At 35.8% G+C, this 71,238-nt stretch overlaps 6 protein-coding genes and 1 pseudogene across 8 annotated transcripts; 5 read left to right on the top strand and 2 right to left on the bottom strand.

The window, feature by feature from the left end:
• The first annotated feature begins 10,407 nt into the window (after positions 1–10,407).
• On the top strand, positions 10,408–11,744 carry AGG2 (G-protein gamma subunit 2). The gene is made up of 4 exons (XM_022282464.2): positions 10,408–10,918; positions 11,188–11,240; positions 11,334–11,378; positions 11,558–11,744. The coding sequence occupies exons 1-4, from the start codon at positions 10,793–10,795 to the stop codon at positions 11,652–11,654; spliced, it is 321 nt and encodes a 106-aa protein (XP_022138156.1). The 5' UTR covers positions 10,408–10,792; the 3' UTR covers positions 11,655–11,744.
• Positions 11,745–12,129: 385 nt separating this feature from the next.
• ARFC1 (ADP-ribosylation factor C1) lies at positions 12,130–14,209 on the bottom strand. Of its 3 annotated transcripts, none has more exons than XM_022282463.2 (3): positions 14,049–14,209; positions 13,616–13,842; positions 12,130–12,720 (listed from the first exon to the last, which is right to left on the bottom strand). In XM_022282463.2, the coding sequence occupies exons 2-3, from the start codon at positions 13,805–13,807 to the stop codon at positions 12,361–12,363; spliced, it is 552 nt and encodes a 183-aa protein (XP_022138155.1). In that variant the 5' UTR covers positions 13,808–13,842; positions 14,049–14,209; the 3' UTR covers positions 12,130–12,360. The 3 variants fall into 3 exon arrangements, with proteins under 3 accessions (XP_022138155.1, XP_022138154.1, XP_087980686.1); XM_022282462.2 differs by having other exon boundaries at positions 13,616–13,838; XM_088124560.1 differs by lacking the exon at positions 14,049–14,209 and having other exon boundaries at positions 13,616–13,858.
• A 10,919-nt stretch (positions 14,210–25,128) lies between these two features.
• Positions 25,129–27,388, top strand: LOC111009423 (uncharacterized). The gene is made up of 3 exons (XM_022282498.2): positions 25,129–26,240; positions 26,383–26,575; positions 26,665–27,388. Exons 1-3 carry the CDS (start codon positions 25,788–25,790, stop codon positions 27,264–27,266), a joined length of 1,248 nt encoding a protein of 415 aa, XP_022138190.1. The 5' UTR covers positions 25,129–25,787; the 3' UTR covers positions 27,267–27,388.
• A 3,272-nt stretch (positions 27,389–30,660) lies between these two features.
• Positions 30,661–33,436, top strand: LFR (ARM repeat superfamily protein). Its single transcript, XM_022282311.2, has 8 exons — positions 30,661–30,968; positions 31,108–31,277; positions 31,498–31,622; positions 31,730–31,980; positions 32,181–32,286; positions 32,372–32,510; positions 32,602–32,729; positions 32,819–33,436. The coding sequence occupies exons 1-8, from the start codon at positions 30,788–30,790 to the stop codon at positions 33,072–33,074; spliced, it is 1,356 nt and encodes a 451-aa protein (XP_022138003.1). The 5' UTR covers positions 30,661–30,787; the 3' UTR covers positions 33,075–33,436.
• A 728-nt stretch (positions 33,437–34,164) lies between these two features.
• KCS20 (3-ketoacyl-CoA synthase 20) lies at positions 34,165–37,068 on the bottom strand. Its single transcript, XM_022282313.2, has 2 exons — positions 36,289–37,068; positions 34,165–35,158 (listed from the first exon to the last, which is right to left on the bottom strand). The coding sequence occupies exons 1-2, from the start codon at positions 37,003–37,005 to the stop codon at positions 34,358–34,360; spliced, it is 1,518 nt and encodes a 505-aa protein (XP_022138005.2). The 5' UTR covers positions 37,006–37,068; the 3' UTR covers positions 34,165–34,357.
• Positions 37,069–61,642: 24,574 nt separating this feature from the next.
• LOC148211163 (CBL-interacting serine/threonine-protein kinase 7 pseudogene) lies at positions 61,643–63,134 on the top strand (annotated as a pseudogene).
• A 2,658-nt stretch (positions 63,135–65,792) lies between these two features.
• Positions 65,793–67,843, top strand: PNSB5 (NAD(P)H dehydrogenase 18). The gene is made up of 5 exons (XM_022291580.2): positions 65,793–66,048; positions 66,264–66,324; positions 67,125–67,187; positions 67,280–67,338; positions 67,432–67,843. Exons 1-5 carry the CDS (start codon positions 65,824–65,826, stop codon positions 67,660–67,662), a joined length of 639 nt encoding a protein of 212 aa, XP_022147272.1. The 5' UTR covers positions 65,793–65,823; the 3' UTR covers positions 67,663–67,843.
• Positions 67,844–71,238: the final 3,395 nt, after the last annotated feature.

Here is a 71,238-nt window from a genome sequence, read left to right as displayed (position 1 = left end):
ATGACCACTTTGATCGATGTATATAAAATATTGACATAAAAATTATACATTTTAAAACATGGGTTTACTTTATGATTTGCAAAAAAATTATAAAAATGAAATTACAAAAATGACCTCTTTTGAAAAGTATGAGATTAAAATTAACATTTGAAAAATATAATATAAAATAGATAAAAGCTGAAAACACAAATAACAAAATGATGTTTTTGAAATACACTAATCAAAATAGGTAAAAGTTAAAAGTAGGGTAACCAAAACAAAATTTAAATATAATATCTAGTGGTTGTAAATAAAGAAAAACATAGTACAACAATAAAATATACTTAAAAACTTTTACCTTTTAAAGATAAAAAATGTTAGAAAGTTTATGACTAAATTTATATTAATATAATATATGTTATCTTTATTGGTTTGGAGGCATTACCAGTTCAATTTTCCTTTCATTATAGGGTGGTTTTAGTTGACTTGTTCAAAAATTTATTTGATTTATTTTATATTTTTGGTCTTTTAAGAAGAAATTCTCAAACCCCATGAAGCCAAAATATTTAGGTGACTTGTGGATGAACCCAAGAAGAAGGGACAATGGAGTAATTGTTGCTAAAAAAAAAGACCAAGCACAGGAATCCATTTAGATTCGTGGACTTCAAAATAATTTTTTTTTTTTTAAGAGAATGGATAATCACAAACCTTAAATTTAGTTATTGGGCAATCTTTACCTCAAAATTTTTAAAAAAATTAGTAATTTTTACATTATGATTAATGTTCATTTGAAGCATATGCTAGGTATGAAATGAATAGAATTTTAGAAAAAAAAAACGACAGTAGAGAGCTAATTTTTTGTTGAAGTTTTTCAGTTTTCAAAAGTTATTTAATATTAAGTTCTTTTTTTTTAAATTGCGTATTTGTTGAAATTAGTAAAAATTGATTGGAAAGGTAAAAATTGTAACCGTGTAAGATCTAATGGGATGACATTGAAAGTTAATGGTAAAATCGGTTATAACTAGCCAAGTATAGCGTATCATTAAAAATGAATTCTTTGCAAATATATATATATATATATATTTTTAAAAATTTCAAATCAGTTCTTATTCTCATTAAATTAACAGGATCTTAGCTTAGATTCTTAATTATTAGGGGGGAGAAAGAGAAAAGATGTTTAATGTAGAGGATTCATGGAATGAGCTTAGGCATTGGACGAGACAGATCACAGCAGGAAGAAATAAAAGAAGATGAAAAATAACATTAAATGAAGCTTGGCTGGAGACGCGGTTTCTGTGCGTACGAAATGGGGATAATTATTTTATTTTTATTTTTTAATGTGGAGGTGAGGAATTAATTAACACGTGTACACGTGGGAGACTTTTTTGGCTGTGGTGGTTCAAAGCTTAGACTTTGAAGCTTCAAAAGGGCGACACCAAGACCCACGATAACGCGCCAACCAAAAATTTAATTTCCAATTGACTTCAATTCAAAACCCTAAATTAAACCAAGCTTTGGTTGCCCCATTGACTCTTCCTATAATCATTCCCTTTGAAGCTTTGGTTGGTTTGGCCTAGCCCGACCGACTCATAGATTGGTTGCCCGTAGACCTTGGTTCAGAGATTAGAAAGAAGAGGGGCTAAAAATAGAGGTTAAATAATAAAAGTAGAAATCTACCCATATTTGGGCTTAAATTATGGCAGGCCCAAAATAAATAATAAACCCCATCTAAAATGAGAATCTATGGTGGTAGATGAACATTTGAACCTCAAAATATTAAATTTCTAACAAATATTTGGTTGTGGAAAAGTTTCAAAGTCGTTGTGCTCTTTTTTATTTTCCTTTAATATGATGATCTCACGACCTTTTGATAACCAGCAGAGCTCAATTGTTTTTATTATTGAAGATTCCAAACTTAGCATCATTTATGGTAAATAAATGTTATGACCAAATCTTTAATCTTGTAAATTGTTCCTCATTAATTATCATACGGAAGTCAAATAACTTATATTACATGCCAATGCAATAGCAATTATTTACCTTTAATTAAAGATTCCTCCATGGCCCGAAAAAGACGAGCTCCAAAGGCCTACCATAAAAGTTATATTTTCTTTTTTCTTTTTTTTTTTTTTGAGAAAAGTTATATTTCTTATTAAATATAGGGTATTATAACAAAGATTAAAAAATTATCTCCAGTGTTCAGGTCAGGTCGGATTAAGGGGTTTTTTGAGACCAACCCGAATTTTTGGATCCTATGTAGAACCCAACTCAACTCAAAAAATTCGGGTTGGATCGGATTGCCGGTATTTTTTAATTATTAATTTACTTTTATTTTATTTATAACATAGAAAAAAATATAAAAAAATCAAAATCTTAATTTAAAGACAAATTCGAAATGCATTGAGTTTTTAAATTTTTAAAAATAAGAATTATTAATTTTTTATATATATGTAATAAAAATGCAGGGATGAGATTGAGTTTTTAAAAATAAGAATTATTAAATTATTATATATATATATATAATATTATATTATAAGTAATATATATATAATATATATATAATAATAATAATAAAACATATATACTCGGGTGGGGTCATTGAAAATATTTTGAAGTATCCACCTAAGACCCATAGTGGTTGGCTTCATCGACTCCCCTGAACACCCCTACTCCAAATTGACTCAAAACTCTTCTCCTCCAATTTTAAAATCAGGATCCGTCCCATTGCATTTTCCCCAAACTCTTTAGTTCAAAACGGGTTGGAGATTCTATGACTATTTTTTTTAATTCACTTTTAAATTACCATGACTACTAATTGCTTGTGTCTGCTGTCTAAAAATTTCCTTTACGTCAAAAGAAATCAAAATATCTAGTTGTGTGACAATAATTAAGATTCATAACCGAGCACCAAATAGAAAATAAAGAGACTTGAGCTAACACTATAGCCATATTGTATATTTATTTACTGTATATTATTATTATTTTGAAGAAAAAGGTCAGATGTTCAAATTTCTTATAGTTACTAAAGAAAACTACTCTACTTAAATTTAAATTAAAAAAAAGAAAGAGAAAAGGAGAGAAAAGCCCAAAATCTGCGATTCGGTGCGATTTGTTTTGCTCAAAGCGTGACCCGTTACCACCCATGACAAAGTAAGGCCATCGGAGGAACAAATTCAGGCGGAGATGGCGAAGTCACGATCTCCGGGCCGGCGGGCCTCGGCGGCGGCAGATGGTCCGGCCCCGGCACCGGTATCCCGGGCTTCGGCGGTTCTATATCTGGTGGCATATGGGGCGGTATCGGGACGTCGATTCCCGGAGGCGACGGCAATGGAGGCTTGGGAAATTCGGGCCCCGGAGGCGACGGAGCCGGCGGAATTGGAAATTCCGGTCCGGGATTCTGGTCTGGACCTAACGGCGGAAGATCCGCCGGGTTCACTTCCGGTGGAGAGCTCGGGTCAACCTCCGGATCAGTGAAAATTTCCGGAACTTCGTGGGGAATAGACGGCTCGTGAATGGGGCTTTTTTGGGGGAACTCCGGAGGGGTCTTGGTCGGAAACTCCGGCGAGTCTCCGGGAAGCAGAGGCGCAGAGTTTTGAATCTTGAGTCCGCCATGGGAAAGGAAAAGCGAAGGTATCACGAGATTGGAAGACGGAGAATAGCAATAAATGGGAAGCGTCTTCCTGAGGAGAGTGAAGGAAAAGAAGGCTGAATTGCACGACATTTTACGGCAATCGGAAGCTCCATGGTTGCAGAGATTTGCGCGAAGTAACGGAGGAAGAAGAAGGGGAAATGCGCGTGTGCGCGACACGTGTTCGACACTTGGATGGTTCTACTTACACGTGTATGTACTCCTAAAATGGGTGAATTGCGTTGTGGTTGTGGTTGTGGTTATACTCACACGTGTTTACATCGTAAAATTTCTCTCTTTTTTAACTTTCTAAGTTATTATTTTATTGATTAAAAAAAAACTTTCTGCGTTATTTTATTTTTGTTTCTAAAGTTATTTTTATTCCTTAGTATAATTTGAGGAAGACAAACTCGAAATAAATAAACTTATCTATATAAGAGTGTTATAATCTCTAATATCTATTGTTCAATATTTTTTCTCATGTGTGAATTTGATTTGTCAGCTCATGTTCTTGTTATCAAGGAGATTAGTACCTTTTAACTTCTAGCCGGTCAAATTTGTCTGAGTCATCTTTGAATTCCTCGACTTTAAACTTGTTCATGGAGATCTTGGAGGTCTTCAATTTGTAGTTTGATGATGCCTTCGACTCTTATATTTTGACGAAGTTATTCAGATTGTGGCTTAATGAAAATTTTCAACTTGCAGTTTGGGTGAAGTCTTTGACTTATAATTTTCTGAAGTTCTTTTAGTTTGTAGTTCGATGAATTCTTCGACTTATAGTTTGATGAAGCCTTCGACCATGTAGCTAGATTAAGTTTTTCAACACGTTGTTTGACGGAGAAAATATCAAATTTTTTAAGTCTCGTAGTCTTTCAATTCTTCCAACCTTCAACTATGGTTCGCTTGGAAGCTCGCTCTGAATGCTTCAATGATGAACTTTTGGCCCTAAATCCAAATTCTCCCTGATTCCTTCAAATTGAAATGTAATAAAAGGGTCCTAGTAGGTCTTATATCGATCTTCATTCTCTTCGGTTGAGTGCAACCTTCGATTAATCTAACTTAACAAATCATCGGACGGTTGTAAGAATGACATTTGACATAATATCATTGTTTGATTTTAAGATTAATTTAAAGACACGTGTAAATTTGTGATTGGTCCTAAATATAATGTAATGACGTGACACTTCATAATTGGTTGAAATTTATCATTCAACAATAATTTTTTAGCATATTATATTATTTATGAATATTAATATGTAACTCTAATGTATGTTCATATATAATGAATTAAATTAATATTTTAAAATTAAACATTGTCTATAAATCAATTGATAAATTATACACAAAATTGTCAATTTTAGTTAAACTCAGTAACCCATTAATAGCCCACCTAAGCTTAATTAAAATTTCTGATTTCGAATTCTCATTTTTATTCCAAAAAAAGGGGGAAAATATTAACTCAATAATAGCCTCCTCCATCATATAACCAATTCATTAACATGGAAGCAACTTGTTTATGCAAAGATTTGCACAACAGTGTGTTCCTGGTTGTAGCTCGAACCCGGCCTCCGGACCGACCTGAACGCTTGGGCGGACCTGCACAAAAAGGTGAGCACTCCGACGATCAAAGTCAGTATAGGTCGGATTCCAAGTCTAGTTCGAAGCCAGAAATCATCGTACCTGATCGGGGAGTGAGGTCCCCTACTTATGGGTGGTGGTCCCGCTAATCTAGCGACTGTTACATTCGGTAATCTCGGGACCGTCGGTTACATCCGGTAATCTCGGGACCGACGGTTACGCCCGATAATCACGCCGCAGACAGTTGCGCATCTCGGCCCATACCGAGCTCCCCGGTGGGTCGGACCTGTGCCAGGCTCACCTCGGCCCTCACACTTGGCATTTGTCGGCGTTGGTGGCGGCCATCTCGGCCTTCCGAGCTGGGCATGATTCATGAGTCATCTTGGAGCACCAATAAGGGTCTTCCACGTGTCCCGAGTATTCCCTTCCCCAAACACAATTTCTCCTATTGTGTAAAGGTGCAACTGAGTAGCTGCAAAAAATATTTGACTCCTAAAAAATAGGAGGACATTAATATAAATAAATATCTGATTTTTTTTAACACCACTCGTTCAATCGGTAAAAAACCAAACATAAAAAGTTAAAAAGAAGGAAAAGCCAAAACCAAAAGACATCTTCTGCACTGCAGACGTCCGGATCGGTTCTCATTCTCAGACTGTAAAAAAGGGGAGCAAGCTGCAGGGTAAAAATTGAGTTTAAGTTCTGTTTTTCTTGGTTCTATTTTTTGGCTTTTTGGCAATCTGAAAACTCTTTTCGGCGTAAAGTAAACACATAAAAGCAAAAGAGAGTTTTTTCAGCTGAGTAGTAACCGTACTGTTTCATCTCATGCTTTCTTTAGCCTTAGGAAAGAATCCAAATAATAGCGTCCCCTCAAGACTTACTCAGACAAACTCAAAAGTCAAAATAAAATAACAACACATCGCCCTTACCCTTAATTTACAACAAATAATGATATGTATGTGAAATTCCTAAATAATTTTCATAGAGGTGCGCTTTTGTTTGGTAGAATTAATGTGTGTTAAGGATCTAATATTGAAAAGAAAATTAATCTTATAGTGGTTTATAATATAAGTGGGCTATTCCCTATTGATTTTGAGACACGAGCATCCGATCCAAAAGATGGGATCCAGCCAATGTTTGCTCTTTTCACTGTAACATAGGCATATTATGTAAAACATTAACATTCACACCACTAAGACGTAGATAAGTATATATACAATATGACACAGTTAGTATAGGTAAATTTAAGTTGTTTGAGATCCCCTAAGTTATAAGAAAAATTGTCCATTTACCAACAATTTCGGTCGAATTTCACTTATATTCTCGGGCCTGTTGGCTTCGATCTTGCCCGAGATTTTGTCTAGTTTTTCTACTTCAGACTTAAGTTTTTCATTATATTAAGGGTAATTTTGTACTAGGTTATTTGAACAAAAGTGAAAACTTAGATACTGTCATTGGAGTGAATTTCTCCAAACTTCAATAATAATTATAAAAGAAAAACCTTTTTTGATATATAATCATATCGATTTTATTGACTTCTTTTTTGTTTCTCAGTATATAAAACTACAACACTATCAAGCATGCCAATAAAAGCAATTAATTTGTTCCCAAAATAAAATAAAAGCATTAACTTTATTGACCATTCAACACACTTTAACTATGGCAAGATTACGACACCAATACGTGAAACGCACATGAAAGGAATGTGGCAATAGAATTTTCAAAGGGAAAAAAAATGCAATTGAACTATAGGATTCTACACAATTTATTAAAAAAAAAAACAATATATAATTATCAATATGACTCAGTTTGAGGCCTATTAGAAGATATTTTTTTTTTTGAACCACTATTAAAAGATGATTTGAGGTTTGGATTGAAACTTAATTAAAAGATGAAGAGTTTAAATTTTGGTTAGAATTGGGTGCATATGAAATTTCCAACCTTTTAGAATTTGTTAATCCTTACTTAATATTATATAAACAAAAACATAATCGGCTCAAATTTATCTATTAGATTATGTGATAAAAGTAAATTGATACATGAATTCAAATTGTAAAGTGACTAGTTAATTAAGATATCAAAATTCTACCAAATTTATGATAAAATATTGTGAGTAAAAAGACATTTCTCTTATAAAATTATTTAAATATGTATAAATTAGTTAAAAATCACATAAGTATAATATAAAAGAGCAAAAAATCATATATATATATATATATATATATTAATATAATGGTTAAATACGTTGAGGTGGATTCATATGTTTTAAAGTTGGTAGGCTAAAGCCAAACATTTGGAAAGAAAAAGGGTCACTAAACGACAAAAATGGTCACCTCTTTAATTAGTAGTGGATTTCCACGTGTCGACCACCGTGGCTGCACTGCCTACGCGCTCCATCGGCGCGTTTTCTTCACCTTCTCAAATTTGTGTGGTATTTTTGCCCGAAAACCTGCGTCATATATATTAATTAATGGAGAGAGAGGAAAAGGGTTATACAATTTTCGAGACGTGACGGTTTTCAGAATTCACGTTTCAATGCATGTTTTAATAAGAGTTGTAAGAGCACGTAAAATAATAATAATAATAATAAAATCAAACAAGAATCCATCCAAAGAACCATAAAGCATCTATATTCTATTAAAGAGTCGTAAATTTAAATTTCTATTTTCACGTATTGAGTTTGTAAAAAGTGCAAACAAAGTTTCACATTAATCAAGAAGAAACTTGTGAATATATATGTAAAGATAATATTTCAATTAACATGATGTTTTATTTTTTTTGGAACCAAAAGATAAATTGTGATGGTTATTCTTAAAACGGACAATATTATACAATTGGAGAATGTAGAGGATCCCTTGTTCAGATGGACACACAACATCTACTATCAGAGCCATAGTCGATCTAAACTTAGTTGCGTTGGTGAAATGTTCAAGTGCCGAACAAAGAAGAAGTGAGCCTCAGAAGATGTAGTCATGGTGTCATATGTGGTTATGCTTTATTTGAGTGTGTATGGAGCTTTGGATAAGAGCAAGCTCTTGTTATAGCGTCTGAGAGTGTATGAATGAATGACTACTTGAGGAAAAGCTCGGTGGTATTTTGTTTGAGAGGAGGAAGAGAAAATCATGTCTATATATATACATACATACATACCTACCTGCATACACGAGGGACAACATCTCCATTGGTGTAAGACTTTTGGGTGATTATATGTCCAAAACAGATAATATTATAACATTAGAGGGGATAGACATGTTTTCTAAGAGAAAATTGTAATATATTATCTAAAGGTAAGTTTCAAAATTTGATGAAATTCAAATTTTTTAGTAAATATTTATTCAATTCGTGTATAAAATTGAAAGATTCTTTCAAGAGTTAGGGGGAAGGGGGAATTTCAATTTTTATTATGCAACTTGGCAAGGTAAATATATATATGTATTTTTTGAATACAGGTAAATATTTTTTTTAATCAATAATTTACAAACAAAGACATGGTAATTTAGGGTCGAGTTTGTTTTTTGTTTTTTTAAGGATTTGTTTAACGATGGATATTGCGAATTGATTTGCTAGAGTTTTGGTTGTGCTAATTGAACTCGTTTTAGAGCTTCATTTTTGTTGAAATCACTAAATTTTAAGAATTTTTAAGTTTAATTTTTACTAAAATTAATAGGTAAATCTAATGAAAGATAAAAATCACGAGAGTCTAAGGTCAAATTTGAAAATTTGAAAATTTAAGAGTAATAAATGAGTCGCCTTATGAATTTAGAGATAAAAATTGATTTCTTTTTTGGTTTAATTTAGATTTGCACTTTATCCACTCTCGCTATGTCGTACTATATTTGCATAAAATAAAATAAAATAAATTTAAAGCTGTTAATTTTCGAATATTGGAGATTCGAACTCATGACTTCTTGGTCGGAGATAGATATACTTTAACCAATTGAACGCCAACATACCTATATTGGTAAAGTTATTAGTAACATTTGTACTGGTTGAAGGGTCGAGTCTTTACCGGCTTCTATTTGTAACGTATATTATATTTTCAAAAAAAGAAAGTGAATTTAAACCTACCATTAAGAAAAGATATAAATATATGGTTACTTGAATCATCACATCTATTTCCATTATTTTCTTACATTTTTTTCAAGAGAGGAAATTTTTGTAGTCCTTTTTACAAAAGATAAACTGTAGTGTTAGACTTTAGAAATATTTCGTAGCAAAAGAAATAACTGTTTAAGTAAGACTGTAAATGGACAGGATAAATTATTTCTCCCAAAAGGTAGTGCGAGTAAAAGATAAAAAAAGAAAAGGAAGAGCAAAAACTGGACTTAGGATTTTGTCTTGCTCCAACAACAAAACAAAACAAAAAAATATCACTTTTCAAAAAAAAAACAAAAAAAACCCAAATGTCCAACTTTTCCCCGTCCCCACAGACACAAAATCATAAAATGTTTTTTTTTTTTTTTTTTAAATTACAACTTTGATGCTATAGTTTAGATAAAGTTTTAATTTGATTAGTATAATTTTAAAAATTTCAACTAAGTCCCTATAATTTTAGATTTCGACCTGCGCTAGACCTTAGAAAGCTATTGTGTAGCGAGCGGGAGAAAGCTTTGCTAAAACAGGTAAAACACTCATACGCTTAAGTTATATAGTTTGAACTGGGCAGATCAACTTTAAATATATTTTTCATACACGATTGGATGAAATGAAGGTATATTTATAGTAGGCAAGTCGGTAGTTTCTTGTCCCGTCGGTCTACTCTATTGTTCTGAGGTTAGATGACCTATTAAGTTCTGTTGGCCGTACTAACGACTGGACTTACCGTCTTCACACATGTTGGCTTTGGTCTTTATTTTGTTGCCCAAAGCCTCGTTCTCGACCTATTAGCTCGGCCCACACCTTTTCATGGTGAGGCAGCTCAACCTTCGACAATCAGCATCCCAACCACCCAACAATTATCATATTCCTTTTTTACATAGCAGTGTTCTATTTAAAATCTGGTGTTGGCAAAGTTTTTCAAATGGTAAACACTAACTTATGATGATTGTTAAATTAAAACTTTTAAAAGGAGTTTAGGGACTAAATTGAAAATTAAAAATTATATTGACCAAATTCAGACTTTTACCAAGCTCTACGTAGCTTAATCTTCTCTCTTTTCCTTTTTGCTGTTCATCACGCTCTTAAGCAGTACCGCGTGGTGGTGGTGGTGGTGACTCTATGTAATGTTTGAATTCGGCGAATTCCCAATGGAAGTGAGACAAAGCCGACAGAATACAAGAATCATGAGAAAAAGCAAATCAACTTTCCTCCAAGAACACACTCACAAAACTTGCCCCAATTTCAATAATTTCACCTCCCTTTTTTCCCTTCACTATATATTTTTACTTTCAAGTTTCTACTCTGACACAGAAGAAAGAAACCCACAAAATCCGCAGCCCCGTCGCTCTCCCCCTTTCACTTCCTCTATTCAGATCCCTTTCTTCCCTTGAAATTTTCATTGGTTCCCCTTGCAAATTTCTGGGTCTTCCTTATTTTCTTCTTTAATTCTCTCTTTTTCTGTAAACTTCAATCTTCTTCTTCTTTAGGGTTTTGCTTGCTCAGTCGGCTATGGCGGAAGCTGCTGCTGTTCCCATGACTCATCGGATTCACTCCATGTCCGCCGTCGACGCCGTCGGTAAACATAGGCTGCAGGCCGAGATGAAGCGGCTCGAGCAAGAGGCTAGGTTTCTAGAGGTTCTTCTTCTTCTTCTTTCTCCCCTGTTCTTTTTTTTTTTTTAATTCTCTTTTGAAAAAACTGAATTTGAATTGAAGTGGGACATTACTGAAGTAACTAATGGGGTTGATTTTGATTCTGATTCTGAGTCTGGTTTAAGTGCTCAAATTCATCTGCTCTAAGTTGTTGACATTATTGAAGCTTTACTTTTCATCGGTAAAGAGATGAACAAAGGAATAGAATGAAACTTAAAATCAGGGATATCCAATTCAGTGGGTTGAACTTGCAGGAGGAACTGGAGCAGCTAGAAAAAATGGGCAAGGCATCAACATCATGTAAAGAGTAAGTTGGATTTGGTTATGGATTTCTTTATTTGTTGTATGCAAAATTCCAACTTCTTCAGCCTATTTTTTACATTGAATCTGAACCCACCAGGTTGTTGGGCAGTGTTGAAATGAGATCAGACCCTCTCCTTCCAGAGTATGAAGCATCTTACTTAAATATTTAAGTCTTTTTAAGTCTCGTTTGATAGTCATTTTGAAAATTAAGCTTATAACTATTACTTTTGCATTCATTTTTCTCGTCATCAACTTTCAAAATCTTCAAACGAAGCTTTACTAGATGATAATCTGATTCATTTTGGTTTGGGATTTTGCCAGAACTCTCGGCCCGGTAAATCCAGCTTGGGATCGATGGTTCGAGGGGCCGAAAGATTCGAATCGATGCCGATGCCAATGCAGATGCTTGATTTTGTAACCATTCTGTTTGATAATATTTTTCTGGTTTTCACCAGAGTGTGATTGCTCATTGCCTATGAAAGCTCTATTTGTGAGCGGCTTTGGTTCAGTTGGTAATCTAATTGGTATAGAATATAGAGTGAGTTTTAATATATTTTTTCTTTTCTGGGAGAGAGAAATTCCAAAAAGTACTTTCAGAAAGAACACAAATGAGATACTTTTTCAACAAGTATTTTAAAATATTGTCTTCTAAATTTCGTGATGTTTAAGTGTTACAGGTTGAATATTATTTTTGAAATCTTCGAAAAATGATTAAAACAATTCCCAGAACTGTACACAATCCATGGTAACGTGTTGCAGTGAATATTTTGACCCTCTTTAGTTTGATCACTCTGTAAGAAAAGAGCAACATATTTTTAGTAAATGGTAAGTTTGATTGGCAACAATTTCTATTTATTGTAATTTAGTTTTCAAATTTTCGATCAAATTAGACGGAAAGAAAAGTTCATCTCTGAGCCAATTGCATATCAACTCTTACCTCATTTGGAATGAGAGAATTGCTCCATTTTCTTTTTTAAATTTAATACAACTCTCTGAAACCAAAATGTAATAGAAAGGGATGCATAAGCTGCTCCAAGACTAATATAAAATGAGACAATAGACGAGGAGGTTAACCACAAAGATTACAGAGTAAGAATGAAATCTCACTGGCAGTGAGTTCGTTATCAACTGGGTGCTTTACCAGTAACTCGCTGAGCAATCCACCCGAGACCATCGTATAGACCGTCTCCGGTGAGGGCAGAGCAGGCTTGGATGTGCCAGTCGTGATTCTTGATGCTGTGAAGTGAAAGGGCATCGGTGATTTCAACTGGGGTCATGGCATCCTTGAGATCCTGTTTGTTTGCAAAAACGAGCACCACAGATTGCTGAAGATCTTCGTGGCCAAGTAGTCCGAAGAGCTCATCTTTCATAATGGTGATTCTTGCTCTATCTGTACTGTCTATCACCACAATTACTGCATGGGTACCGCGATAATATGTTGCCCATGATGTCCTAAGCCTGTCTTGCCCACCAAGATCCCATACCTATAGAAAACATAGCCAAAAAAAGACAGGTTTAGTTACTCAGCATCAGAGGGAAAAGTTCAGTTTCGCCTTCCAAGATGAAAAATTGAGACGGGTTTTGTGCAAAGTTTATAATATATCTGGTCTTTGAATAAGCCAGTATATACTTTTCCAGATAAAACTCTGCTTTCCAGTTCCATTGTTTGGAAAACAAACCAGCCCAATTATGTGGAGAACTTACTCAAATCATTTTTTTTAATATTCGTGTCTCCGGACTAGCTTACGTACACCTCGACTAACCACTTGACCCTACTACGATAGGTTGACAAAAAAACTAATGGGATATTAAATCCAAGGTACGTGGTCATCGTGGTTTGAATCCATTTCTTCTTGACGGCTAAGTTACTCAAATCAATTATAAACCTAATCCACCCAAATTTCCCTTAAAAAAGCTGCAAATTGTGTGGGATTTCAGGAAGGTTCCGATAAAAGCTCTTTACGAAACATATCTTATCAAAGCCTGGGTTTTACAGAACTAGCCTCCAGGAAGATGACAAGGGAATATGTTGCTTTATACTATCACGCCTAATTTTGTATTTTGCACGCTAAGTTTCAAGTTTACAGACAACACACGCTTTACTATTTCTTGCGCACCACATTTTCGTTTCTATGGTTGAGTCGGGTAGTCTTTTGCATCTACCAAATACACCGACTCACAAAATCAAGGGGCAACAATACACCAACGAAGCCGTAGAGTTCAAGAATCACAGTGCAAAACCTTACAAACCAATGCTCGAATAGAATGCTAGAATAAAATTGATGCCGGAAAAGAATCCCCAATCGATGGAATGTGATGAGCAACAAACAAGGAGCATTCATAAACAAAATAGAATAAGAAGAAGGCAAAATACTGCACCTCGAATCGAATATTCTTGTACACAAGTTCTTCAACATTGCTTCCAACAGTAGGATGGGTAGTAACAACCTCTCCCAGGTGCAATTTGTAAAGAGTCGTCGTCTTTCCGGCATTATCCAGCCCTACGACCACGATCTTGTATTCTTTCGCCGGAAATAACATGAACCAGAATCTTGATATGAAAGCCCCCATCGTCTCCCAGAACAAGAGATAGATTAATCGCCTAACTATCCAAAAAGTGAAACAAATAAATTCCTCGTGCACAGCGACCTAGAAGTTCAATTCATGGAATTTTGATTGCGAAACAGAAGACGAATCGCCTAAATAGATACGAAAGCCTACTTAATTCGATCGGACGCTTGATAAATTACAGATCCAGATCCGGATTGTTTCAATAACAAAGAGGTTGAAATTGAATAGACAGTTATCGAACCTGAATAAATTGACGCCGAAAATCCGATTACGAAGCGCGAAGTACTGGAGCTTTGAACAAGAACCGATCGAAAAGTAGCAGAGAAAACCCTAATCGCGATTTAGAAATGAAATTTGAAGCTTTCAGAAAGAATATAAATTGGGGCAGCGATAAATATTTGTTGGCCAAGTTAAAAGGAGCTTCGGCGAAGGTGATCGTTTGATCCATCGTGGCGGCTGACGTATGCATCTTTATGGGTGCCCTGTGACATTAAATCCACTAATAAATCACAAATAATATTATTTTTTTCCATCTCATCTCAAGAATTACACCAAATCTACTAGTTCCGCAGTAATTTGATACATATCTTCTAATTAAAAGGTTTTGAGTTCTATGTCCCACCCCACATGTTTTATTGAAAAAAAAAATAATTACACACAAAATCTTTTTTTCCTTAAAAAGAAAAAGAGGAGAAAAAATTCGAAAGCTCATATATTTTTGCATGAGTAAAATTATATGTAATTCTTGAAATTTTTTATATCATCTAAATATTTTCGTACCATACATGTGTTTTAGAATTATATCGCTACACCGTTGAGGCATCTTGAGTTTGAAGGGTGTTAAGCATATTGATTCTCAAATTTTTAATTGTTATTTTAGATTATTCTTGTAATTTTGTCATTAATCTTAGTGGCTAAATAACTATTGAATAAAAATGTATATATATCTTTACTAAAATGTTTTTAAAAATATTTATGAAATTTGTAAAAGATGGAACCATTTTCCAAAAGATGGAGACGTTGGGCAATGAAGCATATCTATTTTCTTAATGGGCCTGATGGTTGGGTTGTTGGGCTCTAAATCTTACATGTTGGACTAAGATGTGGCCGAAGGCAAGCCCAAGGAAAGAGGGCCCTTTTCGACTCCCATATTCAAGCCCAGTTATAGCTTTATTAGACAAATGATGAAATATCGGCAGAATTCACACAAATAATAATATCTGTCGACTCGTAGATGCTAGAAAATAGTTCACATTTTTTAGACTGATTTTCAAAACTAATATAGTCGATCAAAAATAGACTATTCAAGCTCTAATATTCAATTTTTCAATTATTTTTTTTAGAACACATGGGAGCAAACTCACGACCTTTGGTTAAAAATATATACCAATTACGCTTTCTTTAATTCACTTTTTTTAATTAATCATGAGTAGTAGAGTATAAAAACTTACTAATCACTTATATTAAAAAAAAAAAAAACTTACCAATCACCTATTGATTTAACAATAGTAATCAACTTTTATATATATATATATATATATATATAGTAATCGTTGTTTGAATAATGTTATTCTTTAGGTTCAAACAAGAATGTGGAGATCGAAAATCTGACTTTTAAACGTATATACTAATAACTTAAACAACTGAATTATGCTCGGATCTACTATAATAATCATAGTTTATCATTGATGATGGTAGGTAAATCAATTCTTAAAAAAAAAATTATATATATATATATATATATATATATATATATAATTTCTCATTATTTAATTATTAAAGTATAAAATAAAAGATGTTTCTTGCACTAAAAAAAAGAGATTCCATATTTAAAAAAGTGAAATCCTTGCTCAAATACTTCCACAGATTCTTTTTCCGAGAAAAAGAGAGAAGAAAGTAGCAAAAAGTGAAATGTATTTTGGATTGTTGAAGAACAGAGGAGGCAAACTCTGCAGCCTCTGCCCAGCTCCCTCTCCCACACACAAATCGCTTCTCTCTCTATCAAACATTTTTTTTTCTTTCTTCCTCTCTTTATTCCTTTCTATCCCTCGCACTCCAAGGAACTCAAAAATCATACCTTATTTTTCCTTACAAGTTATGTCGTAACGCCTTGGAAAAAACAATGTTGAAAATATACTAGAAGAACTAATATGAATTTCATACTTAACGTTCACATTATGCTCGATAGCAATTCGTATCACTAACTTTCAAATCACGCCATTTAATTTAAGTTTTATCTAATCGGGTATCTCACCTATCGAAGCTATACTTCAAAGTTTAGGGATATTGGAAAATACGATCAAAGTCTCAAATCAGCTAAATAAATAAAAGTATTTGTACATGTTGGAAATTAAATTTAGAATTTAAACGGATAAGCCTAATAATAGTCTCGTAACGTTAAATATAGTGTAGGGACAGATGAATTACATCACATCACATCCAAAGTCTCATATACAATGGACCCAAGGTTTGATGCTCCAATTGGGTATGCTATGCAATGCAAGTTGTGGGATGTTGAAAGGAAAAGGTGTTGAGGGGTGACATTCAAACCCTACATTTTCATTTCCTCACTTGGCAAACCTTCATATGCTCTCTTCATTTTTCTTTCTTGTTTACTATTTAAGTACCCAATCATTTTTTTTTCAACCCCGCCATCCATGTTTATTATTTGCAGGCTCACTAAAACATCATATGGATTTACTAGATTTGTTTTCGAAAATTATTTTTCAGTTATGTGATTCAAACCGTGGAAACTCTTAAAATAACTTTTTTAATTTTTAAGAGTACCCCGATTTTGAATCTGAAACATTGAAATGCAGAATTAAAAAAATAATAATAAAATCTTTGATAAATATATTATTTTAAGTAATAGACTTATTTCATTTTTATAGAAATTCAACATGTAAAACATAATATATTATAAATTATATAATATTGTAGAATATTATATAATTTATTAACATATAAATTATTTTTAATATTGTAGACTAATAGTTATACAAAATTTATATTATATATGTTAATAAATTAATTGATAATGTTTTAGATTGAACTAAATATATAATTAGTAACTACCACTCGTTTACAAAAATATTACTACATATATCTTCAACTATTTTTTAAATTGAGATTCAACTTTCAAATATGTTATTATTGGAAAACAAAAATTCTGTGTTCTAAGAACAACAACCAAACACGCCTTTATTTATTTACATCTTCCATTCAATCCACACGTAGAGACCAAATCACAACTATTTTTTTTTTCGTTTTTTTTAGAAGTGTTGATTAGTCCTAAATCAAAATTGACCGTTATTGTCTATTAAAATCTCTTTGAAAAGTTGACTTTTTGGCAAGATTTTGTTTGATCTTGCCTGTGGTAAGTTTGATTTGTGATAGGAAAGAGAATATATGAAAACTTATAAACCTATGCCAAATTTTGATGGCAAAAGGATGGAAAAAAAATCCATTAGGTTAAACTTGTGAGCCTAATAATATAATTAATCTAATAAATTGCTGTAATGTTTGGATCCCAAAAAAAAAAAAAATTCCTCTCCATTGTGAAATTTGAACCATTTAAATAGCAGGACCCACTTTACAAATCGTATGGAGGACCAGAGTGGTCCATTTTAATACATAAAAATGGGGTATTTGGACCCTTCTTTGTTGCTAGTTTAAAATGAATGACCAAAGAATTGGAAGAGGAAATGGACAATGGTAAGAAAAGAAGAGAGAAAGCCAAGAAGAAGAGTCCTTAGAAAAGAGATGTTATTTTGTCATTGGGAGGAACAAAGCCAAAACCCATCATTTCATTTCATAATACACACATTAAATAGATTTCCTCATCAAACACCTTTATGTCTTCATCATATATATCTCTCTTTTTCTTTTATTGGATGAAGTAAGCTTTTTGTTTGCTGGGACACCAAGCTTGTTGCAATTGACACAGACAACACACAATATCTTCTTATCTTTCTCATTACACATCTCATCCCCAATTCTCAATAGCCCTACTTTTCTACCCCTTTTGATATGATATTTAAGTCTTCAAATGGAAGGTTTAATCTAAATATGCTACGTTTCTTTTTCATATTTGCGAGGGTTTGAGTACATCTCGATTTATCTCACAACACAATTTTTTGACGATCCAACTATGTTTGGTTGTCAAGAAAATTGGTAGAATGGTTAAGAATAATACTTACTTTTTGACTCTCTTGTTGACCAACATTATGTGTTTTTTTTTTTACTCAGAATTGATGTCGTCTTACTTACACCATATATATGTTCACTATATCTCGGAGGGAGGGGTGTTGACGGCTGCCCATTACTGTAACCGACGTTGCGGGACTTGTCCTTAGAATGGGGGACCCCAAATACGCACCACGTAGTGCTCGAATCGAGGAGGGTATTCCATTTGGCCACAAGCCCACTACGCCACCACCTGCCAGTGGTGACCATTATTATGTTTTTGTCGAGGAAATGTTGAAATGGGAGAGAGAGAATAAAATTTTCTTTTTTTATTCCGAAAAGAAAAATTATCCATACTTTTACTGTTTTCAACGGTCATAACCCACTAAACCAGTTCACGATAGGTCGAAAACGTTTAAAGGGTAGATCATCACTCAAAATAAATTTGACTAAAAAACGCAAATGCATATACATCTCATTCTTCTTGGATCTTTTTTTTAATCGAATATTAATAATATGGGTGTCATGTAATGTACCTCTAGACACAATACATGAGACTAAAAAAATTATCAAGATTTAGACATTCTCGAGTATGTAACAATTTTAATAACTCTGACCATATCAATAATGTGATAGCAAATCTAATTTTGTACGGATGAAATAAAATTGCACCAATTTTTTTTCCAAATCAGATTGATATCTTTATTACCTTTACCTCTAATTCCGCTCATCATTGGTGGAAAGGAAAAAAAAATTAATATGTTTTGGTTGGAATTATATTACCATAAATCCCTAATTAAATCTAAAGCATAGAAGTAATCAACAACAAGAACCGAATATTGTAGGACATGATTAAACAACATTATCTTTACAACTCCATTATGGATGTGCTTAAAGAATATGGCCATTTTACAATCTTCATTAACCCAAACCATATCTTATATATATAATTAATCCATTAAATCATTAACATTTTAATCTTTTTGTTTTAGTGGACCCATCACCCATGTGGGTTTGGCTTTTTCTAAATTTCCTTCTTTTTCCCAGACATAGTGATCAATTGCCCTTTATTATTATTCATTATTTATTATTATTTCATTATTTAGAGTGGTCTCACTTTTTTAAAGTACAATATATAGGGTGGGGATCGAACTCACAACCTCTTAATTGAAAAAATTATCGTTGAGCTATGCTCGAGTTAGTGGTCTCTCTTTTAATCTATATAGTAATTTAGATTTATTTTTTAAAATTTTTTTTAATTCTATTATAGCCTCTAAAATTTTAAATATTTGTTTAGCCTCTAAACTTTTATTAAAAATCAGTTTAATCCTAGTTGATTTCTTTTAAAAATTATTTAACAAGAATTTGACATAGACGTGCCTTTTAGTTATTTACTCGATAAATATATATCTAAATGAACAAATATTTGAAGTTATGTATAATTGGCTATGTTGATGCAAGATTCTAGACTAGGTGACACATTAGTACACGATTCGAGGTGAATTCTTGATCTATGAGTTGACTACATTGCAAAAAAGACCTAATTGCATCATGTGGTGCTCGGTAACATACACTCAAAACCTTAAATTAGAAGGTATGAGTTGGTGTCGAGCTGAACTTAGTTAGGTTAGTAAAGATCGTGTTTCACTGGGATGAACTCCACCTTTTTATATGAGAGCTTTGAGAAGCATTGTCCTGTCATTTTAGCATTTTGTACCTGACAATCTACGAATCTTCTATAGTCCGTATCTACGTCTTTAGGTTGGGGCATAGCCGAACTCTTACTTTAGGAGCATGTGGGATTGACTGATTACTCCTTATCTTCGATGTATTTGAATAGAGAGGACCGAACACATATTCTTTGACGAGAGGGCCACGTGGGGTGCTCTAATCTTACCCCTAATTCTAACCAGTTAATTACGAAATTTGGTGAAGATAAGATAAGATTTAAAAAAAAAAAACTGAAAAATTAAAAAAGGTTTAGTAGGTGAACAGATTGAGGAATGTTTTTATGGGTTTGACAAATAGAATTAGCCAATTGGAACAGTAATTTGGTTTTGGTGGTTGCATGGAAGACGACTTTCTTTACTATATTTGGTGGTAGCTTCTTGAGTGGCTAGTGGGATAGCAACGTCGATCTTTTGGACTTTAATGTCATTTTCAAATACATTATTTAATAAGTTTATTTTATTAAAAAATTTTAACATTTGTGACATATCCAGATAATTTCTAAATTGTGATTGGTGGATTGGGTTGGAATTTTTTTTGGTGAACTTTATTCATTATTTCATTTTCATTAATATTAAAAATTTTAGGTGGGAAAAAAAGAAATAAGGACCTTGTGGTTGTGGTAAGGTAGTTTTGTCTTTTAGTGTACAGCTAATTTAACTCTCCAACTAGAATAATGATATTCAAATTGAAAAACACATATTCTGAAATTTATAATATTCCACTTTTATATATATATATATATATTTTATTTTGTAATAGGGCGATTAAATATATGGTAGGCCAACGTTAAAACCTCTGAAGCATTTTGGATTTACAAGATTTTTTAACTCGAATTTTACTCCTCTTTGCATAAGAAAAATCATGGGAAAAAAAATTCATCTTTTACTATCGTAATTTACTGAGTTAATTTATACTCCAAGATTTTAATTTAACGAAATTCAATCTTAAATTTGAATAAGAGGTGAAATTAATATCTACGACTAGTTAAAATTTTAGGTCACGTGTGAGCTAGTAGTATATAATTTTGATTTTACAAATTATTTTTATAGGCGTTGTTACTGAATTCTGATCACGCAATGGACTAAATATAAGAAAGACTTGTAAAAAGAAAGACTTTGATGGAAAACGACACTCATCTACTTTAATTTTATTCCCACACTCTTAATTTTTTCTTCCCATTTGGAAAATTTCCAATCACATGGAAACATAGCCTATTATCATTTTCCATTTTATCCTTTCAATTTTACTTATTTTTAGATTTTTATTTTCCAATAAAAACAAAACAATGGAAGAGCAACTTTCATATCAACATTCATAGTTGTTTGGAGTACTTATTTGTCTATGTTATTAATATAGATTAAACCAACCACATAATTTCGTGCAGAAATCTTCTTTTCTAGATTTTATGATTGAGTCGATTTCAATCCTCAAATTATCATCAATAATTGCAAAATTTACTAAACTTTTTTGTGGATCTTGTAGTAATGTTATTGTTTTAAATGAGCTTTATTTCATTGTTTTAAACTATCCATACAGTTAACATATCAGCATTAAATAAAATCTTTGAAAAAAAAAAAGCAAATCGTAATAATATGCTTGAATTAGTTAATTAATTAATTCAAAGCACGTAATCTTCAATATTTATATATTACAGATAAGGTGAAACTATTGAAAGCTAGGTCCTTGAAAGCAACAGGAAGAAATTGGATGTAGTAGGCTAATCTTTTGAAATTGGACCAATTGGGTATTGAAAAAAGAAAGTATATTTTTTATTATTTGTTTATTTTTATTATGTGGTCCTTGGGTTGGATTAATGCAGGGAGAATAAGGTTTAAAGTACAAAAGATTAGAAAAATAGGGGTATAATGTCATGAAGGTAGGGCCTTTAAAATCCTAAAATAATTCTAATTCTTACCCACTAAAGGAAAAAAGATGGAAGAAAATACCCAACTTTTATTTTAGTTTATTTTTAAATAGGCATACATTTTTTTTTAATTTTTATTTTTGAGATTTTACCTTTTAAAAGTCATAAAAAAAAAAGGTAAATAGATTGTGAAATTGAAGGCATCTCAAAGTGTCCAAAAGCTAATGACAAGCCCATGTTCCCAAAAGCTTTAAAAAGAGAGAATGATGAGATTCAGAAAAAAAGAGTGAGAAATCAATAATTTCATTAGACATCACCAAAAGAAGTTCACTAAAGTGGCATCAATGGCTTTGTCCCCATTAGAGCCACAATACACCAAATTGCAAAACAACTCAACACACACAGTTTAGCAAAAGCAAAAATTTTACTAATCTTCCTTTCAAATCATTTTTTTCCATTTCAATCTTTGAGCTTTTGGAAAAAGAAAAGCAAACAAAGAAAAAGAAGCAAGCAACCAATATACTTTGGGCGAAAAAAAAAAAAAAAAACTTGAAAACTTGGGATGTGGGTTACTTGCTACATAATGTTGGTATTTGTTCAAAAGAAAAAAAAAATCTATACCTTTCAAAAGTACATGTAATAATCTAAGGGAATTTTGCAAATTTGTCGAATAAAACTTGCTACCATATTGGAAGAAATTCCATATCAACACATTGGGTGTGAAAGATCAACGACGTTGTTGACTCCCTTACTAGAAGGACAACAACACTTCACTCTGAGCATAACGTAACTTGTCTCTTTTTGACTTTATATTTAAGTTAGAAAATGAACTAGGATAATTGTCTGGCACGTAATACAAAAAATATATATATAAATGAAATTTTATTTTAACATTCATAAAACACTCTAATTTGATAGAATCTTCATTGTTAACAAAAATATTTAGTCTAAAAAGTTGAGCGTATGGTAATTTTCTGAAACACAGAGATTTATAATTTTAAAAATATAATTTATAATGACAGTAAGTAATTTCAACTAATTTTTACAAAAGGAAGAGGATCTCAAAGGTTATAATGGTGTACTTCATTAAAGCTCAAGCATTTGACTCAAAATTTTGTGCAGAAGTTTCAAAATCTTAAATGTCTATGTTTTGTTTTAAATGGAAATGTTGTGAAAAAGAATGAAAGAAATAAAATAGGTTTGTACTTCCCTATTTCAAACAGTTTTTACATGTTCATAGGAATGCTTTGGATTTATACTTTTTTTGTTTTTTAGTATAAATAAAAAATTATAAACAGTTGGAAAAAAAATTGTACTACATATTATAAAAAATACTCATGGGAACAAACTTATATACTAATTTTGTAGAGTTCAAAACAAATTAGATTCTTGCATTAATAAAAAAAACAATAAAACTAAACCAATTTCTAATACAACTTTTTAAAGGCTAAAGAAGTACATTTGAAATTTTAATGTATTAAAAAACAACCTTTCGAAAATTGGAAAATGAAACCTTGCTTAATTCTATTTCAATGAACAGATCTAAAATATATATAATCAGGGCTAAAACGAAATAAGTAAAAAAACGAGGGACCAAACTAAAAAGCTAAAACCGAGTATTTATTTCCTTACCATCCAAATCAAAAGATAAAAAAGGGAAAAAGGGAAAAGAAAAGCTTGTAAATGAAGGGGGCGGTGAAAAATGGTGGGTGAGGTAAAGTAAAGCCAAGGGAAGAAAATTTATTTTCTGTATACCGAACCGGGGCCCAACCGGACCCATGTCGCGGCCTGGATAAACCGGTCCCTAGTCTTGAGGAATGTTGACCGCTTATACGCAAAATGTGACCCGCCCTCACCCTATGCCTATGTCCTCTTTATAACGTTGTCCCTATTTTCTCTAATAATTCATCACATAACCCATACCAAAACCGTAGGTAGGGATGATTTTTGTTTCTTAACCATTATTTATTTTATAATTTAGGACACATCATCTCCATTGGACTAGTTTGTCTACTTCTCGACTTATCTCACGAGACAACTATATGACCCAACGATATTTACTTGTTAAGAAAATTGATATGATGTATTAAGCATAATACTTTATCTTGTGATTGTCATGCTTATCGTTTTTTAGAGTAAGAGAGAGGAATGTAGGAAGGAAGAGAGAAGAGAATTTTTTTTCCATTTTCTTCAAAAAGAAAAGAAAAATTTATCGTGTCTTGAATTAGATTTATTTCCTTTTAAGTCTTTTGCTCTGTTCACTGGTACCAACGATGATTAGACCAATCCATTGTGATTGGATAGGTTAAAATATTATATGTATCACTCAAACTCAAATGCATATACATCTTACTAAGCAACTAAAGACTTTACTTCGTCTTGTGAATCTTCTAACCAAACACTAACGTCATCACCTCTCAAAGTTTAAGGAGTTAGTTGATAGCGAATCTTTTTCATTTCCTTCACATGAGGTTGTAGTTTGAGTCGTGGTAATAAAGCTCTGGATAATATCACTCAAGTACGAATTGAAAACTTTGACCTATAAAAAAGATTATAAATATATTGGTTAGTTGAGCTATATCGAATCTAAATTCAAACTACATTTTAATTATTAAACTTTTGCACTTATTATAAAATAAATGTAGAAGTATACTTCAATTGATCAAATAATTCATATATTTTCTTATCAGGTCGTATATTTCCAAAGCATTACTTTTATTAAAAAAACATTTATTTTAAAGGTTAATGAGGTAGACCAACCGAAGAATTTCGCTCTAGGATGATGATTTAAAAAAATTTGAATTTGATGTACCTACATGATGATGAAAATGACTTTTCAACCAAATATTAAGAAAAAAGAAAAGAGAAAAAAGAAAAAAGAATTCAATATATGCTAAAACGAAACTAATTTGTTGAAGCTCTGAAGCTTCAACTATTGATGTACTTTTTTGATTTGTTACGAGAAACGAGAGTGTACAGAGAGAATTGATTTTAAAATTAAATGGGAAATGAGAATCTCTATAAAAAAATTTGCTTTCTCAACGTCTTCCTAAGAAAGAAGAAAATAAAAGAAAAAATATATATAATTTTAATTTTGGAGAGTGAAATTTTTTTGCTAACACCGTAAATTTTGCCCCGTTCTCGTCCCCACTTTCCCCACATCCGTAAAAGAAAAACTTTGGGGAAATGAAATTTGCGCATTTGCCACGATCGCTTTCGATATCCACGGAAAACGAGGGGCATCTCCCCGATATTCCATAATAGTGGAGGGGTGTATTTGTAATTTCAATGCTTTTCACTTCCTCCAATTAATTTATTAAATAAATTAAAAAAAAAAAAAAAACTACCCACCGCTTCGTCCACGCGACACGTCTCCCTATCTGGCCCATCTCCATGGACCCCAAAACTGCGTGCAATAATTGTCACGCGAGCAAACTGCCAATTTCAGGATAATTACTGCCATGTAGGACTCCACGTGGCTAATATCCTGCCCACTCAGCAACCCCTCTTCGCTCTTTCCCTTATAAAATCCCTCCGACCCGGTTTTCTCCCACTCCATTGCTCGCTGGACCACTTCTACAAACTCTCTCTGCACCAACCTAATCTCATCTTCTCCGGCGACCTCCTCGTCGGAAGATGATTTTTCCGACCACGCTCCCCTTCAGATCCGGACTTACTGTTTCCTTCTCCGATCATCGGCGTCACGTTTTTCACGAAAAACCCCTCAGATAAACCCTAACCCCCCTCTCCCCTTTTCCCTATTAACCAAGCTATTCCATTCTTGCTTCTTGCTCCACCATTTTTACGGGGGTTTCTTCTCCTCCGGACTCTGTGTGTGTATATATTTTGCTGGTGGTTTCTTTAATTCTCTTTTCAATTTCTGCGGGGATAATCTGAGTGTGGATGGATTAGTGGAACGGAAGGGCGACATTGATTCAGGAGCTGTAATTTTGTTCTTCCTTTTTGAGTTTGAAGTTTTGGAGTGGGAGATTCTGAATGTACATGCAATTTCTGATTTCTGCTTTGATTTGGTTTCTGTGAGTCTGTGAATTTCAATGCCAGTCCGTGTTTGTCGTCAGTCTCTGGAAATGAAGCAGCAGACAGGAGAGATTCAGTAAGCGTAGTCATAAGAGTTTCTTTTTCTTTTCTTCTTTTTTTAATTCGGGAGAGGAGATATTTTTTGTTTGTTTCTTCTCGGTCATGCCTTTTCCGATGAAGATCCAACCGATTGATATCGATACTCGGACGGCGAGGGAACAGATTCGGACCGACTCGGCGAAGCCTGTGTTCAAATCGCGGCTGAGGAGGCTTTTCGATCGGCCGTTTCCGAGCGTTCTGAGAATTTCTGCGGTAGAGAAGCCTATTGTTGGGGAACCAGCTCAGTTTAGCAGCAAAGATGGAGGCGGAGGCGGAGGCGGAGGGGTAGGGACTGAGTTCGAGCCGACCTCTGTTTGCTTAGATAAGATGGTGCAAAATTTCATCGAGGATAGCAACGAGAAGCAACCGGCGGCCGTCAAGTATGGCCGCAATCGCTGCAATTGCTTCAACGCCAACAGTAATGACAGCTCCGATGACGAATTTGATGTGTTTGGGGGTTTCGGTGAATCGATCACCTCCGGATCTTCTGGTGGTGATGCATGTGACATGCTCAAGGTAAATGCCTCCACATTCTTCATTCCCAAATCTCCATTTCCTTTCTTGCTCATGCGAAGAATACCTTTAACTGAAATTCCAAATTTCGGAATTCGAGCTTTTCCACAGTTTATTTGACAAACCAAACGACATTTTGTTACAGAGTTTAATTCCTTGCGCGAGCGTTACGGAGAGAAACCTTCTAGCAGACGCTTCGAAGATCGTCGAGAAGCATAACAAAATTCACAAACGAAAAGACGATTTGCGCAGAATCGTAACTGATGGCCTCTCTTCTCTCGGTTACAATTCCTCCATCTGCAGGTCCAAATGGGACAAATCCCCCTCTTTCCCAGCTGGTACACACTCTGAACCCTAATTTTCTTAGACGAATTTTCAATTTTCGATTTTCAATTTCCTGAATCCGATTTCAATTTCTGTTTTACAGGTGAATACGAATACGTGGATGTGTTTGTGGATGGAGAAAGATTGCTGATAGACATCGATTTCAGGTCCGAATTCGAGATAGCTCGTTCGACAGGAACGTACAAGGCGATTCTCCAGACGCTGCCTTGCGTCTTCGTCGGAAAATCGGATCGTCTCAGACAAATTGTTTCTATCGTATCGGAAGCCGCGAGACAGAGCTTGAAGAAGAAAGGTATGCACTTTCCGCCATGGCGGAAGGCCGAGTACGCGCTAGCGAAATGGCTCTCTCCTCCCACCAGAGCCGGCGATTCCCCCACCAAGGCTCCTCCAGAGCAGCCCCAACCCGAAGAAATCGAACCCCAAATCCACAACGATTCGCTCGTAACAGACACCGATTGTGGAGAATTCGAGTTGATCTTTGGCGAGGATGAGGAATCGGCGCCGAGCAACACCGTCCCCGGCGATCCCGAATCGCCGTCTTCGACGTCTTCAAGTTCCGGTCAAAATAAACGGCCGACGGGAACTGCTTCCCCGTGGCAACCCCCTGCGATCAAGCCAAAGAGCATGGATAAAGGAGCTAAGATAGTCACCGGATTAGCTTCCCTTCTCAAAGAGAAATCGTGAGGAAAAAAAAAAGTTTTGGATTTTTTTCCCTTTTTTTCTTTTTAACTTTCAGGATTAAAAAATATATATATGAACATAAAAAAATTATAATATATATTCCGATAAATACCTCATAATTTTAATTTTTGGCTCATTTGTTCGCTTTCGATTTTGTGTTAAAATAATGGCAAAACTGAAAAGAAGAAAAAATACATATTTGTTATTAAATATTAAACAAATAGAAATCAGAAATGTGTTGGTTTCCTGGAAGGGAAACAATATCCATTTACGGCAACGTTAGCCTTTTGCAATCTTGAAAAAAGAAATTAAAAAAATTCACATTTTTTAAGTTTTAAGCACACCATTTGAAAATTGTAAATAAGAGATGTTAAGGGGAAGTTTTGGAATAAAGTGAAAAGTTGGGGGGTAGAGGAGAATGGATGACGGCAGTCATCGTGGAGTCTCGAAGGGCGTGACGGTAAATGAACTCATTAGAACGGCGTGATATTCTCTCCCCTCTATCCTCGCGTTTCAGCTCTAATTAATTTAACTGCCCATCTTTCCGCCGTTTTGACCGTTTTACCCCTCCCTATTTCGAAAATCTTAAAAGTTCTGCCACTACTTTTTTTTTTCTTTATTTATTTAAATAAGGAAATCGAATTTGAATAATTGAAGTGCAGATTGCAGAAGCGGATCGGGTATCTTTTTTCTTTTTTATTTATTTTAATGGAAGGAAATAATTTGAAATTAAAAAAAAAAAGATGGGGGAAAAAGGAAGGGTTATAATGTCATATCATTGTATGTTATACTTTTGAGGGGAGTGGGTAGGGTCGGTTACTAAAGAGCTGAGAAGACAAGAACTATTTAAAGAAGGTGTGGGGTCCTTTATTTTCTTTTCTTTTTTTCTTTCTTAATAAATTTTTTCTTCTTTAATAATAATAATAATAATCATTATTATTATTGTACACTGCTGAAAGCAACCTTCCACCTACTACTTTTATTTTTTAAAAAAACTTTTTAAAATTTGGAGGTTGCTTGGGAAGGTGTAAACTTGATTTTTATCTATTCTCCTGAGCCACACGATATAAATAAATTAATTAGATTAAAATGTAAGAGAGAGGGATAAGGTGCAGGTGTCCTTTTAGTAATTTCCCTGTTCTTCTTTTTTTTTTTTAGCACGTGGATTATTTATTCCTTGGAATATGCTTTCTGGCTTTACTTTTATTTTTTCTGGTATATTTATATATTTTAAAATTTTAGTGGACACACTCCAAATATTTTACTAAGAAAGTGGGGGGAAAATTCGAAATTTTGTCGATCCCAAAAAAGTGATTAATCCAACAAAATTGTATTGACTCGGTACAATTTGGGTTGGTACTTTTTAAGTATATATGAGTTTGGCTGAGTTAACCCAAAAAAATATATATATATATTATTTTGAGTCGAAGTAGTTTGGTTGGAATTACTGCTTGAATTATATACATTTTTCTCGAACCTACCATGACTGATCAAATTTGAAAAATGAGATGCGGAATACTACTAAAAGTTTTCCAAACCTTTGTAGATTTTTCTTTTTCCTTTTTTAATTACAGAACGTGGTATCGAACCATCGACCTTTAAAATAGTATTAAGATATCTTATCTATTTGAGCTATACTTGTTATTTTTGAAGTTGTTTCAAGTTTATTGATATAATGTAAACATTGGTTATAATTTTTTTTTTGTATATAATAATAATTTATAGTTCTTTTATACAAAATTAGTAATATTTATAATTGTTTTTAAAATTTACAAGAACACAGCAAGACACTTCAAAGTGTCGAAACACTCTTAAATCTTTTCATGTCTAAAACACTTAAACCGTGTCGATCTCCATAAATTTTCAAAACAACTGGACAATACTACTTCTCATGCATTTATTTATTTATTTTGTATTACTTGAGGATATAGTAAAAATTCATTTGGAAATAGGGATGATAGAATAGGAATAAAAAATTCCCCATATAAAGCAGGTATAGTTGAGAAAAAAAAATGCACATATTGCATTTTACTCACCTAATTAGATCTCTAGTTATGGTTCTAAAAGAAATCATCACCTATGTTAGATTCTTTGTTGCTAATACCAATTACCAAGCACATGAAAATTTTCTTCATTAATCAATTTTTCTTATAAGTCATATTCTTTCGGATCTGATGTAAAAAAAAAGAAAAAAAAAATTATATATATATATATATATATATATATATATATATATATACCCATATAGATTCGTTGTGATTCATGCAATATATGAAGGATGCAGAATTGGGATGCCAAAATAGGCCATGAAGCTGCATACGATTATTCATTTATTCTTTTTATGCTATATAGAAAATGTTTACAAAAATTGACATATTATTATTACTATTATTATTTCAAAATCATTACGGTAGATGGAATTGTGTTGATATTATCTGAAGCATTTATTTTAGAATAAAGTAATAATAAACATGTTGGTACTTGGTTATGTAAAAATAAAATAAATAATAATAATAAGGAGATGGGCTCCTCAGAGTTTCGGCCTTATCCGATTATGATTGGACATGTCGGCCCAAACGTACTCTATATTCAAAGTGGTTATCCCTTTGAGTTTGGACTTTTCACTTCTCAAGTCGCTGTGCGACATGTGGTCCCTTAATCTTTTTTTTTAATTAAATTTTATTGTTTTTACTTTTTCTTTTCATATCTTTATTGTTACATTTTCTGTTGACACGTGTCCCCTTCTAATTTCATATATATTTTTTAATAAACGTTTTTATTCACAAATACGAAAATAAACGCGTTCAAATAGCTCGACAGTTAGCATGAAATGTCTTCGTAGAAGCTATAAAAAGGTGGGAAAAGATATATTCATATGTGAATTTTAGTTACATCAAACAGCTTCAATTTTCACTTTATTTTTTTAAAACAAAATTTATGCTTTTGGTACTGTTTTTTAATTATTAATTAATGAAATTTGCTATATTTTTCCATTGACCTGAAAAGTGTTCTTTGTGAAGAAAGTTTTCATAAATGCCCTTTCTCTAACTTACTACTAAAAGGGAAAAAAACAAAAAAAACCTCTTTAATTTGTACATAATTTTGAGTATTATCATTCCAAATGTCATGGTTCAATCTCTCACCTTATAATTATTGAACTATAAAAAATATTTGCAATCAAATTAATATAAAATTTTAAACTTAAATAAACTGCAGTTGAGGATAATATCGAAAATTATTGTGAATGAAAGGGCATATCCGGTAAATTCTGCATCGGAGCATGGTTTGGGTTACTTCCGAAGCCCATTAATTTGGGCCTTACAAAAATAGGTTCATGAATTGGGCCTCCGTATATTTATGGGCCCTTCGCGGTCCACTCATTAATCTTGGTGGGTGGCGGGTGGATTCATTCTGCTGTATCGATGCCCTAAATTTGATTTCCAGCTTCCGATTTGTTACCGGACCGGATCTCGTCGGATCGCCGTTGCCGAATCCGTCGAAGTTCAGTGGCAACAAAACGGGCGATGCAGAAGAGAGAGCAGAGCAAGTTGGGCGGAAATGTTGGTGGTGGCTCCGCGCCTCCGGCGAAGCGCGGCCGTCCATTCGGCAGTTCGAGCAGCAACGCCGCCGCTGCAGCCGCTGCCGAGACCTTGGCTCCATCGGCACACCTTGGCCCTTCTCTCCATGTTCATACTTCCTTCGCAGGTCAGTTAATTTCAGCCCTTTTCTTTTCTATTCATACTTTGCGGAAAATAAGCCGGAAGTTAAGTCTTCAATTTTGTAGTTCGAGACGATTCTTTGATTAAGTTCCTTTTTCTATCCCTAAAATTGATCGCTCGAGCAGATCAAAACAATAAAAGGATAGTGTTGGCTCTACAGAGTGGATTGAAGAGTGAATTGACGTGGGCATTGAACACTCTCACTCTGCTCTCCTTCAAAGAGAAGGATGATATGCGCAAAGACTCTACTCCCCTGGCTAAAATTCCCGGCCTTCTTGATGCTCTTCTACAAGTTGTATGTATTACATAACCCCTCTTAGTCATTTTCTAGCGCCTTCTGTTACTATGAACATATGATATCGAGCATCCTATTGGGGGATTTTATTGTCCTACTGTGTTCCATTTTTCTCATAGTATATAATTTTGAAAGTGGCAAAATTAGAATTGTGATTGTAATTGTTCGAGTGTTCAAGTAAATCCCGAGATAAAGGATATTATGATGTTACGTCAAGCAGATCGATGACTGGCGTGATATAGCGCTTCCAAGGGATCTTGTAAAGAAGCCAAGGGTGAGAACATTAGGTGCAAATTCTTCTGTAACGGGATTTGGGAATGAATTTGAGGCATTGGGCTCGAACGGGTATGTGTAAAATGATTATTTGCTATTGTTTCATTTGTTCTCAATGTATTACATTGCATTGTTTACTGAATATTAATTCTAAATAGAGCATAAATTTTGCCTGGCAGCCTGAGACCTGGTTCTTCAGTTCCAGAGACAATGAGTCATGCTCCGAAACCATCTCCTCGACATTGGTGGCTTGATGAAGATGGTCTATTTAATCTGGATGACGAAGGACGAGCAGAAAGACAGCAGTGTGCTGTTTCTGCCTCAAATATCATTCGAAACTTTTCTTTCATGCCAGAGAATGAAGTTATTATGGCCCAACATCGACATACTTTGGAAACAGTGTTTCAGTGTATAGAAGATCATATTACAGGTGAGAAGTTTATAAGTTTATGACCCTATGAGCAGTGCTTTTAGAGTTTGACGACATGTCCCTTTGCATAGGAATATATGATGAAAGAGTTTCATGTAGACAATTTCGTTTCATCAGCATAGAATGTCGCGTTTGAAGTCTTAAGTGTTTACACGTGTACTGTTGTCTAGAATACGTCTGAAAGCTCTAATTGTTGACAGAGGATGAGGAACTTGTCACAAACACCCTAGAGACAATTGTGAATTTAGCTCCGTTGCTAGATCTTCGTATCTTTAGCTCATCGAAACCATCCTACATCAAAATAACGTAAGAACTTTGATCTACTATGATCTTTTAGGCTCATCTGATTGCTGATTTCATGCTAATAATTGTGCTTCATATTTTTTACCAGTGAGAAACGAGCAGGTGAAGCCATCATGGGAATGCTGGGATCCTCTGTCAAAGTTTGGCACTGTGCTGCCGCAGAATTACTTGGACGATTAATAATAAATCCTGATAATGAGCCTTTCCTTCTTCCCTTTGTTCCCCAGGTCTGTCTCCGGTAAACCCATATAGCTCACTATCTTCTTTTCCATCATGATGCATGCCAGACCATAACAAGGTTTTATTGAATTCTATTAGATACACAAGCGTTTAGTCGACCTTATGAGCATCCCAGCATTAGATGCACAAGCAGCAGCTGTTGGTGCACTGTATAACCTCGTCGAAGTTAACATGGACTGCAGAATAAAGCTAGCAAGTGAGCGATGGTAATTATCGACTTCTTTATAAAGAGCCATATAAACCTCTAGTTCTTTCCTAAATATTTTTGCTGTTTTCTCCTCATCCTTCAACTTAGGGCAATCGACCGGCTTCTTAAAGTAATCAAGACACCTCATCCAGTTCCAGAAATATGCAGGAAGGCCGCAATGATATTGGAGAGTCTTGTATCTGAGCCGCAGAACAGGGCTCTACTTCTAGTATACGAAAATGCATTTGCAGAAATACTCTTTTCAGATGGCAGATATTCTGATACGTTTGCGAGGATATTGTATGAACTAACATCGAGACCTAACAATAAAGTTGCTGCTGCTCAAGGAGTATGGGGCATGTGATCTGTAGTACCCTACCATCAATCGTTGTATTCATCTATGATCGAGATGACTAGTACTCAGCTACCGAATCAAGTGAAGAACTCGAACTTCATCATTACTATAAAATGTAAATATTAGCTTATTGGGGTATCAAATTCGAGCTATTGCACCTGCGGAGTCCGTATTTCTCAGTCATTTGTACTGCTCATTTTGTAATTTGTTTCTATTTTCATGCTAGAGTGCTCAATATCTATGGTTGATTGCTAACATTGATATGTGAAATATCATTTATAACTGGACCACTTAGTGTAGGTAGGATTTGTAATTTTTAACATTGACATTAGGGGTATAAATTTTAATAAAATAGGTCATTTTTATAGTAATTTTTTCATGGTTATTTTTATAGATCTTGTATAAAAACTATTTCCTGGAATCTCGTAAATCATATTTTTTTTGATATCTATAAGTTGACTGTTTACACATCCTCTTTTTGTCTTTGCTTACGGAAAAGGGCAGACAAATGGTAATGGTTGGAACTTGTCATTATCGCCTTGAGATTTGCATGTGGAACATATAAAGTAGGTTTACATTTATCAACTTTATCAACTTCTAAATGTATTCTATTTTGGTATGTATATTTCAAATTGTGTTGGTTTGGTGGTTGAACTATTATAAAAATCTACTCTTTGTTTGTTTTTTTGTTTTTTTTTTGTTTTTCTATATATTTGGATTAACTTACGTGAATTTATTAATAAATTATAGAAATTAGAAGACAACTGAACTAAATGACATTAAAATTTTCTACTAAAAAAATAATGCAGGTTCTCTTTTTTATGTCTTGACTTGATATTCAACCTTCCCAGCGAACTTATTTTTGTTGTTTCGAAAGAGTTTCTTTCAACTACAATATGAACAAGTTGGCCTACAATATGACGGTCAAATCTGTGAAGGAGTTTTTTACGATTATGTATATTTTTCACTATCTTTTTTGGCTGGTGTTATTAGCTGAGCTATAAATTATCCATGTAGCATGATTTTAGTGAGAGTAAAAAAGGGAACCATAAAAGAGTATAACAATCTAAAGTAAAAAATAAAACAATGGGTCCAGAAATTGACTGAATATCACACTTCCTTCTTTTCTTTTTTTAAGAAAAACAACCATAAGCTACTAATATGAACAACAAAGACAGAGAACATTAATATTTAAAAAAGAAAAAAAAAAGTTGCCCATATTAACTAAAGTTGGGTATCCACTTTAATCAATTCATTTAACCAACAATAATGGCCTCCCTCAAAAGAATTATTTAGAAATTAGTATCAACGGCCTCAATGGGGGCCACTTTGGGGACCTCAACAGGGAACTGATGAATCTCGTCCATCCAAGGGTTCTTCTCGTTGGCCGGATCGACGGTCCTGAGGGCCCGCCAGACGGCGCTGTTGCACTTGAAACCCGACCCGAAAGCAATCTGCCAGGTCCGATCCCCTTTCCGGATCCTGCCCTTGGCCTCGGCGTAGGCCAATTCGTACCACAGAGAACTGCTCGAAGTGTTCCCAAATCTGTTGAGCGTCATTCTCGATGGCTCCATGTGCCACTCGCTCAGATCCAAATTCTTCTCCAATTCGTCGAGCACCGCCCTCCCCCCGGCGTGGATGCAGAAATGCTCGAACGCCAGCTTGAAATCCGGGATGTACGGCTTTATTTTCTTCATCTTCAGGATCTTCTTCGCCACCAGCGTCGCGAAGAACAGCAGCTGCTCCGACATCGGCAGCACCAGCGGGCCCAGCGTCGTGATGTTCGTCTTCAGCGCCTCGCCGGCCACCGCCATCAGATCCTTCGACAGCCGCACCCCCACGCGCTCCGTCTCGTCCTCCTGCTGGAACACGCAGTTGTAGCACTTGTCGTCCGCGCCCTTGTGGGTCCGCACCGTGTGGATCAGTTGGTACTTGGACCGCCGCCGGTCGCCCGGCCGGTTCGACAGCAGGATGGCCGCGCCGCCCATCCGGAACAGGCAATTCGACACCAGCATCGACCGGTCGTTGCCGAAGTACCAATTCAGAGTGATGTTCTCCATGCTCACCACTAGGGCATAAGAATTTGGGTGCACCTGTTTTTTCAATTCAAAAGTTAATAAAAATAAATGATTCATTTGTAATTAATTGATTAAATGCTGATTTATTCATTTATAAGAATGTGAATTACCTCCCATTACTTAAAATCATTTACGAGAGAGTGATTAAGATTTTCTATCTTTAAACTCGTTATATATATATAGAAATTATATGTCCGACATTAATTGAAACTTGTATTGGCGAAAAGAGCACGCTAAATCTAGCAAAAAATAAATGGCTCTTTATTCCTCATTAAAAAAAAAGGTAAATAAAACACTGGACGGCGTAAAGTTCTTTAAGGCACCCACCCAACGTTAGTAAATTTTGTGTACAACTTTGACCTTCAGACTCATTAATTATATGAACTTTTCAAAATAATAATAATAATAATAATATTATTATTATTATTATTATTATTAAGAAAAATATGAGATATTTAAAGAAAAAATCACAGCGGCAAATATCTTAGTAATTTTACTTCTCATTTCGTTCATGGAAAACTCAAATAAATTAACACAAACACAAAATAAAAAAGTTACCTTTTTTCCACAAATAGTTTTAAATACTTTTTTTCCTTAATTTTTTTTTAAAATTAACTCCAATCTTCCAAAAAAAAAAGTAGAAAAAAAAATATGTTTTGCAAAGAGAAAGGAATAATACTCCTCGGTCTCTCTTAATTATCAATTTTAAATAAAACTTGTAGTAAGTATCTATTACTTGCCACCCTAAAAAAATGACAACTAAAAGGTCATAAATGCAGATAGAAGATGAAGAGAAACTATGATAAATAGCTACAAATTTTTTTAGAAAATATTCGGTCGTGATTGGTTATGACCTATTTCTACGCTTAACCTCATAAAAAAATTGACCATTTTTAAATTTTTTTTAATATTTTTATCGCTTAGTTTCAAACATTAAATTTAATAAGGGTCTTTTAATGGGGGAAAATACTTGCTCTAAGGAGGGATCTTGTCCATCCGACCGTTAAATATTTGACAACTAGTATAAAAACAAAAAAGTGTTTTCAAGAAGTAACAAGTCGTCAAATATTTAATAATGGTTGTATCGGTGAGGTGCTATGAAACGTAAATTTGATCGACTAGTGAGGGAGAGAGAAGAGGGAAACCTGCAAGAGTTGCTTAGCAAGATCAATGGAGATGAGGCCAGCGCTGCAGCCCATGCCACCAAGATTATAGCTCAGAACATTCCCTCTAAGCTTATAATGGTTGACAATCATGGCGGACAGAGACGGCGTGGGATTAAACAAGCTACAATTCACCACCAGAATCCCAATGTCCTTAGCCTTCACTCCCGTCTTCCCGAGCAGCTCATCAATGGCGCCGAACATCACCTCCTCCGCCTCCTTCCGCGCCTCCGCCATACAAGGATTCGGCGGCACCCGCATCACCGCCTCCGGCAGATACGTCTTCTCCCCGAGACCCGACCGCTCCAGAATCTTCTTCTGGAACCCCAAATTCTGGTCCGTGAAGCTCCCGGTGAGCTCGGAGCGGCCCAGAAACGTGCCCCGCCCGCACATCCGGGCCGGGTCGGGCTTGTAGCAGGAGAAATTCAGAAGGTAGATCTTCCGGGGACGTGTCATGACGTAGAGAGTGGCCAGAAAGACGATGAGCGAAGAACAGAGCGTGAGGGAGACGAGATTGAGGCGGAGATGGTCGTTCCAGAGACGGACGAAATCGTGGAACTGGAGAGTGGAGAGATGGGCGGAGGCGGCGGCGAGGAGCGGGAGGAGGAGGAGGTACATGGCGTTGGAGATCAGGTAGTGGTAGCCGAGCTTGACATATTTGAGCCTGACGGACAAGAGGAAATTGGGGAGGTCCGCCATTGGAGCAGAGGAAACAGAGGAAATTGAAATTGAAATTGGAATTGGAATTGAAGTTGAAGTTGAAATGGGGGATCGGAGAATTTAAAAAGGGGGGCGAAAAGTGTGAAGGGGGGAGAGGGAGGGGGGAGGATGCAACTACCCCAACGAACTTTTAATTGTGAAGGGCATTCAATTTGCCAACCGAGACAGGACTGTCTCCACTCTCCAAAACTCTTGCCATGGGAAACCCAACTAATAATAATAATAATAATAATGCTACACAATAAATACGTGGCATACCCTGTGACATACTTCACTTGGTTAATGTACATATCCTTGAACGAAAAAAGAGTTTCACTACTGTAAGAGTGTTGTACTTCCTTTATACACGCTATGATTTTATCTTTATAAATATTTTTTTTATGTCGAAGATTGATGAACCCGACATCGAATTTAGTACGATGTTGACATGGCAAGCAATGAATGAAGGAGTATCCATGCTCGAATATTACCATATATTTTCTTTTAAGACCAAACGGTTGGAAGTTTGATCCTCGCCTTCACGTGTTGTTGAACTTTTTTAAAATAAAATGGTGGATTACAAGTTTAGTCTCTAAAACGTTAATTTGGTTGAGATGTATATTTTTTATCAAGGAAAAATTTCAGCTCTACGAGAATACTCTACATTCTTTTGTTTAAACTAAGTAAAATGCTTGCGTCGATTTTAATAATACAATGCTGAGTAGGAGTAGTAAATGGAAGGAGTCTTGATGCTGTAATACCGTAAATTTTTCCCTTAACTAAAAGGAAAAATAAAAAAAGATGAATTACAAAGTTAGTCTCTGAACTTTTAGTTTGATAAGTCTCAACTTTAAAATTTGACTAATAAGTCTCTCAACTTTCAAATTATCTTTTACATTTATGGACCTATTAAACACAAATTTGAAAGTCTGAGTAATTTTTAAAGTACAAGGACCTATTAGAAATAAAATTTAAAACTTAGAATTTTATACTTTGAAGATCAATGATCTATTAGACACAATTTTAAAAATAGACCTTGTAACTTAAAATAGAAAAAAAATTTAATTTATATATTTTTCTTAGCATTTATATAAAAAGCATAAATAAAATTTGTATTTTTTTTAAAACTTACACTTATTCTAAATCAAATGCAAATCAAACATAAAAAGTCGCATTTATTCTCTGTTTGAAGAAGAAAATGAAAGATTATGATTTTTTAATAAATTTATGTTTTGTAATTATTGCAATGAAACACAGAAAAATCACATCTTGTTATGGTTACGCATTCGAAATTTTAATATGAGGAACTACTCTAACAAAATTTGAGAAATTATTGCAATTAAAACTTAGTAGTTATAACCCAGTAACTATAATAAAATTTGACTGAATTGGAGGGGAAAAAAAAAAGGAAAATCTGTAATTGTCTACTTTCAAAATTTATTTTGGTCTTCATATTTATTAAAAATATATTTTTGATCTTTATATTTTCAGTTTTGTCTATTATAATTTCTGTACCGTCGAAATATCTATTTTAGTGTCTATAGACTATACAATTAAAAAGTAAATTTGTTAGTAAATTCATTTTCTTTTTAATCTCTCAACTTGATGCTATACTCAATAAATTTCTTGAAATGTAGTCATAATTTTGTATTAAATTATTTTCTTTGTTAGTATAAAATTTGTGTTAAATTTTTTTAAACAATGACTAAAATTGCAACTTAAAAAAATATATAGATTAAAATAGACATCTTGAATAATAGTTAAAGGGACAAAATTAAAGTAGACATTTTAAAAATACGAATATCAAAATGAATCAAAATAGGTAGTAATTTAATTTAAGCCTATACGCCAATTACTACACTTTGGGAAAAAAAATCTTTATTTAAGAAAAAAGAAATAATTTCTCAGATTAAAATTTTGTACTACTGTAACAATCCTGTTTTCTGTTACGTTCCAAAATGATATTGATCTTCCGAAAAAAAGGGAGAGAATAATAATAATTTTCTTATATAAAAAAAGAATAATAATACATGATGTCAAACATAGGAATAAATTTTGCAATTTGAGAGGACTTTTGAAAAAAATAAAAAAATAAAAATTCCACTTGGAGCTAATTTTCTTTTAACTTTACGGAATTGTTGCCTCGAGATTAATTTTTAAATATACATTATGTTAAATATACGAATAATTTTTCTTAAGTGCCCCTAATTGTCGAATTATAATCTCGAGATTATTATTATTATTTGGAAATGAGAAATATGTAAATATTGAACGATTTTTTTTCTTTTTTTTGGCTCAGCTACTTCTAACTGTGCGATTTGTCGGATGGTATTGCTGATGTGGTCAAATTTTAGTGGTCAAAAAGCAATACCGTACGTTGGTAAACTACGCGTCGGCCATTAGATGGAAAGTGTAGAGTGGATTGCCAAATCTTACATATTTAATCACCTCATTTTCTTATTCTCAGGTATCAAATTTTTTTTTTTTAATTTTAAATCATAAGTTTGAATGGTAAAATGAGAATAACTCGACGGTAATTGACATATATCTCAAATCAATAGATTATGAACTCGATCCCCACCTCACATATTGTACTAAAAAGAATAGGCATATGATAAATTTAATATGTATTTAAAAAAAATATCTCAACCTTTTATTTATTTTTAAATATAAACATAAGTTTAGACATTATTATTTTTAAGTTTGAGTTTGGTTTGTATTAGGTCTTTTTTTTTTTCAAACATGTTTATTTTATATTATTTATGTAAATATCTCAAAGACTTTTAGATAATAATGAGTAATGTAATTATGTAATTATCTTATCATGCAATTAATGAAGAAATAAAATGAATAGAGGCATATTTTATCAATAAAAATTAATTTTTATAATTTAAAGAGTCGAACTTAACCACCCAACTTCTGGATATGACCAAAACGTTCATATTTAGACACAAACTTCCAAGTCAGTACTCTCTAGTCTCTAACTTCTCAAGCTTCATATATTTCCATTTTTCCGCATACTAAATATTCCCTTAATGTGCTTCTAATTTTAAAAAATATACAAATTTTCATAAAACAACAACAATCAGATACCATTGTACCATCTTTCTTTCTTTGCCGAAGCATTAAAGATATAAATAACATCACCTTTATTTTTCCCTCTTTTAAACTTAACTTGTTGATGACGTTATCCAGCGGGTCTATGCATCTTTTGATAGGGCTATGAGATAAGTCAATCTACAGCATACCTCGAACCAATACGGTATTCTGTTTAATGTCCTCTGACGGTGAAGTTAGTAAATCAGAAGAGATGATGAAAACGGAGAGCGCATTGAGCATTGAGTGATAGATTCTAGACTTACCTTGTGAGGTGGGGTCTTATCTCTTTTATAGGTGTCAAGGCCGATTAGAGAGAAAGTCTTGTTAAGGATCCCACATTGAAAAGATAAGATATCTAACAAAGGTTTATAGTATAAGTGGATACTTCTCTCGTTACCAATTAGATTTGAGATAAAATACCTATGAATATTAATATGGTATCAAAATCCAAAAATTCAAACGAGTATCCAATGAAAAAATAGGGACATCTAAATTGGGACACCACTCCCAAATTGATACACAGTTGTAGGGTACCTAATTTAATTTGAGATTTTATTTAAATGGGTATGCAATTTAAATATGTCTAGCCAACCCATTCAATTTTGCTAGGTGGGGAAATATCTATTTCTTTTCTACAGTAAAAAAATATCCTATTTATTAACCTACATATCCATGATTGGGGGATTGATGATATTATTAAAAGTAAATCTTTTATAAGCTTGAAATTTATTTAGTGTTCATATTATAGTATGAATGATATGATTGATATAAATGGTTTGATATTCATCTTTATTTATGATGCAATTTTTTTTCTCTTGTAATATAGTAAAAATATATCTCTCATAAATAATGCTATTTTTTAAAAAATATTTTATATATAAATATACATCCAGATAATTGGTTGGAGTTGAATTGAAATGGATTCCAACTTTTGATTTTAATTGAAGGTGTCCTTATCAATTTAATTTGAGTGTGTCCTACGCATTGCCTCCATATGTCTCACCTTAATTAACATCAAATTAAATGCATCTCTCTCCCCGTCTTTCTAATTATGTGTTAATAATATTAATTGAATGGGATTAGGAAACAAGTGTGATTAAGAGGATTAATAGGGTTCTTTTCTCCTTTCTTTAGGAAATAGCAATAGGGTGTTATTTGTTAATCCTTAAAGGTCAGATATATCAACCTCTTAGTGCGAATCCTACTCCTACTCCTATGTGCTATTACAATGTAATATCATAAAAAAATTGACTTAGATACTCACAAATATAAATAATAATAATAAATATATTATCGGTGGATCTTTTCTCTAAATAAGATTAAAGAACAAAAATAGTTACTTATCATGAAAAAGAAATCAAATAATTAGGAAATAATACTTTTCCATGATAATTACTTAACTTTTAAAATTTAAAATTAAAGACTTATTTTCTCTTTATTTATATATTTTTCTCTCCTATTTATAAAAAAAAATATAACTTTGGTCAACTTGAGATATCTGTTGATCAATCAAAAAGTAAGTATAATTCATAATTAGGTTCGAAGATGCCAACATGAACTTAACTCAATAGGAATAGATACCTGTCTCTGAAAATTTCCAACCAAATCTTTCAAGAGTGATCAATCGAGGAACCATCTTAGTTTGACAAAATTGTGTTGGACATTATCTCTGCAATATGTCTTTGCACAACTGACAAATCGATACAGCAGAGTCTCATATCTACACATTAAGCTCAGCTCAACACAATCCAGTCTCGTTACTTGAGTTAAGCACCAAAGTATTTTCGGCATAACACCACACCGGTGTTGTTACAAAGTTTGCTCTTTAATTTAATTTGTAGCAAATTGAAGAGAGTGAGAGAGAGAGAGAGAGAGAGAAAAAGTGGTCAAAGTTGGGGTGTGAAAAGAAGGGTGGAGGACGGCGAGAGGGTATGGAATCCCATACGACACGAAGGTTGCTGGGTTTGACTTTTGATACACGTAGACTTTGTCCCACGAACGTAATTGGCGTGTCCAATCCAAACATACAATTAATTTGTGACAACTGTTACTTCTAATTTCTAAGTACAACCCCCATTTCTAATTTCTATTTCCTAAATATTAATTGCTCCTACTCTAAACTTCCAACCAATAGCCCACCAATTTATTCTCCTTCCTTCTTTTACGCACCCCAAAATTGAGCTACCTCCTCCAAATTCGCTTTTTTTTTTTATCCACGAGTATCTAATCTCTTTATCTTATGATGATAACCGTCTGATTCTGCAACATTTGATAACGGAAAATACAGAAATTACTAATTCTTAACCTAGGTTATCATCATGGATTTGAACTCCTTTGGATCAATGAGTCATCCATCAGGGTTATTTCCTTTTACTTTTCCACCCTAACATCTTCCCTAATTTTATCCGATTCATCTATTTACCTTTTATAATTTAAAAGAGTTTTAACCACATTCATAAGTTTTACGTTATACATTTTTATTTTGTTCTATTTTGTTGGCATAAACTTCCTTCCTTTGAGATCGAATGTTCAATTTCTCGTATTCTCAAATTGTTGTATTAAAAAAAAATGGTTAATAGCCAACCTTAATATAGTCCAATGAAGTAAGTCACCTATGTCTGACTAGAAAGTCGTGAGTTCGAATTCTCCCACCCCCACATGTTGTACTAAAAAAAACTTAACTAGTTAACACATTGTAACCTTGGCTAGAATGTTAGAGGATCAAATCCTCACATCCACATATTGTTGAAAGAAAAAAAAGACGTTATATATCAATTAGATGAAGCTTTTTTTTAGTGTCAGGTCAGGGAAACTTTTTATATTACTCCCCTTCATTATTGTTCGCGACAACAACATTAAAAAAAATTATGGGAAATTCAACAACATTTAAGAATTATTTATTAAGTAAATTTATTAATGTAAAACTATACTAATACAACCAAAAATATAATTTGATAGAATATTTCTTTTAGTTAAGTAATAAAGTGCTTTCTTTTTATCATTTTATTACTTTTGAATTATATTTGTAATAAGAAAGAAGTATATACATATCTTATTTATTTTACCTTTTAACTTATACTATTGGTGTTATTGTATTTTAGAGAAAGGGTTGCTTAATTTAAGCAAAAAGTTGGAGAAGTTAGAGAAGAATTGAGGACTACACGAAATGGGTCTCTCATCACTCACTTTTATTAACTTCTAGAATTGTACAAGGCATGATTGTGAAGTTCTAACCACAATATTGTCGCATATACCAAAGCAAAAGATATGGAAAAACTTCTTCTGATTTTTTAAAATTTAGATAACTATATGGTTTTGAAGTTAAAATGAGGATAGTTCAGTGGTAATTGACATATATCTCCAATCAAGAGAGCACATAATTATAATTATTATTATAACGTTGAACTAGGATTTAGATTAGCTCTATTTCATTATAATTCATTAATAATATTGTTAAATGTGACAACTGCTATATTCCTCGTAAGAATTTCATCCTTTCCGTGTTTTTTTCTGGAATGCAATACAAAAATTACATTAAAAAAGTCAAAGCAAACATAACTGAGTATTAATTGACATATATCTCTTATAAAAAATTATGAGTTTGAAAATCTATTCTTACCTATTAAAAGAAATTACATTAAAAACTTTACTTTTAATAGATAAAATGTTCTCAATCCAACTCTAGAATGAACAGTATGAAATATATAAGGACTAAAAGTTGAATTTTTTAAAACGTTGAAAACAAAATTGTATTGTTAACATATTTATAACGTAGTTATCCTATGAAGATTTTGGTCCCATGTATGGGGATTAATGTCAACTTGAAAAAAGTGGGTCATAACAGTTGCCTAAAAATAAGTAGTGATAAATTCGATAAAGTCGGTGACTTAGAAATTATTTAATGTCAATAGCATCTTTCTTCATCTACTTCACTGAATCAAATAAAAGATGAAAAAAAGATCAAAGCGAGCATACATCAACAGTAATTGACATATACCTCAAATCAAAATGTTGTAAGTTCGATCCCCATCCCATATGTTGTACTAATTGCAAATGCGGTAAATATAGCCAAAACAAAAAACAGAATAAAACAAAAACAAAAATTCAACCCAAACTGTAGTTAAAAAATAGTCTTGAAACATCTATCAATCTATTAATGATAGACATTTATCATCGCTATACCATATTATTAACAAGCATCTATTACTAGTAACGACTATCACTAATAGACTAATAAACGTAAAAGGAGCGATATATGAGAACAAAAAAACAACTACATTGAAATGTCTAAATAATCATGGGAAATTTTTTTAAAAGATTGTCTTATTTTCAAAATATTGCTATATTTACAAATATGACAACTTTTCTGCCATTAAAATTTTTTCAAATTTAATAAGTATTTTTAAAAAATGTTACGACTTCCCGTTTTTGTTCAATGCAGCGTTTTTTGGTGTTTCATATTAATTTAAAATTGAGATTGGCTTTTAAAAATGTTACAATTCCTCGTTTTGTTCAATGTAGCATAAGTATGCCATTTTTTTGTGCTTTATATTAATTTAAAATTGAGATTGATTTATGAATATTTATTCATGTCATTTATGTAGATGCTTAAGAAAATACAATATTAATTAAACATAATAAAAAAATAGACCAATGGGAAACCACAAGTTGAGCTTATTTCAATGAGTTGAGGCACTTGTCTCTAACTATAAAATCGTGAGTTGGAATCCCCACCCTCACATGTTAAGTATGTACTCTCGAGGTATTAGAAAAGTTTAAGACAAAAATAGTTACGTTCTTAAAGGTTTCACAATTAAAAATTGACATTTAAAAAATTCATATACCGTAACAAAATTTAATATATATATATATGTGTGTGTTTTTTTTTAAGAGCTATTAATATTTCATACTTCGTTTCTAAATATCCATTATCCCATTATTGAAATTCTTGTATTAGACATGAGAAAAAGAAAGAGATGAAAGTTAGGGAATTAATTGAAAGCCCAAGTCCAAGTGTCCAACACAACATTTACCTACTTTCTAATTAATTAATTTAAAAATTAATGCAATATAAATAAAATAGACGCATATCAGTCACCTCCCATCCAACGTTTTTTTTTTCTTTTTTTAATAATTGGAAGACGACTTTTATTTGCATTAATTATAATTATTATTTGCGAAAAGCTTTAATAAAAGATGACTGATCCCTTAACATACAGGAAATAATAATATGTCACGTTTCCATTAAAACTCTGAAATTTAATTTTGGAAGGTCAGTTTGGTCACCCTCTTCCAACCTGTTTGGAGAGAGAATACCCTGGACACGTGGAGGACCCCTATTGGTGCTCCACGATGACTCATGAGTCATGCCCAGCTCGGATGCCCGAGATCACCACCGCTAGCATTGACAGATGCTAAGTATGAGGGCCGAGGTGAACCTGGCCAAGGTCCGACCTATCGGGAAGCTCGGTGGGGGCCGATGTGAACTACTGTCAGCGGCGTGATTATCGGGTGTAACCGTCGGTCCCGAGATTACCGGGTGTAACCGTCGCGGGATTAGCGGGACTACCACCCATAAGTAGAGGACCTCACTCCGCGATCAGGTACGATGATTTCTGACCTCGAACTAAACTGGGAATCCGACCTATACTGACTTGATCGTCGGAGTGCTCACCTTTTTGTGCAGGTCCGCCCAAGTATCCAGATCGGTCCGGAGGCCGAGTTCGAGCTGCAATCTGAAATACACTGTTGTACATATCCTTGCATAAACATTTGGCGCCGTCTGTGGGAACGACAATCTAAGTCATCCCAATTCTTTTAAACCAACACGCGAGCGAACATGGTTCAACCAGCGAACTCGACCAATACGGCAGATCGAAGGACTCTAGCTGCCAGCGATGCTCACCAGAGGGAGGTCGAAGCAGCAGTGGTAGAGGGGCAAGGTCACGACGGCCTAGCAACAGAACCCCTCCGCAGGTCGGCACGAATCACCGCGCCTGTCCTACCACCTGCGCACCCAAGGACATCCAAGGCCACCCGTGGCCGAGGTGGGACCTCTAAGAGGGGCGCCCGGGGTCCAGCCCCGGCTCCACCAAGTGAGAACTTTGACGCGCTCCAGAGAGAAATAGAGGCAATGCGCACACAAATGCGGTCCATGGAGGAAATGTATAACGAGATGATACTAGCTGCAGGCGCAGGGTCCCGATCTGAAAATCGAATGACGTGCATTGACATACGCGAGCAAAGGGGTTCCCACCTCGGCCCAGTCGAGGAGGAACATCCCGAAGACAACGAGAGCGAGGGACACACTCGCCAGAGAGGAGACCTTCGTGAACACCTCAACAGAAAGAGAGGCTCATCTCTCCGAAAATGACAGTCACCATCCCGCTCACACAGGAGCTCCAACCAGCAGGCTGAAACCTCTCACAACCCAGCAACTCCTGCAGGAGTGATTACAATGGAGGAGTTCGACCAGCTGAGGGGCCAGCTCAACGCTCAGGTGAAGGCCTTAAAGGCCAAATGTGAGCAGAAAGAAGGTTCACTAAACGATGGCGACTTGGGAGAATCGCCCTTCACCTCGGACGTTTTGGAAGCACCGATCCCTCCGAAGTTCAAAGCTCCTACCGTGAAGCCTTATGATGGGTCGAAGGACCCCAAGGATTATGTTGAGGTCTTTGAAGGCCTCATGGATTTCCAAGCGGCATCAGACGCAATCAAATGCCGCGCCTTTCAGATCGCGCTTACTGGCAGCGCGCGATTGTGGTATCGGAGACTGCCAGCCAGGTCGATCTCGACCTATTCTCAGCTGAGAAGGGAGTTCCTCGCCCAGTTCTCTTCTCGGCATTATGACAAAAAGACAGCGACCCATCTCGCCACCATCAGACAGAAGGAGGGTGAGACGCTGCGAGAATATGTCACCAGATTTCAGGAGGAGCAATTGAAGATCGCACACTGCTCCGATGACTCGGCCATGTGCTATTTTCTCACCGGTCTAGCCGACGAAGCCCTCACAGTGAAACTTGGAGAGGAGGCCCCGGCCACCTTCGTCGAGGTGCTTCAGAAGGCGAAGAAAGTCATCGATGGACAGGAGCTCCTCCGAACCAAAACCGGCCGACCAGAACGAAAGATCGGTCGGGGCAGAAGTGGAAAAGATATAGAAAATGCAGATCCCAAGTCCAAGGACAAGGGATCCTTTTCCAGCGGCCGAGCTGAGTATCGAAGGGCGGAGAACGGACCTACCAGGAGCCGACCTTACGAACGCTTCACCCCGACCACGATTCCAATTTCCGAGATCCTAACGAACATCGAGGAATTTGGAATGGAAAAACTACTCAAGCGTTCTGAGAAGCTACGGGGAGCCCCGGAGAGGCGCAGCAAGGACAAGTATTGCCGCTTCCATCGGGAGCACGGCCATAACACGTCGGACTGCTGGGAGTTGAAGCGCCAAATTGAGGATCTAATTCAAGATGGCTACTTCAAAAAATTTGTGGGAAAGCCCAGGACCAGCTCGACAGAGAAAAGGGAAGAGCGGAAGCGTTCGAGGACGCCGCCCCGGCGCACTGACCGACCTGCGGTCATCAATACCATTTTCGGAGGGCCAAGCGGGGGTCAGTCCGGACACAAAAGAAAGGAGTTAGCTCGTGCAGCCAGGCGCGAGGTGTGCATCATCAGGGAATAGAGGCCAACCTGCCCAATCACCTTCGACAGTACAGACTTAGAGGAGGTGCACCTGCCCCACAATGATGCACTTGTGATCGCTCCCTTGATTGATCATGTGGTGGTAAGGAGGGTGCTGGTAGACGGAGGCGCATCTGCTAACATCCTGTCCTTACCGACCTACCTCGCCCTGGGATGGACGAGGTCGCAATTGAAGAAAAGCCCGACACCGCTGCTTGGGTTCTCTGGAGAATCGGTCATCCCGGAAGGTTGCGTCGACTTGCCGGTCACGCTTGGACAGGACCAAACTCAGGTCACCCAAATGGCCGAGTTCGTGGTGATTGACGGTAGATCGGCCTATAACGCCATCTTTGGGAGACCCATCATCCACTCATTTCGGGCCCTTCCCTCGACACTTCATCAAGTTTTGAAGTATTCCACCCCCAATGGCGTGGGCACGGTCCGAGGAGAACAGACCGCTTCGAGGGAGTGCTATGCCTCCGCACTCAAAGGCTCATCGGTCTGCGCCCTTGAAACTCTCGCCAGTAGGGATGGGACGCTCGAGTTCGAGGCCGACCTGCCGAGGAGGGAGTTTGTCGCACCCACTGAGGGGCTCGAGCTTGTTCCTCTGCTTAGTCCCGAGAAGCAAGTAAGCATAGGAACCAAGCTGGGGGCCACCGACAGAGAGGAGCTAATCCACTTCCTCAGATCCAACTCGGATGTCTTTGCGTGGTCTCATGAGGACATGCCTGGCATTGACCCAAAAATTATGACGCATCGCCTCAGCATAGATCCGTCATTCCGACCTGTAAAGCAAAAAAGAAGACCTATAAACAAAGAGCGGAGTGATGTAATTGTTGAGGAAGTTAGCAAACTTTTGAAAGCTAAATACATAAGAGAAATTTCGTATCCCGAGTGGCTCTCCAATGTTGTATTAGTTAAAAAATCTAACGGAAAGTGGAGAATGTGCGTAGATTTTACGAACTTAAATAAGGCATGCCCGAAGGATTGCTTCCCACTGCCGAGGATTGATTAGCTCGTGGACGCCACAGCCGGGCACGAACTGCTCACCTTCATGGACGCCTACTCTGGGTACAACCAAATCAAGATGTATGTCCCCGATCAAGATCATACCGTATTCATAACAGACCAAGGTCTGTACTGTTACAAGGTCATGCCCTTCGGTTTAAAGAATGCAGGAGCGACCTACCAGAGAATGGTGAACAAAATGTTCGCCAAGCAGATCGGCCGGAATATGGAGGTGTATGTGGACGACATGCTCGTCAAGAGCAAGCAGTCGAAGTCGCATCTCTCCGATCTGACCGAAGCCTTCGACGTTCTGAGGACATATCAAATGAAGCTCAACCCAGCTAAATGTGCCTTAAGAGTCTCTTCGGGAAAATTCCTTGGCTTCATGGTGAACAACTGGGGAATCGAGGCAAACCCCGAAAAGATTAAAGCCGTGATCGAGATGGAGGCACCTAAGACGCTGAAACAGCTTCAGTGCCTCAATGGCAGGATTGCGGCCCTGAACCGGTTTGTTTCAAGATCGACAGATAAGTGCCTTCCTTTCTTCAAAGTCCTACGAAAGAAAGGGCCGTTTGAATGGACAGCGGAGTGCGAACAAGCATTTCAGCAATTGAAGAGCTATCTCTGTTCGGCACCTTTGCTCGCCAAGCCCATGCCGGGGGACAAACTCCAATTGTACTTAGCAGTGTCTGACAGTGCCATCAGCTCGGCCCTAATCAGGCAAGTGGAAGCGCGGCAAAACCCGGTCTACTACACAAGCAAGGCTATGACCGAAGCCGAGACTAGATACCCTCAGATGGAGAAGTTGGCTCTCGCTTTAGTCACCTCGGCCCGACGGCTTAGACCATACTTCCAAGCCCATACGGTGGTGGTGCTCACTAACTTGCCCCTAAAAAACATCTTCCATAAGCCAGAAGCTTCTGGACACCTGATGAAGTGGGCAATGGAGCTAAGTGAGTACGACATCCAGTTCGAACCCAGAACTGCGTTGAAAGGACAAGCAGCGGCAGATTTCATAGCCGAGCTCACACCACCTTCCGAGCTGAGCGAGTCCGCCCTACCGTGGACAATCTATGTCGACGGATCCTCCAATGAGAAGGGGTGCGGGGCCGGGGTCCTCTTGCTCGGACCAGGAGGCGATCGATTTGAGTATGCGTTGCGGTTCGACTTCCGGACTTCCAATAACGAGGCTGAGTATGAGGCATTTATTGCCGGTCTACGAATCGCCAGAGCATTGGGGGCCTCTTGTGTTAAGGTCTTCAGCGACTCCCAGCTGGTTGTGAGCCAGATCAAGGAAGAGTACCAAGCCAAAGACTCCCGAATGGAGAAGTATTTGGGCAAGGTCAGATCGTACCTCGCCCAGTTTCGAACTTACGAAGTAAACCGGGTCCCCCGAGCAGAAAATTCTAATGCCGACGCCTTGGCCAAGTTAGCATCAGCGTACGAGACCGACCTGGCCAGGTCGGTCCCCGTCGAGATCTTAGATAATCCCTCGATCTCAGAGCCAGATCTAATGGAGATCGGCGCTCCAGAGTCCTCATGGATGGACCCGATTGCGGACTTCATTAGGGGCAATTCACCACAAGACCCCAAGGAGCGCAGAAAGTTGGCAAGGAGAGCAGCTCGGTTCGTGGTCCGAGGTGGAGCATTGTACCGACGCGGCTTTTTCCCTGCCTCTATTGAGATGCCTAACCCCTGAAGAGGGCCTGACGTCCTCAGAGAAATCCACGAAGGAGTGTGCGGCAATCACTCAGGCGCCCGGTCGCTGTCAGCCAAAGTGATCCGACAAGGATACTATTGGCCGACCCTCAGCCAGGACGCCAAGAAGTTCATTAGAACTTGCGACAATTGCCAACGCTACGGAACCATAATCCACCAACCTCCTAAGCTGCTCAACCCCATCTCGGCCCCTTGGCCATTCGCGCAGTGGGGGGTAGATATCATTGGTCCTTTCCCTTTGGGCAAGGGCCAGACCAAGTTCGCTGTGGTTGCTGTGGATTACTTCACAAAGTGGGCCGAGGCCGAGGCGCTCTCCCACATAACGGAATCCAGAGTCACGTCCTTCGTATGGACAAATATCATATGTCGCTTTGATATACCGCAGGCCATTGTGACAGACAATGGGAAGCAGTTTGACAACGCCAAGTTCAAAGACTTTTGCAGCAAGCTTGGCATAAGTCACCTTAGCTCGTCCCCCGCACATTCGCAAGCAAATGGGCAGGTGGAGGCAGTCAACAAGATCATCAAGCGAAGCATCAAACTTAGACTGGACTCCAAGAAAGGCAGGTGGGCCGAGGAGCTACCAGAGGTTCTATGGTCGTACCGGACCACCCAAAGAGAATCGACGGGTGAGACCCCGTTCTCCCTGGCCTTCGGCTCCGAAGCTGTAGTCCCGGTTGAGATCGGCATGTCATCTGACAGAGTAGAGCATTACGAGCCTACGGCAAATGAGGAAGAGCTGCTCCTCAACCTCGACTTGTTGGAAGAAAGAAGAGCAATGGCCCAGCTACGCCTGGCGGAATATCAGGGTAGAATGGCCAGACATTACAACGTCCGCGTTCGACCTCGGACCTTCCAGGTCGGACATCTGGTCTTAAGGAGGGTCCAAACCCATGTGGGTGCCCTTGATCCGACCTGGGAGGGCCCGTTTGAGGTCAAGGGCATAGTCCGACCTGGGACATACATATTGGCCGATCTGAAAGGAGACGTCTTCGCGCACCCGTGGAATGCAGAGCACCTGAAGCGTTATTATCCTTGAAATGCCAAAAGGGTTTTCAATGGATCTGTAAAAACTGTTTCAAAAGAATTATGATCGGAATAAATGTGATGATTTAATTTCATGATTCCGAGTTCGACCAGAAATTAAATGGGGGCCACGGACTCCCACGCGATCACATTCCAGCAGTCGGTTAAAATTCAATCCTCCAAAACCTAAGGCTACGAGGTGTGATGCCAAAACCACTGATGAACTTAAAATTCAAACCTCCAAGGTAAAGGGACGATGTGAAAAGTTCAAAATGATCAAGCCTCTGAACCTGAGGGTACGATGTACGATATGAAGAATAGCTACGGACTTAGGATTTTAGCCTTTTAACGTTTTTAAGTTAAGGGTGCGATGTTAAAAAATCCAGAGTTGGTGCAATGCATTGAACACTAGACAGAGATTCAAATTCAAACTTGCAATTATTTTAATTGAAGGCGCGACCTCAAAGGTAAGAGGTGCGATGTGACATTGGCTGCAGTTCAAAAGAAAAAGCAAAGAAAGGAAAGATGTTGCCAACACCAAAGTAAAAACGAACAAAGCTTCTTCATTAAATGGAGAGCAGAGCCAAGGCTTATAGACCTTGCAGCTCTGCCCCTGACACTTACAAACAAAGAGGAAGAGAAGAAAGACAGAGAAAGGCCTCATGAAGGATGATCGCCTAAGAGCCTGCCTGAGGAGCGCCCTCCTGAGAGGTGCCGACCTGGTCCTCTTCGAGATCGGAGTAGTCAGAGTCCAGATCTCTGACATACTTATCTACCAACGCTTGGAGGCCAGGGGTGCCGCCAGGCCCAGACGCCCACTGCTCGGCATACCTCTTTTTCAGACCACTAAGATCGATCTGAAGGTCAGGCATGTCGGAAGCAATGCCCTTCATGAGGAACTTGAAGCCCGCGTCAAAGAAGTCTTTGGCAAATCCATCGAAGTCAGGATGTTGCCTAAACGATTCCTCCAATAGGACTCCATTGCTGAGACGCTCCTTCGCCGTCTCCAGCTCGGCAGTCGCATGCTTCAGCTCCTTATCCTTCGCTTCAAGTGCCTGGAGCATGTCGTCCTTCTTCTTCAGGAGTTGGAACTTCTCCTTCTCCAAGCCCCTGGTGATAGCATGGGCAGCACGGAGCTGGGCCTTGCGTCTGTCCTCTTCCTTCTTCAGCAGCTCGGCCTTGGTCTCCACCTCGGCCTTCAAAATTTCCACCTCAGAGTGAGCCTTCAGCAGCTCATCCTTCATGGTGGAGGAAGCAACCTCCAAGGCAGTAGAGAACTCCTCTTTCTCCCTCGCTGCCAGAACTTCCCTCCCATCCAGCTCGGCCTTTACAGCCAGAGCCGATTGAATGGAAGCAACAAACGCCTGAGAAAGGTACAAAGAAGAAAATTAGACCGAGCTACCTGTTAGGTAAATTAAGCAAAAATGGAGACACTAGTCTTACCTCAGCGGCGTAGTCGATGGTCCTCTGCAGAACGGACCCTGGGTCGCTCACACAAATTTGGACGCCCTCCTTAGGCAGCGGTCCAAACTTGCGGCCGAGATGCGGGACACCTGGTCCCTCACCCCAGAACTTGACGGCTCAACTCTGAACCGTGTGTCACATCGGACGTCCCGCCCATCCTGGCCTCAGGATCGTCCACCCGATCTGCGAAGCTCGCAGGCAAGACCCCACGAGCTCCGACCTCCAAGGGGGAGGTCGTCTTTTTCTTCTTCCTCCTTCGCTTAAGAGGGACTTCCTCCCTCACCTCCTCGCCCAAGGGCAAGGCGTCCACCGCCTCGGTCTGATCCCTGGGGCGCTTCTCCCTCGAAGGACCCCCAGAAGACTCCAGTTCGATCACTGGGGCTGGATCTTCCGAGGCTGGCCCTACCACAGCAGGAGTGGCAGGTTTCGAACTCTGGGCGGCCTCAAGAGCATGGGCTCGGCCCTTGGACTTGCGTTTCACGTTACTCGCAAACCCGCAAACCATGGCTGAAAAACAAAGGAAAGAAATCAGCACAAAGTTAGAGGAAAAGGAAAGGGTAGCAAGCTCGGCATACCTAATTCGGAGTTCGGCCTTGAGGATTCAATGGGACGAACTGCAGGGTTGTAATCTAGCAGCCCGGACTCAAGCAGCAGCTTGTCGGTCACCAAGGTTCCGACCTTCCTACCCCTCGGAAAACGCTCCATGTAATATTTCAACGTGTCGAAGGAGGCTTGCGTAAGCTCGGGGACTGGTCGGATTGAAACTGGACGAAGACAAAATCCGAGTTAGACCTGAAAGACAGAAAAGAAAATCACAAAAAGTAAGAACTACTCCGTACCTAGGTTCCCAAACCTAGTGGGGACGTCAAAGAAGGAACGACCTGACTCGTCCTTTGCAAGCCATTCCCCAGAAGCGTAGAACCACTTCCTCACCCATCCCTTGATGGAGGTCGGCCCCTTAACTATACCGCCTGCGCATTTCCTTGCGCACATATAGAACCGACCAGGCTTCTTAGCTATCCTTTTCGCTTCGAAGCACGCGAGGAGCTGGTCTACGTCCAACAGCTCGGCCTCTTCACTATCCCGAGCTCGTAGCCAAAAAAGGATGGCCAAAGCGAAAATGACACCCCACCCATTGGGGGCCACTTGAGCCGGAGCCAACCCAGTCCGGAAGAGAAATTCTTGGACAAAAGGGTGAAGGGGAAGTCTGAGGCCGTACTCAAACATTTTGAAGTAGAGAGTGACCCATCCCTCTGGAGGATTGTTAGCTCTCTCCCTCTCCTCCGGAATCCTGAGGAGGATGTTCTCAGGGATAGCGACCCCCTACGAAGGGATCCGAGGTAGTGCTCAGGTATCCTAGAAGGGTATTCCAAACCCTGACCCGAGGTGGAGGCATCACTATCCTCCCCGTCATCGGAGAACCTAAAGTTTTCTATCTCCTCGAGCTCGGACTCTAACCTACGAGCTAAATCCTCATCGGATCCTAAGTTGCTGCTAAAAGAGGACGACATGGCAACTACGTTCGAAAGAGAAAGTGAGGAAGAGAGACCGACCTACCAAGGGTTCGAGCTGCCTTCAGATCGAACTCCAAGAATTCAGGGAACATAAGGTATGACCTGAAGGATTGAGGGCATTTATAGCCCGTCGGAAAAATTTCCCCACTGTACACGTGTAATCAACGAGCGGCCAGGATCCTCCCTGAGATCCGAAGCGTCGAAATATTTGAATATTCCGACGATAAATTCACCGCAACGGTTATATTTTCCCACGAATAGGAAGTCGCCACGCGTCCAAAGCAAGTCGAATGAACTTCTCTGCCAGGTCGAGATCGGACCAGACAGAGAGGGGGCCAATGTTTGGAGAGAGAATACTCTGGACACGTGGAGGACCCCTATCGGTGCTCCACGATGACTCATGAGTCATGCCCAGCTCGGACGCCCGAGATCACCACCGTAGCGTTGACAGATGTAAGTATGAGGGCCGATGAACTGGCCGAAGAATCCTGCACCCTGAACTCGAGGGCGAAGGTGGGATGTGGGGGGGAGAGATGGGCCGAGGGCGGGTGAACTACCGGGAATCGGTGGGGGCGATGTGAATACTGTCAGCGGCGTGATTATCGGGTGTAACCCGTCGAGATTACTGGGTGTAACCGTCGCGGGATTAGCGGGACTACCACCCATAAATAGAGGACCTCACTCCGCGATCAGGTACGATGATTTCTGACCTCGAACTAAACTGGGAATCCGACCTATACTGACTTGATCGTCGGAGTGCTCACCTTTTTTTGCAGGTCCGCCCAAGTATTTAGATTGGTCCGGAGGCCGAGTTCGAGCTGCAATCTGAAATACACTGTTGTGCATATCCTTGCATAAACACAACCAATATTTAATAATTTTACTTACTAATGTATATCATTCCATCATCGTTAAATTAATTACTACGAGAACTGTACCAAGGGACAAAAATTAATTTTCATTCAAATAATTTTTTTTTAATTATGCTCTTATTTGGACGTTTTTAAATAATTTCTTTTTTACCTCTACACATCATTTATAATACCATTTTATAGTATATTACTAAAAAAATTTCTAGTACTTATATATCATTTTTATTTTTACAACGATAGAAAGATTCAAACTCATAAACTCTTGATCAGAGACGGATACCAATTACTACTTAGTTAAACTCATCGTTTGATAGACTTGTGGAGTTGAGATGATACGTTGAGGAACCTTTTTAATTTTTCAAATATTTTTATTTGGACTAAACATAAACTTATATTTATAAATCTATTTACCTGGGGCTAGGTTTACTAATATTTTAAGCTGCATTGCAATATATGCAATGGCCCTATATATCAACATTTTTTTTTTTTTGTGGAACAATTATGTTTTAAGATTTTGAAAATTTGACGGGTTGGTGTTTGTAGTCAACTTTCCATCATTGACAATATGATAGTGATTTTTTATTTGATTCGGCAGTGATGAAGTTGTCTTGACATGATTTATTTATTAATAGGTTTAAAATAAAATATTTGGAAATTTAAAAATCAAAAGAAAAACATAATAGTTTTATAATCATATTATTTTTATATTTAACCTTGAAAAACAAGCTTATTTAATATTTAATAATTAATTCTATTTTCTATTTTCTATTTTCAAAAACTGGATAAATAAATAAAATTTTATTTTTAAAATGCCTTTTCATTTCTCATGTTGATTTTGTTTTTCTGGTTAATATTCATCTCTACTAAACTTTTTCTCTTTCTAAAAATTTTTTCAAATGAAAAAAATTCACTCTTTGAAATATTAACATTTGTTTACCTTCCCCTCTTTAAAATTTTCATGCCTATAATGTTAATTTTTATCTTTTTTTAATCTAGAGTAATAATTTTTATTTTTCTCTCTCTCAAATTTTCATCTGAATATACTTTTATTCCTCACTCTTCTAACATATCTCTCACTTTTTTCTATCTAAAAAATTTAATAATATTTTACCATTATTTTCTCTCTTTAAAATTTTCTTTTCCTTAAAACTTCTTCCTCCATAACTTTTCTTTCTATTTCTAATTCATCTCTCTCTAATTTTTCTCAATTAAAATTTTCTTCTCTTAAACTTTTCTCTGACAGTAACTTTTGTTTATTTATAATTTTTTTTCCTAACAAATTCATCTCTAACTTTCTTTTATCTATTTTTTTCTGTAATTCTAATTTATTTTCTTTCTCTAATTTATCTTTTGCCATCAATTTTACTTTCTCTCTAGAATGTATCTTGTTGTCTCTAATACATACATACTCTCTCTAACATATTTTCTCACTCACTAGCATTTCTCTCTAACTCTTTTTTTATCTCTCTAAATTTACTTTTCTCTAAAATCTCTCTAAAAAACTCTTTATCCCTCTAAAATTTTATTTTCATACTTTCGGATGACAAAATTTTTTATTGTATCGGTCCCTATTCCAAATGAGACGATGAATCCCCATTCTAGACGGGTCAAGATAAAATATGTGCTAACTAAGACTAACCTCAATTTGAAGGGCAACTAATTAAAAATGTCTATTGAAATTTCGTTACCCTGTTTTGAGTCTCAATCACAAAAGGCCAGGCGTTAGACTTTTCTAACTTCTTATTAACACAACTCTTAAAAGTATAAAAGTCAAATAATTAATTAAAAGCAAGTTAAAATATATAGAGGCTAGAAATATAATTTAACACTTTCGTTTTCTTTTGCATTAAAAAAAAAAGAGAGAGAGAGAAAAAAAGAGTTAGGTTTCGTTATTACAAGAGATGGAAATCTTCATTCGTTAAAACCAATAATCTAGAGGCAATTCCTCTTTTCCAACATTGTCAAACTCCATTAATTTTTCATCATTTGGGAAAAAAGCCATTATCATTCAAGAAAGTTCACTTTAATTTTTACCCTGAGGAAATTAACCTACTTCCGGTTAAAATGTAGAAATTTGATTTGATTCCTAAAGTTTAAAAAATGTGCATTCTAATCCAACAAATTTTAACAAAATTCATTGGTATGGTGGTGGTATATGTATAAATCATTTGGACAATCATGTAATGGTTCTATTTTGAATTGTCAAGTAGTTGGAAAATTACTAAAAGGACCAGATAACTGAGATTTAGTGGTAATGGGCCTCCTTTAGTAGTTGAGGTCTATCTTGTCAAATTGTAATGTCAACATCCATGTATAAAAGAATTAAAAAAAAACACACACACAAAAACAAATATGGCAATTGCAATGTATACCTGTCACACACAATCTCTATCAACAAAAAAATCTCCTATCATCCTAAGGGAAGAAGCTTTGCTACAGGGATATCAAATATCGAGGTGAGGCCACTTATTACGAGCAGTTAGATATCTATAAATGAGTTAAATTTACCAAACAAATTTTTAACATGGTATCAGAGCGGGAGATTCTGTGTTCGAACCCCTACATTGTCATTTCCTTCCCAAAAAGAAGTTTAGTCGACGTTTAACCCTTCAAAAAGTTAAAAATCCAGCAAGAAGATATTATTTAACTTAATTAATACTAAAAGAAATAATATCAAATTGTCATAAAGAATGTAAAACAATAAAACCAACAAAAGAAAAACGGGAAAGATTGCCCCACTATAACTATTTATTTATATTTTTAGAGAATTTAACAAAATTTTAATGTAATTGGGCCTTCAAACTGGTGGGCCGTTCGGGTACCCGTTAGCTCACACTTCAATTTAGACCCAATTAATGTGTGTAGGACTCAAATCAATCTTGCTTAGCCTTCATTTTTTCTTTAAACTGAAATTTGTTTCCACTGGATTATGGTACACGTGATATTAAGATATCTATTTTTTTTTTTAAATATTTATAAATCTAAATTTCAACGATTTAAATCTGTTTTTTTTCCTCTAATTACCCTCAATAGATGTCATCCTATTACATATTTCCTAGTGAGAATTGATGATCATTTAATATAAATATTTACATAATGTTTAAATATATTTGGATAAATAATTAGACAGATAAAGTAACTAATGAATGTATTTATTATTTTTAATTTTTCGACGGTTCTTCTTTGAATTTTTCAATAATTTATATTATTTTTTTAGGGTTTAAAGTTTATGGTCTAGGATTTTATTTCTTATTAAAAATATAAATTATCTCTAGTAGGTTTAGGGTTTAGGATTTAAAATTTTGTTTGTTTATTAAAATCATATAAATATGGGTAGCTTCTTAATTCTCGCATCAACTCCATCAATTTAGTGCATAAAGAATTCAAAATCAACCCTTAGTAAACCAACAAAGCTTAAATTTTGAACAATATAAAATAAAATTTTGGAATTGAAATTCTCAACATTAATTTGGCAAAAAATAATTAATGGTTTGGCTTGAATTTTTCATTTGTCGTGTGTGAAAAAAATGTATTATATGGGTGGCAGGAACCGACGGCCCAATCAAAAACTCATTATGTAGAGGTTAAGAAACACATAAGCATGATTTGACGCCTCCCTATTGGTCCAGCAAGGCAATGATTCATCTTTAAATAGTGCCAAGTGGAATTAGTTTAAATTGGGGTTTCATCATTGGTAACAAAATATCCCCACTTGGTTTTAATTCTCGTTTTATTGAGTGATAGAGACAATTAATCCCTTTTCTAAATCTATGATTTTGACGTTTTAACGTCTCATATTATTTATTTAAATTTGTTTTCTCAAGATTTTCATTGTAATTGTCTGTGCCTTGTAATTTTTTAAAATTAAGTTATCTCTTTCGCACTGATGTCCAAATTCTATACGAAGAAAACATCTTTCATCAAATAATAATTATTGTAAACATTGAATTACGAAATAAAAAATGAAGAACATGAATGAGGAAGAGGTTAATTTTATCTTGTTTCAATTGATTTAGGTTGGTTCAATTGATTAAGATATTTAAAATATCTCTTAGAAGTAGTATGAGTTGACACACATTGTCAAACATGTACTTAAGTTTTGTTTTTATTTTGCTTTAAAATAAAGTTGTAGCTGACCAATTTGTGAGATTGCATACAGATCAAGACAATGAGGAGAGAGAAATCAGAAAAGGAATTGAGAAAAGAGAAACAGTTTCATGCAGAGGTGGGTGCCACTTTTAAGTGAAATCTTTTTAATTTTCTACTTTGCTTTGTTTTTTATTTCACACAAAAGGTTTCATACCAATAGAGATAATTTTCCTCTTTTGTATGTTATGAATCACTCTCTTCTCTAACTAATACTAATGTGAGACTTTGTTTGCACATATTTGCAACCACAACAATCCGAACAAAGTGTCACTTATAACTTGCTTTAAATAGTCATCATCCTCTAAGTCACTCTCGCAAACAAAGAAAAAAAGAGATGGAATTAATTCAAGCTTGTGGCACTGTGATCACGAGCTTGGACGTCACTTCTTCATTTCTCGACTTTTTGGATGGGGGCTCCTCCCGAGTGAAGGCATATATGTCAAACAAATTCACAATAAACAATCATCAAACGTGATTGAAAAACCATAAAAAAAAAAAGAAATGATTTCTGATGTGAATTTGGCGGGTCGTCCCCCCTTCCTACGGGTTCCCCGACCTGACCTCGGGTAGTGGATCAAATGAACACTCAACTGCGTCATCACAACAGCTAACTCATCTACTCTCGGACAACGAGAACATGTTTCTATCTAATACTTCTAGATAGATAACTTGCTACACATACCACATTGAGAACGCAAGATATCGTCGTACCTTCAATCTTCTCCCCATCGAACAAAAATACATCAATAGAGTTTAAATACCTACTTATACAAAATGACAAAGGAAAATGGGAGGCATCCAACATAAAGAAGACAGAAAAATGAAAGATTAGAAAACTACATTATTAATAATAATTAAACAGAGTTTGGTAATTGTATTCTAATAGTTTCTGCTTTTGGGTGAATATTTTATTATTAAAAATTTTAAAAATGTTTATTGTGTGCGCCCCTTCGAGTTCGAACGGCATGAAAGAGCGTGGGTGCTCAAAACGACCCTGAACCTTCTGGGTTCTGACGTGGCCAGATTGGCCCTATCTATTTGGGAAAATGGTCACGTGATTGCCAGCATGGCAACCTGTCCGGTGTTGACGTAATCACAAACGCCGATTGACAAACTGTTAAATTACTTTAATACCCTTTCTTCCAGCGGTGGGTTCGTACGTACTCGTAGGCGTTGTACTGTCTGTCAGTGTGTTGATTTTTTCCAGTTGGTTTTTGTTCAGATCCTTCGGACATTCCCACTTTCAAGTGAATATTATAGGGGTAAAAAATGCAATGACTATTGACTGCGTATTACTCAGATATAATTCTAAAAGTATATGAATGAATTATACTTATAAAATAATGTATGATTTTAAGTGAAGAGTTGAAATTACACCATAAGAGGAGTTGGAGATTTAGCATGCACCCAATTTTTCAACCAAACAAAGGTAAATGAACTTAATTAAGACACATTCATATAAATTTTGATGTTACTTGTAATGACATGCAAACTTAAACCTGTACAAGTAAAATTATGTTTTGATTAAAATATTATTGCACAAAGAATATTCAATCGTCTACCATCTCATGAATCTCTTATTAAAATGTTATTATTTTCTTTCCTCATAGACATAATGGATAGATGGAACCCATACAATACTGGCTACGTGACTCAAATACAAATGATCTCAATTACAACAACTTTTATGAGTACTTATTAAGAGTAGTTGTACATATAGTAATTTAGTCCAAATTAATAAAAAAAAAAAAATATGTCAAATTTTTAAATATCTATCACTAATTCTATATCTATTAGTTATAAACGACGTAAAATAAGTTAGCAAACTATAGGTATTTTACTTATCAATATAAACCTAGTTCAAAGTTGATTAAGTTGAGTGTGTCTTGACTAGTTTAAAAAATGAATTGACTAGTTTTTTTAAAAAAAAAACAAACAGCAAAAAAAGCGCAGCTACTGCACCTAAATATTTTCCTAATTTGGCAATTGTTCTATTTGTTACGGTGGCAAATTCATGATTGTTATTTGTCAGTCAAGGCAAGGGTATTTTGGTAAAAGTGTAGCCACAAATTGGAAATTTGAACAGTGGGTGACAGCTAGTTCCATGCAACCGATGGGAATACATTATAAAAACCTAAATGCCAGTGCCTTCGTTACAAGACCTCTTAATTCTACCGCCATGGAGCCAGGCACAGCTCCGCCGTCCACCGCCGTCACCCTTCTTGGAAAGTACCGTTTGGGCCGCCTTCTCGGCCGCGGCAGCTTCGCCAAAGTCTACCAAGCAATTTCATTAACCGACAACGCCACCGTCGCCATCAAAATCATCGACAAAGCCAAAACCAAAACCTTCGGCGCCGCCCTGGAGCGCTGCATAGTCCGGGAGGTCGCCGCCATGCGCCGCCTCGACCACCACCCAAACATCCTCAAAATCCACGAAGTCATGGCGACGAAATCCAAGATCTACCTGGTGGTCGAATTCGCAGCCGGCGGCGAACTCCTCGCGAAAATCTCCCGCCGGAGACGGTTCGCCGAACCGGCCTCGCGCCGGCTCTTCCAACAGCTCGTCTCGGCGCTCAACTTCTGCCACGAAAACGGCGTCGTTCACCGCGATCTGAAGCCGCAGAATCTGTTACTAGACGAACAGGGGAATTTGAAAATCTCCGACTTCGGGCTCTCTGCTTTACCCGAACAGCTCAGAGACGGGTTGCTCCACACCGCCTGCGGAACTCCGGCGTACTCCGCGCCGGAAGTCATGCTCCAGCGCGGCGGCGGCGGATACGACGGCGCCAAGGCGGAGGCGTGGTCATGTGGGGTAATTTTATTCGTATTGCTTTCCGGATCCCTCCCTTTCGACGACGGTAACCTCGTGGCGATGTACAAGAAAATCCACCGGCGGGATTTTCAATTCCCAAATTGGATTTCGAAACCGGCCCGATTCGTAATCTACCACCTCCTGGATCCGAATCCGGAGACGAGGATGAGCATCGAGGGGATTATGCAAAACCCCTGGTTCAAGAAATCGCTGCGATTGAAACAGAGCAACGGAAATTGCGAGAGCGTGTTGCAATCGATTAATGATTACAGAGTTGGGGAAACGAACGCGTTCGATTTGATTTCGATGTCGTCGGGGTTGGACTTGTCGGGGATGTTCGAGGCGGCGGAGCAGAGGGCGGAGAGGAGGTTTACGGCGAGGGTGGGGATGAAGGAGGTGGAGGAGAGGGTGAGGGAGATCGGAGAGGAGCTGGGGTATGCGGTGGCGGCGAAGGGAGCGGCGATCGGAATGGGGAAGGGGAGGGTGGTTGTGGTGGTGGAGGTGGTGGAGGTGGCGGCGGCGGCGGCGGCGATGGTGGAGGTGAGAGTGGTGAAAGGAGGGGCGGAGTTTGGAGAGCTCCATTGGGGGTGTTTCGAGAAGAAGCTTGAAGGTATTGCTGTTCCATGGCAGACGAAATGCAATCTGTGATTAGCCATTTTTGTAAAGCTTTTGTTTCTGTATTTTGTTTCTTGGGTGGAAAGGGTATTGCGATTTGGAACTGAGATTTTCGTGTAGCGCTTCCACTACTTTGGTTTGGTCTATTAAATTATTCAAGCTCCCCTTTAATTTTTTCTTCTCTCTATAAAGTTATAAACAAATAATAAATAAAAGACTCCTAGAATAAGTATTTAGTTTTCCCAAACAAGTTGTATGGCAATAAGTTCCTTTCTTTTTATATACTTTGTTAACGCTTTCCAAACCTTCGTAAACATACGAAAACGATTCATTTCCTTTCAAAAGTCTCAATGCTCTAGGCTCTTATATTTCAAATACCAATACCATTTCTTTAATATTACAAGCAAAGTTGACATGACAACGTCTTTGTTCTAAAAGTATTATTTAAAACAATTGTTTATTTTGCATTTTTTCTATTTTCAAACTTAATTCAAGTAAGCAATCTCTACCTTAATTATCACATCGTTATAGATTATATCATGTAAACTTTTTTTTTTCAAAATATTAATTGATGTTTACTCAAACAATATTTTTGAACAAGTTAAAGTTTTTATTGAAACTTTTGAAATAATAGGAGTATTTTTTTTTTGACAAAGGGTAAATTTTAGAGGTATTTTTCATCTTTTGTTTCCAATTTTTAATATATTCCAAAACATAATTTTAAAAAAATATTTTATCATATTTGAATTCATCGATGTTGGGATTATAAAACTCATTTTTTTTATTAAAAAAATATAAAAAAAACAGGAATATTCTCAAACGAATCCTAAACTTTCAATCGTGAGAGTGGATCAAATCAAAATGGATATGCGAAGTATACTCGATTGTCCCATTGAATTTTTTGGTCCACACCCATATCTAGTTCATCTCACTTAGAGCATAGCTCGTTAGTTAGTAGTACTAAGTCCTAAATTTAGGACTACAAATTGTCAAAACATTTTCATACTAAATTAGTCATTAGACTTGTTTTTTGTTTTGTCATGACAAAAATTGGCGGGACATTCGAAGAGACAAACCGAGAGAAGGAATTCACATGCTTGGGGATATACGACCTTCGGTTGTTTTGGAAAGGTATTTTGCATTTCTTTGTGACATGACACTGACACGAAACCAAAATTTGGCAGCAGTTGGTTACAAACTTACCCATGCAAAATTAATTTTTATATAATAATTTATTATATAAACTCTAGTTTTTTCTTCTTCTTTCTTTTTTTAAGAAAAAAGAAGTAAAACAACATGGAAGATCCTGATTGGCTAGACAATTCAGCCAACTAGGGATACAATTATCCCAAAATACACTTTCCCTTTTCTTATGGGATCTTTTCCCAACTGTGTGAACATATAAATTGGTCCTTCTATCTACTTTCCAAAAGAGATAAACCCGCAGAGAGTTTTTAGGACTTAATCACACAGAAGCTTGGCAAGCTCCTCTGAATCAGTTTCCACTCGAAAAAGAAGAGATGACGAAGGCCTTACACACTGCTTCCGCCTCCAATCTCTTCACTCCCTGGCAAGACTCCACCATTTTACAACCTGCAGAAACGACGTCGCCCCTCCAATTTCTCAGTACTCATCCCAGGCCTCCCAGTTGGTGTGTCTCTGACCAAGAAGCATCCATATTAAGCGCCCATGTAAGTGTTGGAGGAGGAACCCATTTCATGTTCGTCCTCTGAATTTCTTCTAAGATTAATTGAAGTAATGACAATATAATCTTTAGTTTGTAACACTATTTTACAATTGAGCCATTAAAATTCCATGCATAACAAGTTAGTCTCTATAGTTCAAGTTTATTATCAAATCATCAGTGAGAAACTCCTCAAAATGTGTTTATGAATTATAAAAACTAAGTTGTTATACAATACTTAATTTAATTTACTAAACTGGGCTCAAATCTACTGAAATTTAGGATTTGACACTTGCTATTTAGAATAGCATATTACGTGGTAGTTTGCGAAAATTTATGCTAAAAGAAACATGATTTTTTTTTTTTAGCACAAGAAATATGAAATTTTAGCACCATAAGCCCCATAAAAAAATCAAAATAGAATTACTAAAATTAGGATAAATGGTAAAAAACCACCAAATCAGCCATACCCTTAAAACTTTCAAGCCTTAATTTTACAAAATTGTTACAGTTAAACCCTTAAGTATGGTAAAATCAACAAACCAATAATGAAAATTATTGCAATCGGACATGGATTGTTACATTTTAAACCAAGTTTTTATTTAATTGTATAAAAATTAAAAACTATAGTAATAATCTTTGAAATTTTTAATTTTCAGATAAATGTTGAGCCCGACATCTCAATTAGGAAACAAAAATTAATATGAAGACTTGAATTTGATCGTAATAATATTATAAATTTTGATTGTAATAATATTACAAATCAATAATTTGATTGTAATAATATTTATAATTTAGTGGTTGTTTGTTTAACTTGCCATATTTAAAAGTTTAATCACAACAATTTAAGTAAGTTTGGATATTAAAAATTCAAATATGTACAACTCTAGTTTAGAGGCGAGCAGTTTTGTAATGTTAGAGAGGAAAATACAATTGTCAAAAGAGCATAATTCAACGGTAATTAACATATATTTCAAACTAGGCTATATTTACTCAAACCAAATAAAAAAAAAAGAAAATACAATTTAAATAAATAAATATATATATATATATATTTATTTATTTATAAGCTGCAGTTTGGGGCTGCGTGGCAAAATTTCATTGGTCATGCCGCCATTGAAGGAGCAAGTTAAAAGGCGGGGATTTAAAGCTGAGAAATTAAAGAAGATAAACCGGAAAATGGCGCTCCGCTCTTCCCTTCCCCTTCTATCGTCCAATCCAGTCCCCAAAATCGTCTTCAAATCTTCTGAAATTAGGGCCACGGCGTTCTCGAACAAAAGATTGCTCGGTAAATTGGCGACGAGAAGCGGCTCACGGCGGCTGAATGCGGCAGGATTGTCCCAGATTGAACCCGATTTAAACGAAGACCCTGTAGATCGTTGGGAAACCAACAGTGTTAGCGCTGTACGAATCGATCTCCTTATGCTCTCTCTGTGCCTCTTATCTTGCTGATTTTGTTATGTTTTAGGTTTTCAAGTTGTGTGTTAGGAATCTGATGAATTTAATTGTTTATACTAATTTTATTTCAAATAAAATAAATGTTAGTTGTTTTTACTTCTTCCCGGAATCATGGGATAGATATGTTGGCTGGTCTGTTTACCATTTGTGTTTTATCTCAGGAAGATTTTGAATATGGAAAATACGATGGACATCACACTTACTTTGAAGGCGAGAAAAAAGGTTAGTTCGTTTACATATGTAATTGGGTTTATTTCTATTCCTTGTTTAGAACTTTACCAGAACATTTGAATGCTAGAATTTAGAAGCACTTCTTTCTGTTTTTGATGAATTTTTCTGTTCGGGCTGAGTGGAATTTGGAGGAGGTTCTTGATTATTGGAGCTCGTAGCTCTGTGCATTCGTTGTCCAGATTCCAATTTTACATGCAAATGAGGTAAAAACAGAAATGTAATTGAAATTGTAAGATTGTGAAATTAGAATGCCACGCTTGGAATTGAGCTTTTAAGAAATCTACTTTCGTAAGCTATGGAGTCAAGACTTTAACATTTCCCACTGCCATCACAGTTGAGCCAAGGTGAAACAATTTATAATCAATATCACTCGGAACGTGTTACACATTAGAATAGTGAAAAGTTTGTCATGATATTTAGCTACATGGCCAAAAATCTTTCCTAAAATTCAAGGAATGCTTAAAAAGGTACATTAAAAGTGTTTTTAGAGGGAGAAGTTAACTGAAACTCTCCCCAGAAGTACTTCATTTGCCATAGTCTTAAAAATCATATCAAACTCACTCTTAATCATATAAAAGGTCGAAGGTGGCTCTGATGCAAGATTTTTGTTTTTGTTTTTTTTGTTTTTTGTTTTAACTTTTAAGTAATAACAATGACTCAGAATGTTCTGTGTGGAGTAGTAACCAACTAATTGTTTTCGTACTAAGGACATTCCTCTCCTTGCAAAATCATCTGGCTAGTAAATGCTGGTGCTGATTAGTGATTACTTCTCACTGGCAATTTCTTCACAGGCACATTCTGGGGAGCCATTGCAGATGATATTGTTGCAGTTGGACCACCAACAGGTTTTCAAGGTAAACAATTGTCACTCACTCTCTGATAACTCAATCCTCTGACTTCAACTCTCAATTAGTATCATATCATCAACATTTGACATTTTTGGTAGGCATCATCTCATGGCTCTTCCTACCAGCAGTTGCTGCTGGAATGTACTTCAATTTACCGGTAATTTTGAACGATATCTCCAAACGCCATTGATTTGCTTGTTTCGTTATTGTTGGGGAGGGGACACTTCGTTCTTATTGGACTGTATTTCAGGGGGAGTATCTGTACATTGGAGCAGCTTTATTTACAATAGTATTTTGCATAATTGAAATGGACAAGCCAGACCAACCACACAACTTCGAACCTCAGATATATAACATGGAGAGAGGGGCTCGTGACAAGTTGATATCAGACTATAACACCATGGACATCTGGGAATTCAATGAGAAGTATGGAGACTTGTGGGATTTCACTGTGAAAAATGATGATATAACAAAGAGATGATTATATATTGCTCCCTTAGTAGTGGGATGCCAGTGAACTCTTTATCAATTGTTTTTTTTAATGAAAATGTATATCATATGATACTCTTTTTAGTCTTGTACTATAGTGGGTGTAAATTGTAATTATGAATTGAACTTATTATCATTCTTATAGCAGGAATTTCTCCTTATATTTCTTTTAATCATATTGTGTTAAACATTGTACAGTTTCTAAAGGAATCAGGTTTCCATTTGAAGTATTGAAGTAAATCACTTTGATATAGAAGCTTGTTTGGTAACGATTTCTTGTTTTTCATTTCTAATTTTATCAACAAATCTAAGCATTCGGTAACTATTTATGTTTCTTATTTTTCATTTCTTAAATTTTGTAAAAACAAATATATATAGAATTTTTGGAACGACAAAAACAAGTTTTTTTTTTTATTTCTTGTCCTGTTTTCAATTTGTTCCAACATAAATAAAAAATATCGTTTTATCATTCTTAAATCTATGGGTGTTTGAGATCATATAATTCTATTTTTCTTTATTAAAAATGAGAAAATGAAAACAAGAAACGAGACGTTACCAAATTGATCGATGATTCTATTAGTTTCTTGCTCATTAATCTTGAATATTACTCATTTCTGTCATTTTCAAGGAGGAGCTTGGTACAAAGGAAATGCATAAAATAGAGAAAAGTTAGAAAACCTGTTTGATAATTTTTTTTATTTTTTAAATTTTTGAACGTTAAGCATGCAAACACTACATCACCTATTATTTCTTTTATCTTGCTAACTAATTTTAAAAAACGTTTCCAAAACTAAGCTCAATCTTGAAAGCTAAAAAAACTGGTTTTTGTTTTTAAAATTTTTTACTCATAATTCAAATGTATTTTTAAGTATTTAAGTAGATGAAAACATACCAAATAGATTGAGAGCAAATAAATATATATAAATTTTAAAAATTAAAAACTAAAACGAAATAGTTATCAAATGAGACCTGACTAAAAACTAAAAACGAAATAGTTATCAAATTAGACCTAAAAAGTTTAGAAACCTATTATTGGAACACGCATTAGTTAAACAAAGCTGCATCCTAATAGTAATTAGATTTTCAAGTCAAAAATAGAAAGGTGACTACACGATTCGAAAAGTTCAAGACGCCTTACTGGATTTGCCAATTTGTGCGCTGCACTGTGTTACTATTTCTACGTATGATGCACTATTATTATTTCTACGAATGTCAGTGAAGGAGGACAAAATCCAACATGCCACGTGGACCAATTAGGATATGTCACACTACTTTTACGTATGTTATACATGAAGGTTGGTTTTGAGTAACGTGTTTCTCCGATCTATCTCCCACAATTGTATGTAAAAGTGTAACAAATTCCTAAAACAACTGTAAGAGAGCGAATTCCCCCCTCTCCTCTCTAAAAGAACACTCACTCTATCTTAAGGTACGCAATTCTGTCTGAGACTGATTTACTCAAGTCGAACCTCTGACTGACTTGAGCTTCAAATTACTTGCATTCCTTCAATCATAAAAATTCTATGTAGGTCTCTCCTTACCTAGCTTGTTCCCTCTGGCTCATCGAGGTGAGAAGAATATGGATCTTATCCCTCTAATTCATCTAGGTGAGAATAGTCTAGTCTTCTCATAGTTAATAGAATTCACCAACAAGTATGATTGATCATTGAAAGGTCCTCCTCCAATTGATTCAAGAAACAAATGACTTTAAGCGAGTCATATTCCACCATTAAAGGTAAGACGAGTTTCGTCTCATAGAGTGATTTAGTCCTCCTAAGATAGACATAGATGCAAGAAGTGCCAGTCATATTCCACATTGGTCAGTCTCTATGCTTGAATTAATTTGTCCCAACTTTACTTATAATTTAATGATATAAATAAACAATACCTGCCTGTATAAAACTTTTGTTATCTTAAAAGGTATGTATCCCTCCAAAATGATTGAAGTTTTTTTTTCTTCTTTTTTTAATATAATATATGGGGTGAAAATTCTATTTTTTTTTATCGAAGATAATTACCATAAATCTTGAGCGAATTTATAGAGAAAATAATAGAAGCTCTTTTTTTTAACATAATTAATAGAAGCTTTTATCTGGTCTTTAGTCTACCAATTAATAAATGTTGATTTGCTCTTAAAGTCACGTCGAAATCAATTTTCTTTTGAAGAATTGAACGAAACTGTTCTTCCAATAGCGATTAAATCAGCATTTTCTTTAATTTTATTTTTTGAATTTTATGAGTTGAGACCAACCCATCTTTACTTAATTAATCAATTCCATTTAGTTTACTGATTTCATTAGTGTAACCCTACTAATACGTAACTCACTTGACTTATCACAAAATTATTACCCAAAAAAATTTATCGGATGCATACATTTTGAACAAAATAGAAACTTTGAAAATATACTTCAAATAATATGGAAACAACTGTCAAAATAAAATAGAATAAAAATTAAATGTCAACTCAAGTCTGAAAGGTACTATATTAAAGAATCAAATTTATAAATATATATATATATATAATATCTGATTTTCTTTCACAGTTGAACATGAGAAAATACAAACTTAATTATACAGCTAAAAATCTAATATTGCTCCTAACAGATTTTCTATTAAACTCATTCCATCCCAATCCTATAACAATTAAGAAAATGCAAAATATACTTTGTACTCCTTTACATGACATAATGTTTAATGAATTTGCATAAATTTTAAATAAGAACAAAAGACATCTAAGAAAATAAATTATAATTCTATCTTCTAAATTTCTAAGAAATAGGAAGGAATTTTCGAGTTGTCTTTGCTCGATTACATTTTTTCATCTAAATTTTGACCGATTTACTAAGTACAATAGCATAACGAAAACTATGTCTAATAATATTTTTACTCATGTTTTTTAACAGGAAGAATGAACTAGAAATTATTATATTTTACCCAAAATTTTGTATATGTTTTTGTGAACAATTATATTAGTAGACGAAGAAAGATAAGAGGTGAACACCAAAAGAGAGAATATTTTTCGTTTTTTGGCAAAGGAATAGAAAAATTGAATTAGTTAATTGATTTAATGAATTGTTGTTCATAACGTCTAGATTGGGTCAATGGTTGACTTGACTTAATATTCACTGAAAGAGATAGATATTAGTGGGGTAGTGGTTTAGAAGAGTAGGGACTTAATTTTCGTGCTAGATTACCAAAAATTCCACGAGCACTATTTGTATAGTTTTATTTCTCATTAATTTAAAATAGTAATATGTAGGTGAGGTTGTAACGATTGAACTTTTAATTGAAGATACATGTCTTAATCAAACTTTGAGATGTTACATTTCGAGAACGGACTACTGGGAGATTTCGGGGGAACCCAGGTCTTATTAGGCCGACGGGTGGAAGCGAGTCTTCTTCAGCCCTGTAAGTACTGTTGGACTCGTTTTGAAACGAAGAATGCGAACTGAAGTAAATTCTTTTCAAGTTTCACTTTTACCCTTCTTTCGATGAAAATGTCGAAGTCTTAATTTTACATACATATCAGATGGATATATAGATATTTCAAAAAAAAAAAGAATGAAAT

Source organism: Momordica charantia, assembly GCF_013281855.1.
Source record: "Momordica charantia cultivar OHB3-1 chromosome 5 unlocalized genomic scaffold, Mcharantia_2.0 BLBB01000005.1, whole genome shotgun sequence".
Taxonomy (NCBI): domain Eukaryota; kingdom Viridiplantae; phylum Streptophyta; class Magnoliopsida; order Cucurbitales; family Cucurbitaceae; genus Momordica; species Momordica charantia.
Note: the sequence above shows the minus strand (reverse complement) of the source record. Positions and strands in the feature narration are given on the sequence as shown.

Excerpts from the sequence above, each read along its gene's own strand:
- LOC111009423 (XM_022282498.2), top strand. The coding sequence starts at position 25,788 with ATGCCTTTTCCGATGAAGATCCAACCGATTGATATCGATACTCGGACG. Across the intron at positions 26,241-26,382 it reads ATGCATGTGACATGCTCAAG|AGTTTAATTCCTTGCGCGAG; the intron begins GTAAATGCCTCC and ends ATTTTGTTACAG. Across the intron at positions 26,576-26,664 it reads ATCCCCCTCTTTCCCAGCTG|GTGAATACGAATACGTGGAT; the intron begins GTACACACTCTG and ends TCTGTTTTACAG.
- AGG2 (XM_022282464.2), top strand. The coding sequence starts at position 10,793 with ATGGCGGAAGCTGCTGCTGTTCCCATGACTCATCGGATTCACTCCATG. Across the intron at positions 10,919-11,187 it reads AAGAGGCTAGGTTTCTAGAG|GAGGAACTGGAGCAGCTAGA; the intron begins GTTCTTCTTCTT and ends TTGAACTTGCAG. Across the intron at positions 11,241-11,333 it reads GCATCAACATCATGTAAAGA|GTTGTTGGGCAGTGTTGAAA; the intron begins GTAAGTTGGATT and ends TGAACCCACCAG.
- KCS20 (XM_022282313.2), bottom strand. The coding sequence starts at position 37,005 with ATGGCGGACCTCCCCAATTTCCTCTTGTCCGTCAGGCTCAAATATGTC. Across the intron at positions 35,159-36,288 it reads TTGCTAAGCAACTCTTGCAG|GTGCACCCAAATTCTTATGC; the intron begins GTTTCCCTCTTC and ends TTGAAAAAACAG.
- ARFC1 (XM_022282463.2), bottom strand. The coding sequence starts at position 13,807 with ATGGGGGCTTTCATATCAAGATTCTGGTTCATGTTATTTCCGGCGAAA. Across the intron at positions 12,721-13,615 it reads ACAAGAATATTCGATTCGAG|GTATGGGATCTTGGTGGGCA; the intron begins GTGCAGTATTTT and ends TGTTTTCTATAG.
- PNSB5 (XM_022291580.2), top strand. The coding sequence starts at position 65,824 with ATGGCGCTCCGCTCTTCCCTTCCCCTTCTATCGTCCAATCCAGTCCCC. Across the intron at positions 66,049-66,263 it reads AAACCAACAGTGTTAGCGCT|GAAGATTTTGAATATGGAAA; the intron begins GTACGAATCGAT and ends GTTTTATCTCAG. Across the intron at positions 67,188-67,279 it reads ACCACCAACAGGTTTTCAAG|GCATCATCTCATGGCTCTTC; the intron begins GTAAACAATTGT and ends CATTTTTGGTAG.
- LFR (XM_022282311.2), top strand. The coding sequence starts at position 30,788 with ATGCAGAAGAGAGAGCAGAGCAAGTTGGGCGGAAATGTTGGTGGTGGC. Across the intron at positions 30,969-31,107 it reads TGTTCATACTTCCTTCGCAG|ATCAAAACAATAAAAGGATA; the intron begins GTCAGTTAATTT and ends TCGCTCGAGCAG. Across the intron at positions 31,981-32,180 it reads TATAGAAGATCATATTACAG|AGGATGAGGAACTTGTCACA; the intron begins GTGAGAAGTTTA and ends AATTGTTGACAG.